Consider the following 72,089-nt stretch of genomic DNA (forward strand, 5'->3'; position numbering starts at 1 on the left):
ACTTTAAATGCTATTATTAAATACGAGTAAACACGATTTTATATAAACTTTTGTATAGTTCTTCAAGCAATATACCATTCTTTGGATTAATTTAATTATTCAAAATTACAGTTTATTTTACCATGTTGTTGGCAGATGTACTTATAAACTGTGTTACAACGACCAGATACATTGAAATTCAAAGTATAAACAAAGATAAACTCAATCACATATAAAACTAATATTTATTTATATTACTATGTTTTGGTATGCGTGTGAAGTTTGTTTGCGTGTGTTTTAAGTGTACAAGTTGTACAGAATTTGTGGTTGTGTGACATTATAATATTTGTTTTGGATTACCTTTTTATTCCTTTTGGCATTATATTAAGAGTAATTTATCATGGACTGTACATAAAATTTACCGTCTAATGAAATTGGTTACCATTCGATACCTTCGAAGTGTTGTTCATATATATGAATAAGTAAAAAGATGTAAAGTATTTGTAATTTATTAAGAAGCGGTATTTTTATTCAATTTTAATACATATAGTCCATCTATGTTTTGTTAATGATTTTTATATATGGTTTGTAAATAGTTTTTGATCAAAATAGATCAATCAAGTTGAAGTTAAAATTTTGGTAGAACTGTTTTTAGTTTATGAATTTACAAGATAATAAAAAGATATAACAAAGAAATTACTTTAAATACAACAATTAACAATATAATAAGAATTCAATAAATTTGTATTAATTGGTATTGAAATAAAATCACGTCAATGAAATTTTTCAATAAATTCTTTATTTTTTTATTATTTTGTTCCTTATTCTTTATAAATAGTGGATGTTATATTTAAATTAATGATGTATTATCTGGAAAACAACGGAGAGATTACAGAACTATGACATACGATAACAAATGATGGTAGCACTAAATGAAGAAAATACTAACATCAAATTATAAAATCTTAAAAAATGTACAATTATGAATTTTATTATTAATTACAGAAATATCAAGTAATAGCATGGTTTCACTTAGTATAAATGGTATCACAATCTTAATAACTAATTGAATAAAATTATTCATAAGGAACTTACAGTAGAACATGATATAAGAATCTCTGATAGGAAATAATTAGAAATGATGTACCAAAAACTAACACCAGTTAAAACCTTGACAGTTGGATGACTATCGCGTATTGTGAATGTTCGGTATAAAGTAAGTACACAACCATTAATAATCCATGAATCATATTTATATTAAAAAATTGCCTATACAATATAAAGAAAAATAAAGAGTGGAATTTTAGAACTATAACTGAACTGACAAAAATTATTACTATAATGAACATGGCAACATTTTACATGTATAAAAATATGTTTCTCTTACCGTGAAATACAATTTTATAAATACATTTATACCACTATCAAATTAAAAAAGGCACTGTCGACTACAAACACACTTTGGCAGCAACGTTTCTTGAAAAATTAGAATGACAGTCGTTTATCCAACACCCTCATACATATGAGTTCTCTTTTATACACATATAAAATCACAGAACTTTGCCAATAGTGAAATGTTTGTTGATTGTCACAATACTCATAGGATTATTGTCCTTTTCACAGATACTAAATTTCAAGTGGTCGATTTACGCGTATTTTCATCAACCGATGGTGTAATAATGATATCTCCGGCATTTGATCTACTTCTGGTGACTAGTACCGGTGTTTTCGGTTTCGGTGTTTCAGTCATTTTAATCCGAACACGTCCCATATCTGGGGAATAAACAGGGGCGTACTCTCGCGATGGTGCCAAGAAATCAGCATCAATTATAGGATCTCCATTTATAAGGGGTTGAGACACATCTGAATCAGCATTACCATTTAGTCTTGTGTTATCATCATCGTTTAAAGGTACGAATATATCTTCACTAGATAACGAGTGTGTATCTTTTCTAGAGCTTGGTGAAGCAGGATCAGAATCGAACGATGTTTCTTGTTGTGAATTATGGCTATCCTCAGTTAGATTGTTATCAATAGAGCTACGTTTATTTTGATTCGTATCCCTTGGACTATCTAGTCCATTTCTTTCATCGTGTTTTATGCCATTACCTACATCACCATTATCAGCCTTTTTTTGATAATTTTCATGAGTAGGTACTAACTCATATTTTCCATTCACTTTCTTATCGACAGGATTATTTACAGGAGCAGGCTTACCTAACAAAGATTTATTCATATCTACCATCTCTTTAGATGCCTTTTCTACGTCTCTTTTCTGTTGTCTCAACAGCCGTCTATCTCTGCGTTTCCTCATTTGACCTTTTACAATTGCAAATCCTATTAAACAAACAAGAAGTACGACAATGAGGGCTATGCATACATAAGTTCCTGTTTTATGAGGGGCTACATTTTCGTTACTAGCTGGCACTTGACTAAGAATTTCTGATGCTTGAGTTACGCGGATCTGCTCAGAAACAGTAGTATCGCGTGTTATTTGTGGTGTTATAGCTGCTATAGTTTCAGTTATAATTTCGGCTTGAGTTCTACTATGCCAATCTGCACCACCTTCGTAAATTGATGGAGGCGAAGGTACAGGGAATTCTGATGTTCCTGTGCTAGAATCTTCAAATATTTTGTGAACAGGGCCAGGATTTAAATCTTCATATAAAACTGTTGTGGTCTCTAAAATTTTCTCGGTTGTATCTTCGTATTCCGATGCGTAAAATCCAGAGCCCTCTCCAGATCCTTCCATAGGATCATTAGTAGTTTTTAATTTATCAGCAGGAATTATTTCATCGGTAGCGAACAGATTAGCATAAAGTTTGTTATTTTGCATTGGTTCAATAACATCGCTCATTGTAGTGCTTTCAGCTTCACCAGATCCTTCGATTTCATGTGACGGTGATGATGTCGTTACATGACCCACTTTCATAAACTGTTCGCTGTCATCATCCTCGTTAATATTCGTTCCTTGAATAACTTTACCATCTTCCAAGTCGTTCATTGCTACAAGAGGCATTGATTTTAAAGCAGTTGTTTCTTCACCAACTTTAATTGCATCGATTGGCTGATCACCCATCATCATATCTAGGTAATTATTTTCTACTTTGGCTGATTTACAGATATCTTTCGTTTTTAACTCAAGCCAAGATTGATTACGTAACCTTATAGGACTTGCACATTTAACGTTATCTATAAAAACATTAGCAGCAAGCAAGCGATCACGAGAGATAATATTTCCACATGAACATTCTAGAGGATTACCCTCTAACTCTAAATGTTCTAAACTGACTAGATGCCCTAAGTCAGAGGGCACGTCTTGCAACAGATTGTTAGTTAAATCTAATGAACTAACACTTGTAGGCAAGTGTGTCAAAGACAGCTTTCTTATGCGATTATTGGCTAGATTTAAATGCACTAATTTCTTCGCATTGTGCAAAAATTTATTGAGGTCTGTGATACCATTTGTAGAAAGATCCAATGTAACAATTTCAGTAAGTCGATCCAATTCATGGTTTAACTTTGTTATATTATTATGTGACAGATCAAGAATATTTATATTATGATGCTTTTGGCGAAGCGTAAATTTGTAAAGTTCAGCGAGATTGCTGCAGGTGAGACGATGAAGGCCATCACGGGTTGTATTGCAAACACAACTCTCTGGACAAACTGCCGCTAATATTGGAGCCACTATTAAGGACACCACGAGGACACAGGCAGATCTTCGAAGCCAAAACATTTTTGATGATGTTTCACCACCTGAAATTGAAAAAATTTAAGATTAATGTATTTTGAAAATATAGTACGCTTTATAGATGGTTATAACTTTTCGAAATTACTTTTGTGGAAGAAAAAATAAGCTTGAGTATTATTTAACAAAATGGAGTTATGATAAATTAGAATAGTCAAAGATCGTAATTAGTGGCGAGTACGTAAAGAGTAATAAATAAATAAATAAACTTATAACACCCTTAATAAAATTTGCATGTACTGTATCAAAATATTCATCAAAGTGTGCCGTGTGACTTAGTGGGGTGTACAGTCTATCAATTCTACCTCCTCACTCATTGCTACTGCAGTTAGACGACAATTTGAATCTACGCACTTCCTTTCTCCGGTTACAATACTTGAACATTGATTTAATCGTGTTGTTATTAACATATTACCTATGTTATATTATTTTACGCGAATTACAATTTAAAATTGATTTTATAAATATATACAGTGCGAAAATTATTTAATCATCGTTTACATACATAATATGGTAACATGATTAGATACAGTGTAAAAACTTTTAAGGGTAAATAAATGGGTTGCTTATTTCCTGTTATTTAATTTATGATACTCTGTATAATAAAATCTTTTATTTCAGGAGTACTAAACAATGCAATTATAATATAAAAAGAAAAATCGATTCCAAACTTCGGATTACTATTGAATTTTTCTGCAGACTTTGTACTGCCAAAAGTTATCGGACTGTCGCATTCCCATTGGGTTCCAAAGTGATCACTTCGTACAGGTTAATTGAAAATAGGCTTTAAAGCTTCATATTTTTTTGTGACTTATGGGCTAAATAATTTATAAAAAAATTATATATTCGATATATACGAGTAACGTTAAATTATTCAGCTTGAAGCCTCGAAAAATATTTATTTAAATCGATATGCTTTCTGCTTGTGAGTGGATAAAGCAGTCATATAAATCCAACTTCTATTCCTGTCTTCGTAATGACAACCTCGGTGCACTTGGCCGGCAGTAGCCACCAGAAGTGGTTCAATGTTAGCTCAGCAGGAAGTCGGCTGTTAACCGTTTGTGCAAATGTCGTCACTCCGTCTTCACGGGGGACGTATTGTTTGGGTCCAATTGGAAAATGTTGCGCAATTTTTAACGGACGCGAGCACCTTGATTGATGCTGTAATGTGTTATCACGGACAAAGTCATATATTGCTAAGATCAGAAATGTAATAAAATAATCTTAATTCTCTGATCGACATTTTAACCTGTAGTAAGTATACAATTAACAATCTATGTTTGAAGGATTTTAGTATAAAAAAAAAAACTGAAAAATGATCAATCATTGGCAAAATGTTCGAAGATATAACCTGAGAGATTGTAGTAAGTATGAAACTGGAAAATCGGAAGACGCTGTGCGAGTAGGCCTTCTACTAGGTGGGACGACGACATAGTCAAGGTCACGGGAAGTCATTGGATGTGGGCAGTGCAAAACCGGTCATCGTGGCGATCTTTGAGGGAGGCTATGCCTTGCAGTGGGCGACTATCGGCTAACACAATGATTAAGGTGAAACAGAAATATTACAATCGTCTTGCGAATATACCAGGATAGAGTATGACAATATTTAGCTTCCTATAAAGCATCAGGACAGGAAAACAACGTGTATAAAAGACACAGCATTTAATATTATAAAACGTAACTTTCTCGTCGAATATGATACTTCAACTTGTAACTTATTTAAAGTATATTGTGCTCAAACATACAAATGACTTTTTAAACAGTTCGTTACTTATATATAATCCACCTGATCAAGTAGAAACGGTTCGTAGAAATATGGATTCAGTATATTAAGTAATAAAAATTACCAAAGAAAAATATTGTCAATATTTAATTAAGATGGTAACAAATAATATTTTATTATCATGGCCTTGTTATGATCGAGTCACGAGAGTTCGCCGAGGTAAATTTTAAAAAATTATTTCAACGAAAACAATATAGTTTTCGAACAAGCAACAATAAGATCGATCACATGTGTTGAAAGGGACCTAGCAGTATTAAAACAAGTACAACTTTTTGCACTACTTATCTGTTTGGTCAATTTTAGAAAAGTTCACGAAATATTACGTGATTTTTTTTAGTTCAGTGAGTTTGGTAGTAGTTAGATAATTATATTGGCGATGAGTTAAAATCTGCATTCTTTTTTTTAATATGAAATAACTATTTATCTGCCTTCATTATGTTACATGGGTTATAAAGGTTCATGATATCTTTAACATTTTTGTTTCTCATAACTATCAAATAATGAAAAGTCAGTCTAAAAAAGAAAAAACTAGATTTAATATATCTGATGAAGCAGTAGTCTCGTGAAAAAGTTATAGAGGTATATCCGTGAGCTCATCGGTATAACTTGTAACTTATTTTTTTTATTTTATTAACTTAATTTAGTTTAATAATTATTATTGATTTTAAGTAACAGGACGTCCACTTTTGGATATAGGCCTGTCTCATAAACTTCCAATAGGATCGGTTGAAGCGATTTGAATCCATCGTCTTTCAACGACCTTGATAACCTCACCTATCTGTCTAGTCTGTGTGGACGCTCTGCACTGCTCTTGCCACTCCAAAACATTAAGTTCCCAGCAGCCATCTGTTCTGCGCTCTATGAAGCCAAATGAAGTGCAAAGTCGCAAAATTACACAAATAAAATACTCAAAACTCGTTATAAACGAGGCCAACCGGTGACGAAATAAACCGAATGATTCATTTTGATTACTACAGCAGATTTAGTCTCATTGGCCATGAAAGTGACTAGCAATCGCCTTTGGTTTAGTACTCCTATCACCTTAACAACTTCTACACGATATTTGAAATAAAACTAATAGTTAAATATTCAATGATAACATAAATTTATAGCCAGTAATATTTAACTCAAAGAGCTGTTTGAAACATAGGAAAAAAGTTATTTGTTTTTATAAAGCTACAAAACAAATAAAAGGATAGGGAATATGATAGTTCTTTTTTGTTTGTTTTCGGTAATTGTTGCTTCTTATTATAATTCATCGCTTACGATTCATTTAGGAAATTCAAATAAGGGTACTATTATTCGACATTTTAAGACACCTAACATTTTTTTGTAGCCTACATGCAAATATATATCATAATTAGTAAACCAATCAAAGTACTAAGATTGACATCATCAAAACATGCATTATTCAAAGCAGGTAAAATAACTACTAACTCTGTTAACACGTGTTCACTCATTTTAACTGTTTGTCATCGGCCTTTTAAACGTTTCTTTTTAATCTTTTAGAACTTATTGTTAATTCTATGAACTAATTATATTTTTGACAAGCTTTAGATGTTAAAACAAGTATGCGAACAAGAAAAATATACATGTACAGTACCCGGCGATAAATATTGCACATTGAATTTTGGAAAGAGACATCCGGCTAATTCGGCTTCGGAAATTAGCCGATTGTTTCTTTCGAAAGGTCGATGTGCAATATTCATCGCCGGGTACTGTAGTACTATATATAAAATCTCAAAAACTTTTTACATTATATTTTCACACTACTTTGACATAAGCCTTTTCTGAATCAGATATAATTTTGATCAATTAAAAATGATGTAAGCTTTATTTTAAAATTATTCATTTTAAATTATTTATAATTATTTAACAAAAAAAGAGCTCTGAAGCGCTCCAGGGAGTATAAAACCTCTTTCTAACAAATACCTAAATTTTATAGAAAATAATTCTCTAATTTCTGTCTAGTATAACACGTGTACATACAAGTTATTAGTTCAAATACATGTTAACGTATTAGTAGTTACTCTATTAGAATTTACACCGTTAATGTCAGATTGGATTATTATTCATTTTTAAATGAAAGTAAGATTTATTTCTCAAACGACAAGTCTTATGTGATCGTAAAATTAATGACGGTTACTGACATAATATTGAAGCTATTAGACAATAGGACAATGGAGGAGAGTTCGTGTTCACAGAAATAAATTAGGTTCAGGTAACAATGTAGACATCTGACTTTGTTCTAGTTCATTCAACTTTTGTGTTTTGTGAATAATTAATAAGGGCTTCAAGAATAAGTGCATTTCAAACGAGGTTTTATTTTATGAATAAACTTTATACCTAGTTAACCACCGACCTATTACAAGTCAGTTCCGTGATCGAAAGTAAGATGCTGGAAAGTCGGAAGGTAGTGACCATGTTGAAGGCGCAGTATAGTAAAACTACAGAACTTATTATATGTCTAAAGTCAAGTCTCAAAGTGAAAAATATAAACTAATACGATCATTGTCATAGTTCGATTGCGTTAAGAATTCTGAGCCGCGTTAAAAACTAGCCACTGTGTTGGAGTCATACTTCAACTGGTCACTTTAATTAGGAACAAATTTGATCAGTAACTTGGCATGGCTAGACTGGCTGACAATGATGGTCACCGTTTACCATAAAAATAGAAAGGACTCCATATTATACATTTCTTGAAATTAATAACATATTACTATAATGTGAAAATAACTCTCTCTTTTACAGCTTTCATATTTCCAACATAACTTCTATTCATACATATGCATGTAGGACGACCTATAATATTACGAAACGCTTCTGGTATGCAAATCCAAATATGTTTTCATTCGGGAAATTAATTAAGCCCCCATTATTTTCAATGTATTGTACATAGGAGCGGACTTTTACTTATTCGTTTTCAAAGTATAATTTACTCAATAAATCATGAAAAATAGAAACTTAAAACAATTAGTAATGTAGTATTTCATCGAAGTAAAGGTACTATATTCGTAGACATACCTAATTTATATTTGTAACTTAAAACATATAGTATTGAAAATACATTTCATGGAAAAGACTTAACAACTTATTACCGATTATTATTTATGATTCGATTCGATCAAGTTCAATTTGTACGACGTCAGCAACTGTAACATTAATTGTTCATTGTTTAAAATTATCAAAATACCGTTATATTTCTCTTCAAATTTTTTTTTTAAATTCGTCGTCGAATGGATGACGAGTGTGGATGTCAATTGATTTATTTTTATTAATTCAATATACTACCGCACGGTTCAGATAATTAATGCTTCAGATTATCTTTTCAGAACAGGAATATATATATATATATTATTTTTATATATTTATATATATATATATATTATCACATATATTTTCTAAATGATTTAACATAGTGAGTTCGATATTATATAGGTTTAATTAAATTATGCAGATAACAAGGCTATAACGATGTAACTATAAATAACCTGTCAACACTCACAAATACATGTACACCTAGTCATATAATAAAATTACAAGGTTAGAGTAAAGCGTAATGTGAAATTAGTAATGGAATAACCCAAAGGTTCCTGAGGGACCCCTTGAGGTTAATTACTATAAACAGGTTAAGGTTTAGCGCCTTCGAGACTCCGACACCTCAAACTCTATGAAGTTGTTAATGCACACGGGTATAGAGTATTTTCCCATTACAGAAAAAGTAAAAGCAAATATAAGTCATAGTAAAGCCAATCGCTATCTTCGACAATAACCTCCTTCCTAACAAATTAAAAAAAAATGGCATGTGTTTTTAAAAAAGTATTTAGTGCAAGTTTTCTTTGATACCAATATTACTGTTATAGTTGCGTACTGTATATATTTATAAATATATACTTTATTCGATTAAACACTTGTACGCAATTTTTATTTAAATGTTATTATATATATATAAGCAGCCGTACAATAACACGCATCAAAATTATCATTGACATAAATTCAACTATTAAATTTATTAAAATTGGAATGATGAGAAAAAAATTGTTTTACTGGAAATGCTGATTTCCCTAACCTTTTTTGTTATGTAAATAATTTAAATATAAAAATTTTAATCGTATCATATTATTTTTTTTTATATAATAATATTAATTTAAATTTCAGTAGTAGCATTGAAAAACGTAATTATTTCCGTCTACAATTAAGTAATATTTGAATTTATTAGATTGAATAAGATTCTTTAATCTTTTACAGACAAAACACTTTCTTTCTTTTAAAACACTTGTTTTATTGCATAATTATAATAATTAAATGTAACGTAATTGATTTCGTACCATTAACAAATCTAAATTTTAGCACGAGTGTAATTGCGAAAAAAAATAATACGCGCATTTTTTATTATCACTACACATCGTACGCAAGTTTAATCTATTCTAATTCACGCACTTGAACTTGACGGACGTAAATTTGTTACACGCACTCCATTAGCCAACGCGTGGGTTAAACGCTCAGTAAATTTTCATGAGATTCTAGAACATATCTGGCCTTAGCCGAGCCGTACCGCGTCCACTCGTGTGAAAATAGATTATAACAACTGTTGAATATTATCATAGTTACGTAACAAATTCTATTTACGTTTATATTTCAGTTGATATAATATGTAGCTCCATTTCAATACAAGAAAACCGAGATGGAAAATTTGAAATACAGAAAATCCTTACATATTGGAAATAATTACTTTAATTTTGTAGAATCTTAATCATTTCCTCAAACGTATTCATTTTTATTCATAAATCGATTACTTGAATAATTTATAATCGCGTGTTTCACGAGCGATGCAAAATCGATACGACGAAGACGTAGTGCACTAATTGAAAGTGAAGCTAATTAACAGATATGGTAATGTTTAAAATACATTCGTTGGAAGTAGGTCGTTGCTTGTTTTCGCAGCTTGCCAGCACAATAGGCCTGAAACGGGGTCTTTCTTTCAGTATATTGTGCGATCTGACAGTTTGTAAACAGCGCACCGTGGAAACAATGCTGTTTGATGTCTTCGCTTGAACATAAAGACTGAAGAATTCAAGGACTATTAAGTTTAAGAAACAATTACGTTGCCTTCTACATTATAATTCAGTGATTAATTGTGATTACGGATTAATTATTTATTAGTGAACTGTCTGTACTCTAGTACCCTCATTTCCAGAATGATGAACTTAATTGTGTGGTACACTTTCATTGCATCAAAATTTAACAAAAGGCGGAAAGTTTTTAATTTTTTTTACTTTACGCTATTTTCACGTTTGTTGACATGGATAATAGTTAATAATGAGAGATTTTTATTATAATTTTCCGAAATTAAATAAAAATTCAAATTAACTGCGTTCATTTTACGTACGGCAATCTTAATCTGGAGTCTCTAGGTGATGTGTATACCAATTATATAACACATGATGAGCTATCGAATCCGACTGGTTATTGATGTCAATGCTCACACGCATATAAGTCTTTAAATTTCTCTGAAGCGATAAAACTTTGAATCAAACTCCCCGTACTTTCGCGGTTTAATGTCGGCCGTTTTATGCGACGGCGCGTTTTGTCGTAAAATAGTCATTTCTAACTTAAGATTTCCCGGTCATATTACGACTATAGTTTACAACAGTTACTACGAATAGAATACAGAGTATAGTATTTACCACTGTTATAACAATTATAAACCTCATGTTCAATAATCTGTTATAGAAAACAGCATTTACGTTATATTATATATGTAGAGCAATGCTTGAAAATCTTCGATGACTATTTGCCGAAAGGAAAGATTTGTTAATTTCACTTAAAACAATATAATAAAAGAAAATATTCCATAATAAAAGACTCTGAAAACTTTTAAATCGTCTTTTATATACCAAAGACAATAGCCAAGCAATGATGTAAATGATAAAATAAATTACAACTTTTTAAAATGTTTCGATATGTCACAAAGTGGTATTACACTAACAGTTCATGGCCGTGGCATTAATGGTTGGGTGCGTCTCATTATGTTAATTAGATACCATGTAATAATTAATACAATTACTAACAAAAACAAAATTAAAGTTAAAGTTAAACGAAAACAAAAAGTAACATCACATCAAAATTTGTACAGTAGATACAAATGTTTATTTGTAATCATATACTTACTGGCGTTCTTAAATTTTTAAAATTTTAATTATTGTTTTAGTATCAAATGTTATCAACCAAACATTTTATGTCTTTAAAATATCAGTATGTTATTGGTATATGCAGTCTCAATTTTAGATGATGTGTTTGGACATTTTTAAACAGTGTTTGTTTAAATAACTTCTTTGAACAGATTGTTTTTTAATAACGTAAGAAAAGGTATGTTATTAAACAAAGTAAGATAAATATATATTTATTTTGATAGGTTTTAACACATTTTATGTGTCGTTTAAAGGCATAATTTAAGAGCCTAATAGATTAATCTTTTTTGCTCTATAACCCGATTTCACTTACTTAAAAAGTCATTAGTTTTCATTTCTTGACAAACATAAAAAATCTTTTAAAATTTTAAAAATCTAAAAAAAATATGTAACATAAGAGTAAAAGTGTGATGTATGTTTACGTTAAATATTATTAATAAAATTTTCAATAAAAATAACATTAAAGCGATTTTTAGTAAATTTACTGCAATATGTATTTAAATTTAGGATTTCGAAACAATTAACAGAGATAATACACAAAATTTAAAATAAATCTACTTACGTGAAACACAAATTGGTCATGCAACGACATAAAAAACAAGATGTCTTCAAGTGCTGCATCGAAAGTAAAACGTTACATTTATTTGCGGTCCAAATTCAAGGTGAAGACGACATTGTTCGACACTGGCTGACGGCCAAATAAAATAATTTCGGTAACTAGAACTACTCGGTATTATGCAAAGCTAATTACTGTCGGCCTATAAGTGACTTAATAGTCGTGCCTCTATGGAAATCGTTTGTAATTCAATTATATCGTAAAGATTTACTTATTAAGTAAGATTTTTGCCAGTGGACTATTATTAGCAATCGTTTATATGCCAGAGAAAATGTGTATAGAAAACGGAATAAACTTTACAATACAAAAGTTTAACAAAAACTAATATTTGTATGAGATAGTTTTTTATTAAAAAAATAATACAAATAGATATACGGAATGATTATATAAGTATAAAGGCTGTGTTTAAAAGTGTATATATAGGTTATTTGCTTTCAAATATTCAACCTTATTCGAAAATCGGTGGTTTCAGAAATAATGAATAATGTAACGAAAATATAATAAGTAACGGCGATTTCAAGATGAGGCTTGTAATATATTAAAATTAGTTGTTATTTACTATCTGTACCAATAACCTCTGTACTGACATAAGTTATCAGCTTGTCACATTAAAATAGGAAAATATTAATGTAACATATTTTAGAGTGATCGCTTTACAGGTGATTGAATGAAGGTGAAAAAGCTTTGAAATTTTTTGCTGACAAATAAGCTATTTATTCACCTCTATAAAACTTTAACGCTTATAATCAATCACCCTGTATACTGTTTTATTATAAGATATACGTAAAAGTGTATAAAATTCCGTTATATGACCGTATATTTTTGCCTAATGCACTTGGCCTATTTTATTTAAAATAAATACGGAATATTTATACGAATACGTAATCCTCATATCCGTCGACAAAAATTTGTTTGTGTCATTTATTATTCATTCACAAAACGGGACACGAGCGTCATTCGCACGTCATAGTGATTTTTTGTAAGTCAAAACTGCTAATTCACAGAGACCACTATTAAAAAACATTATTATATGAAGGTAAAAAATATACAGCGGTTTTTTTGTTTCTTTTAGAAACGATAAGAAAAAATATGCAAATCGATTTAACTACCAATTATACATGGTTCAAAGTTTGGAAGATAACTATTTATTGTTTAAATCCCAAGTTTATAACCATTTGGGTTGAATTTTTGTAAAAAATGATACTTTACTGGATTTAAGAAGTGTAAAAAGTACCTGTAAGATCTATAGCTACACGCGTTCGCACACATAGATTGTTTTTGTTCATTTTTTACATTTAAAATTGTATTTTATTTTTCCTTAATAATGTCTTTTTAGGTGCCTTTTACTTTTTTAAAACGATGTGAACACAGTTATGTTAATTCCTTCAATTATCAATATGAAAATGATTAGAGATTCATACTTGCATATTTTGGGACATTTAATATTTAATGTGATCAAATAATGTTGACATTTGAAACTAACGTAAAGTAAGTTTAATTATTTCAATCTGTGGCTCGGCAAATTCTGTGCAAGGAGTCGTAATTTTATTTTGATTACACCCTTTGTTACCCGAGTCGTCGGCTTGTACCAACTATTATAAAATCTTCAGAACAAAAAACAGTACGGAAAATTATTTTAATTTCAACAATTATATTCTACGCCTGTTAAAGTTGAAACCAGATATTAAATTCCAATTTGTTATTATACATAACTGTTCATTTTCTTTTAAGCTACACAGTGATAATACAATTTGATGGTAAGTGATACGTCCTGTGTATAAAAGTGCAGAATACACAGGACTAATATAATATCCTGAGTAACGTCATCACCTTGACACTTGACATCGCTCGACACATGAGGTGGTAAGGAGATACCCTTAATTCATAAATTACACTAGTAATAACCTAAAACCGAAAAATGATAATACAAATGAATCCTAATACTTGCAATGCTTTGTATAAAAGGTAAATGGTCGTAAATGTAAAAAGAAGGAATGCATGGATAGCTCATTTGTCTGAAAAAAGCTTTAAAAACTTTACATTGATTAGCGATCGCCGTGTAGAAAGTAATCACTCGGAATATATAGGTATCAAGCCAAGAGACAGTACAAAGTCTGCATCGATAGTAAGCAATAATTAATTTTGACATGTCGTAACTCGAATTTTGAAAACTATTTTTCGTACTTTATTATCATTACACTATTTATTATTTTTAAAACCAATAGCTTTTGGATAGTGATTAATTTAATAGATTGAACTTATAACCAAAAATCCTCTATAAGTATATTCTAAGTTATGTACAGACGATAACATCAATTATTTATAAAAATAGAAATTTAAAATATTTATCCTACTAAATAACAGTTTCTTTTTAATATAATATTAATTCTGCTGGTTTTCTACCTATTGCCTGCTCAGATTACTGGAATATTACGACCACATAGCGACTAAAAGGCCCGCCAAAACCTCAAGCAACTTACATTGACCGAACGATAGAAAAGTGAGGGTAATTGTCCGAGAGGTTGTACCATCCATCTGTAGTCTCTTAATGCCAATATTCTGTTGAATATTAGTGTCTGTTGATTTATACAGCGTTCCACGATGCCAAAGAAGGAACTAGTCAGCACAACATAATGATGACGGATTTCTTGTCCACGGGATCTCGACCTTCAGCAATGAGCACAACTACACGAAGAAGAGGAGAACTAAAATATCAACAGAATGTGTATCATATAATTTGCTTTTATATAAATGTTTAACCGATGTATATTGAATAAGACCTAGAAACAGTTATCTTAACCCGTTACTGCTGGCTACTTTGTCACTTGACAGCACTATGTACTATAATGTTTATGAATATTTTTTTAAAACTTTACTTTCATTAAATAAAATTTCATTAAGAATAACTATAGACAAACGTAAAAGAGTTAGATATTTTCTTTACATTTTTTATCTATACTATACAAATTTTACAAAAACTATATTTATTATCAAAGGAAATTTTAATAATTCTTGTTTATATTTTTCTTAAAATGGTATTTATTTTACGGAACAAAATTGAATATTGTATTCAATTAATTATTTTCCAAATTTGAATATTTATTGTTTTTGATCGTTTTATTGCATTAAAATTGTAATAAACTATAAAGAAGAGTACAACAAATTCAGTAAATTTTAGTAAATATATAAATGCGTGCTACCCAACAATTTTATAGCGACGTGAAACGTCCGTTGACACACGCCGTGAGCCATTTATTGTCTATAAAATTACAATTTTAATTGTTACTGTGAGAATTATTATAAACTACTAGATAATTTTATCTGTTTAAAGCAGAAACTTGTCTATAATCAATGTATTGAAGTGTATAACCTCGGCGTTACTGATAAGCTGCTAATAATTCTGTTCTTATCTTTCCGACGCAATATTAATATTTATGGATTTATTTTCTCGTGACATATAAAATCAAAAATGTGAATACATTGTATTTGTTATCATCTATCGGAGGATAAACGGGACACGAATGACTTTTAATAAGCCTATCGTTTTATTGAAGAAACGTTGAAAATTTATGTAATTGAATTTGACCTCCTACAAAACATTAGAATTGAGTGTTGTTTTGTATAGCTAAGGTCAGGTATAATTCTCAATAACGGTGGCAGAAATGGTAAGTTACACGTTCGCAATAGAAATGCAATCACAAAAAAGGATATTCAACTCCTCGTTACTAATTTAAAGGAACCTTTTTTTACTAAATGGGACTAAAATAACAAGAAACCGAGAACTTCGCAGAAATGAGTCCGGAGCTATGTTACCAATGCTCGTTATCTTTCACAGATAAGATAGATTAATCCCCATGACGTCAACACATAACGAATACCCTGTACGAATAAAGCTTATATTCGTTAGAAAAAATTGTACACTCTGTTGGAAAATATATATGTTCTTAATTTGCCGAAAAAAGGCACGTTATTGTAAACAAAAAATAATCAAATAAAAATAATTTCTACAGTACATCATTGAAATACTAATTGATATAACCATTAATAATAATATTTTTTTTAGTTAAAAATGATACTAACTTTTATATTAACAGTTCAAAACCAACCAAAGGAAAAGACGAATTTACGTTTGAACGGTAAAAATAAAAAGACAACTCAAAACCATCTCTTACATATTAACAATCATTTTAATTTCTATGTATCAGATCTGGCCCCATGAAACAGTTTACAAAACCAATTAAAAGTAATTATCAAGCTTCGCCTAGGTCACGGTTCGTAGCACTAATAAAAACAAATTAGCAACTGGCCATAAATTATCGACTGCTAGGGTCTAAGCAGGTTATTGACTTTTGTAAGCGCTATTTACAGTAATTTCGATGTCCGGTTATAAATGATCTAGAAAAAGGCCTGCGCATAACATTTGCTGTTAATTGTGGCTTTATTTACAATATTATATTTATGAATATTTAAATGATGTCAATTTGTCAAAATATCAACCAAAAACTTTTCTCTGTTAACTAAGATTACTCTTAACAAGAGTTCACAAAGTATAAAATTTACTAAATTTTGAATACTTTTTTTTATGTTTAAATCAATATTTTGCTATGTGACTTCTCTGATCTTAAAAATATTTTTTTAAAGAATTCATGAAAATCTATGTTAGTCTCTCAGAGACATCGAAGTATTAACTTTAAACAATTAGTGTGATTATTGTAAGAAAAAATATAAATAAATCAATGTATTTAATATTACCTCTGCAGTCTTTTAATTAAGGACATTAACCTGGTCTAAATTAAACATACACATACAGAAGTAAGTCAGATATTATCGCCAAGAGAACTACTACCTTGGTGTTGTTCAGGCTTTTAAGTTATTTATAAAAAAACTTGTTCCGTTCTGATGTCGTGGATTGTCCGTGTTATACGGGATTTCCAAATGACGAAAATTTAAAGTTAATTCTAAATGTATTCAGTACCGCTGCATTACATTATCTATGAGATCACATTTAGGTTTTGGTGTTGGAATTGTTAAATCGTCAAAAATCGTATATATTCAAAAGGTAAAAATTATAAAATTGTAAAGTGTATTTTAATATAAATAATGTCATAAAATAATATCATTCTGCACTCAATTAAGAAAGTAGTCTGGCGTACAATACTGTTGACTGCCGTCAATTTAAAATAATGGGCATTAATTGACGATCGATTGCCTGAATGCACTTTTATTAAAGTCAATTATTTCATCCCTTTTCTCAAATGATTCTTTAGCGTTAAAAAGAAATTGTCAATTTCATCTTAAGAGTATTGGATATTAAACTTTTATTAGTTGCCTTTATTTCAAACGGGCTTATTTCACAACAATGCCGTTAAGAATATAAATGGCCGGTTTGATTAAAAATATATCTAGAATGAATGTACATTAACGTACTTAGCCCACGTTTACGTATCTTTATCAACTTAACCTCGGACTGTGAACTATGACAGAAGTCATAACATATGCTACTATTGTTCTTTTTTAAAAACTGGAAAAACAATAATTACCAGTTAATTTTTCATTATTAGGATATAGTAAAATTCTGTAATAGTTCCCGAATAAGCTCTTGCTAAATGTTTACATAAAACTTAGCTTATAGTTACTTTAGCGTGATATAAATACCTAACCTTAGTAGAGGAAATAGGTTGTAAAGGAAATCAAAACGAGCAGTTCTTTTCAATATTATGATTATTGATTTGTTAATTACAACATTATTATAAATAAGTAGTAATTTATTTTTAATTACTAACCTGATGAAGGACTTTCAATGAATATTACGGCATCCCACTTCTTGCACTTCTGTAACAAATATCATTAATATTAAATTTAATTCAATAAGAATCAACAAGCGTTAAGATATGTGTATAAAAAAATGAGCACCGTCTTTATTATTTTGTTTGCAGCTGCAACTCCATTTTGAAGCTGTAAAAATGTTTAGTTCAAAGACTTTTTATAACAACATCGACGATTACAATGCGGCATTATAGCCGGTTTTAAATCACAATGATTAACCTTCGAACAGCTGTTGGAAGACAGGCGATGGTCCATTATTGACTGTACAGGTAAATGTAATAATACATCGCTTAGTTTTAAATCTTATGGAATTTGATTAAATAAAATTGACACTGCATTATTGGCAAGGTTCAGATATAGCTGTTTTTTATTTCTCATATGTTATTATTAATAATATTACTTGAATAAGTCACAGTAATAATAATGAAACGTAATCTTAGTTTGCTATTTAGGCACTAATATCAGAACATAGGTTATCAGTACAATCGTGCGGTTATTGCTCAGTATCGTTGCGGTCATCCAAGAGGAATGCATATGTTGGAAAATTTTATCACTAAATTCAATTAAACTGGAACAGAGCAGCTCACTATGTCGCACAAAAGTCCTTGTTTTAATTTACTATAAACATCGCAATCTAGAATTGATTTTAAGTACTCCAGTGGTTATGATTGAAGCAACGTTATCTTAATTTAATATGTATTTGTTAGTACAACTGTATGCAGTTCAAGGATTATTATATTCTTGTCTCCATTTACAGGATTTGCTTATAGTTCTACTTGATTATAATCATTCCAGCCGTTTGACCTATACTGTTAGATGGAAGCCTCCCTCAATAGATAACATTAATTTATTTTAATTTTATTTTATCCTCGAAAGTCCTCGAAAAAATTATTCAAGAAATAATAACAAATTAACATTGATAATACGATATAAAACAATGTTTATCTGAAATCTAAGGAAACTGCACGCATTACGTAAAAAAATTAAGTAGTCAGCAAATAAATTATTAAATTATATATAATATAATATAAAATTATAAAATTATTCAAAAGAAAAATTAAAAATTTTCAAAAATCATCTTCGCATTCAGAAAATAACATTTGACAAACACTGCAACATTTACCCTGATACTTTTCTTATGGAGGTTTTAAAATTTTGAAAATTGAATATGCAAGATTTATTTCTCAACTATCCCTTACACATTTTTGTTGTGCAAATAATTTAACGCCTTAAAATTGAAAATAAAATTGAATACCTACAAAAAGACATTATAACCACTCGTGATACTTTTATTTATTTAATTAACCGATACTTGACAGTTAAATGATATTTATTATGTGATAAAAACAGAGTTCAACGTGTCTTCACGTAATCACATTGACGTCAACTGATTCAACGTTGTATTAATGATAAACAAAAAGGTGAATGATGGCGCTCAATAACAACTTCAAACAAATTAAATTTATATTAAAAATATGTAATACTTTAATACCTAATGGTTACAATGTGTACGTACTTCCCTATAAAACCTAGCGAGCGCATGCGCAGTCATTTTTCCTTCTATATTGTTTGCAAAGAACTTTAACCGAAATGGTATCAGGGATAAAATTTTCAACTAACATATCTCTTGCCTTCGTAGATAAAATAAATTCTTACGTCCCCGCCTTAGTCATTTACCTAATAGAGGCGCTGACTTCACTGTTGATATAGCTAAACGTAACGATACCTCGTAACCGACTCCGAAGTTGAATAATTTCAACAAACAAACCAACCAACAATTTTTAAACGTTCAAGGCATATTACACGAGTGTAAAATCGAGTTATGCAACGAGACCGCGATATAATTTAAATCTGTCCGATAAAACATGCGAATGCCCCAAAAAAATAACACTGACTACACAGGCAGTTAAAGTAACGGTTACCCCAAACCGCTGCAAATACCGTATGAGATATAAACTTAAAACGACTTGCTACACGAATTTTGCCAAATTCAGATGTTGTCTGTAAAGAAATATTCATGTGCACTTTGAAACACGTTGTGAAAAAGCAACAAAGTTCTATAGTTGTTATAATAAATAGTCAGTTACTTCAAATACAAATACATATGTTCTAGTTATACGAACATGGTTAACATTACCATAATCTTTAAACTATAAACGTTTTAGACAACTTTTTGAGCTAATTATACGTATGCAATTGTGACATATTTATTAAAGTACAAAATAAAAACGAGTAATCATAATCGAAACGTTTGCGTGAATTTTGACTCGGGAAACCTTATTAAATAAATGTTGCTTTAACGTAATAAGGTAACGCAAAGATAACCATAAAAAACCAAGGACAACGCAAATTTAGGCTTGAACATTGTGATTATTCCTAGGACTATAATTGAATATTGCGTCGCAATGCGCAAATTAAATACGAGTATTACTTCCTGAATGTTTAAATATCACTTTGAACGTAAAACCTACGTGTTTGACATTTTGTTGCACGTTAACAATTGGTGAATTCCTGTTTTGTTTATAAAATATTATCGGCCAAAAGACATCAATGAATAATGTAATAATAATATATTTCTAGTTACTTACATATAAAATATGTAATTGAATAATAAAAGAACGAGAAAGGTTTTGTTGTATTTTTAAAGGAACAAAAAATAAAAGCATATTTCTAAAAGGAAATATCATCTCAAAACTATATTTAAAAATATTTATGCCTTCAAATAACAAATATTACTTAAGTTTTTAAATGCATGCGCCTCACCTTCTCTGGAAATGAAGTGAATATTTTAAGCAATAAGCTAAATTTATAAATTATTTAAATGTTTACACAAGTTATTTCAAAAGAGTCATCATTATAGGTCCATAGGATAGAATACGATCTGAATTATAGTTAGAATCATTATGGTGTCTTCCCGAAAATAAATAGCGAAAATTGTGCAAAGATTGCTTTACAATTCGTAATGAGTAGATTTATTTATCACTTAAAAGAAAGAAGACTAAAACACGTAACAGACGTTTATAAATAATATCAATGACAATCAAAACTTTGCTAATGAAAATCACAGGGATCGTGAATGACATATTTTAAATGTACAAATTTTCACTTATGAACTGAAAATATTGTAAATTGCAAATCCTATTTGATAAAGCCGCTTATTTTTGTATATTGGAATTCAATAAGCGATTACATATTGTAAATGTTTTGCAATTATTTGGTAATATTGAATATTAATTACGCGAACCTGAGAAATATTTATAATTATTATTATTGAGGCAAGATTATATTGGTTCGTATTTATTGAAGTAAATGTTATAAGTAGGAAAGGAATTAATAACATCAGCGGCTATCTACTTTTACGCATAAGTGCGTAAATTACATGCAAGCGAATGTAACCTCATCTGGCTAGCAATCATTTGATTGCACACCAGAATCGTGGGAACCGAGTTCTGTCGACAGAGCCATTACAGTTCCAGTAAAGCAAAAAATTTACAGTCCTACATTTACACATGTTTCTTAGTTTTTTTTTATAATAATAGCATTATTTTAAAGAGTATAATGTGATCTTAGCGCCGATTACTCTGTAAATAAACTATTATTAATAATTACTGATGAATTTATTAATAACATTATTGCTGTATTACTATTAATTGGAAAGTATTAACTGATAAAAGTGTTTGTCGAAGAGCAAGGTCGGGCCGGTCAACGATTTATTGCTTTACCGTACAAAGTACACAGAATGTCAGTTACAACTTCACTTATCCCAAGTCTGCGAATGCAACTTTAACTTCATATGTAAATTTACTTCAGAAACAATAAATGTGTTTAATACTTGGAAATTGAGAGGCGTATGGGCGTGTAGGCGATATGAATCATATTTGTTTTAAATGACACTCCGCACTTATTTTAAGTAGAAATCGCAAATGTGAAATCACTGATATTTTTTGAACGAATTCGACAAATAAAACGAATGAACAACTCAAGGCAAAATATTACGAAACATATGCAAATCGAACTGCCACGCATCGTGTTATATAATTCCACGTCATTAAGTAACTAAAAGGAGTCCAACGAAATTAGTCTAATGGATATAAATATAAATCAATTGATCCGAGCATAAAGCGGAATCGAAATGAACCGAGAAGTCTCAACGGTTCAAAAATTGAAATACGGAGAAAAACATGCGGACAAAAAAAGGTCGCCCCTAATGCCGTTGGACGGAAAGGCGAAGTACAAAGGGCCTCCGTGTCGGAGGTCTTGTAAACAGTCTGTGAAGGAAACGGTTTTTTGTACGATATAGAAATGTATTGGGCGTCGGTTCGTCGGACGCAGGTAAGAATCTCTTTAATGCCCGGATTACTCTATTCATACTCGGTTTTATCGTAGCTATTACGAACACAAACGTTGCTATCTCCTCGATGTTTGCACAAATATGGCCTTAGAGCTCGCATACGTGTTACAGTATGTCACGAATTCGTTCGCATGTTTTCTTTCCGATTCGTTTATCTTTAAATTACTGTGCACATGACAGTTTTTTAAGCTTAGGGATTACTTTAAATATTTTTTTTACATACGAGACATGAATAAACATAAAAAATCACAGAGCACAGAGTAATACATTTTTTAGGAAATTATGTAATTTTACCCTTATTAGCAAATAAGAAAGAAAAACAAGTTTAATTATTATAACGAATTTAAAGATTCTTACATTAAAATAATCTGTGTCAAGTTTCCGTTTTTCTTACTTTTTAGTAGTTTAAATTATTTTTATAGATTGAGCGCTAGTTGACATTGAATATTTGGCTCGTGACCTTGGCGTGATGTCATTCCCAACACGTGACGATTTCTCAAAAGGTGAACCCTAACGATTACAGAGTGTTATTATGCATCGCCCCCCATGCTCAGTGAATACGCTTAGGATCAGACAGGTCAACAGTGTTTAGAAGCAACGAGCTCTTTAATATTTAACACGTCAAAAGCGCTGGCTTAACGTTTTTTTTTCTGATTGCGTCTGACGCTTTAAATGCACACTTAGAAACGTGTTTAGGAAGAATAACTTGAAGTTATTTAATTTTTATTTATTGTGTCGATGAATACTTAAAGCGTTTTGATCAAAGGTTGAATGTAAATAAATGATGTCCTTGTAAGAAAAATACAAAAGATTGAGTCCTAGTTTGTTCAACAAAATGACTAAGACTTGATGTCATTGCAGTATTATACTATGACACATGCAATTTATAACTTTACTAACTATATTATTTTTTTAAAAAAGAACGAACTTTGGTTACAATCGGCACAGTATCAATGTTTACATACTCGTACATTGTAGTGTCTATTAAAGTAAATAATGAAAAACCTAATTGTTATTTTGAAATTCGTGGCCTGAAAATATTGTATGAAATTAACCATGGACCCTAAGTTCCTTGGATGATTGTTCCTACGAACTTTTTCCAAAAAAGGGTACAAGAGTCGTTTAAGTTACCCAATGAAAGTTTTTTTTTTCTAAATTCTAATTCTTTGAGAAAAGGAATACAATCTCCAAATGAATGTTTCTACTAAATGGCACATGTAATGTGCTAAATAATTTATCATATGTAAAATAATCAGCCAATTAATCATCGCAATGCGTGCCAAACCCAACACAACGTTGCAAAGTTTTACATTATTTGTTCGACCAGCCGTTACAATTATGTCAATCACGTATCGATTTACTGAAGCAATGCAAACAAAGTGATCGGGTAACTTCAATTAACCACAACACCCAAGAATGAACAAATTACCTTAATCGATAAAAGGCTTAAACTTTAAAAAGGTATTTTTAGATTAAAAGATTAAAATCGCTTTGTTTTATTACCACCCACAAATGTATCCTATAACAACTAAATCATTAAGTGTATTATTAATAAGTTAATAAATAATAATTTAAGAAGATAGTTCGTTGATTCCAATTAGATTAAATAGTAACTGATGTCAACGTGCCAAAAATAAAATTTCGATACGTCTCAACTTGTTTTACATCTTTTTGACAAAAATATCAGAACAGGTATTTTTAAATCTTTTAGTAGATTAGTATTTGCATAGGTTACGTTTACACTGACGCCTCGTTGCAGAAACGAGAATGACTCGATACACCCGCGTATGCATATTCGCCAGATGGTCACGGTGAATGACACGGCGGGGAAAATTGCGCGGACGCAAACCGGACTTGGCGACAGTCGGCGTGTCTAGCAGACGATCTGGTGTCGGGAGACGGTAGAATGGCACTTCACTAGTCATTAGCCAAGTCGGCGTGCGTCGGTATTTCTAGATTTACCTGTAAAACATATACCGGACTACTTGCGGTGAGAAGTAATCTAGACAAAGATAATGGTCATTTTATGGCTAGCTAACCGCACTGCGAGGTGAGGGAACGGGATAATGAGCTGTGTGGGCCTGGAACCGATTAGACTTTACGGCGAATGATTTAGCCGTTGCTATATATGTACAACTGAACAACCTGCAATCATTTTAAAGTTATATTCGAACGCAATGCTTTGTTGTGGACACTGGTAGTGTTGCCTCGACACCATTTGCATTTCGAATATTGTCATTATCACAGACTCAAAAAAACACATTACACAATTCAATTTAAAATATGTTTATTCGAGTAATCATTTATATGCACTTTTGAATCGTCGATTATTTTAACATTATAACCAGTAAACTACCACCGGCCCGAAATGCTATTCTGCTGAGAAGAGCCAGCCAGAAACGCAACAATTGCTCGTTTTGAAATAAATTTTAGAAAATTTGTGTGTATTAAATGTATAATATCCAGCCATTATATGAGTCAAATAAAGGAAAAACTCTTAAGTGATGCAATAAGATTTATTCGATAATATACTATTTAGTAGCTTAAGATTAAAAACAGAAAGAATAAAGTCCAAAGTTTCTTGTTGAATCAATTTACGACAATTTTTTCTTTTTAATACTAGTTAAGCCGGCAGACTGTACTGCCAAAAGTTATTGACCTATTGCATTTAAATATAAAAAAGAGAAGACCTTATGATAAATTTTGTGATTGACATAATGCCAGATGCCTCTTTTAAACGACAATTTAATATTGCAACGCGACGAGAAAAATGTGCGCGAAATTCATGTCTGACTGTCTAATGCGCAGTTTTAGTAAAACTGCCACAAAATTTTAGGAAAGTTATAAAGTTGAATAAAATCAGCAAAACCGTTCGCACTTATAGCTTGTCCAAGGGGAAATAGTGATTTATTTTTATAAATACAGATAATGCTGTACATATAATATGTAGGCAGTAGTATCATAGTGATTAATAAAAAACATTTACTTCGTAAAACACATATCAAATATGGTGAAAATAAAACAATATAAATAGTCCAAATGAGTTCTACGTTCGTGTCATGTATGTGTAAAAAATAGAAAAAAAAAGAATGTCAGATAGTTGTTTAAATTTTAATTTACATTCACAATAGTCAAAAAAAGTAAAATTCCATAATAGAAATAATTAAATATTTTACTAATAATAGTATACAATTTAAATTAATAATTTATCATTTCAAATATTGTCAAGAAACAGTTTCATAGATGTACAATGATGAATACGAACGTGAATAACCTTAAACTTCTGAAAACATAGCCCCATATATATTCGAGTTGTGCAATTCTTATAGTTACAAATAAAACTTTATATCAATCATTATCATCTCATCCGTCGTACGTCCCCAGTTCGACCAGTCCCAGCCTTCCCATTGATTTTCAATAGCTAATTACGATATTTCAATATTATGGCAGCGATCTGCATCCGGTATCTTTCGAAGCTTATGCCCAAAGAAGATGAAATAGTATATAAACTTATCTCTTATCTCTATATATAAAGTAACTTGTTTTAAATCAAGGAATAGTTAGCAGAGTGATCGCGTTTGTAAGTAGCAGACATCCGTTCGTTTTGTGGTAAACAGTGAAAATAAACCGTTCACGGAAATCGCAGCTTTACTACATGCAACACGTTAGACTGACAGTCTTAAAGTGCTATTGAGGCTAAAGAAACAATGAACTATCTATTTATATATTTTAAGTTGCTTACTGGAATATTTACAACGTTGTTTTGGCTGACCTTTTCCTATCAACATTAGGAGAGGAAAAAGATGTGTCGTTAATGGAAAAGATCTGAAAGCTAAGCCGGAGTTGAAACAACGAAACAACGATATTAACAAAAATAGAAGCCCAGTAGAGTTCTAGCCACAGCAAACACTGGATTGAATACATATTTAGGACGCCAAATTTTTACATATTTAATATTCTTAGTCTTCTTAAGCTTCATTCGGATTATTATTGGTTGTCACCAAGTGTTTTTACCTGTGAGTAGTTTTGACTCTAAACATACAGTAATAAAAATTAAGTTATATACATACATATATATATATATATATATATATATATATATAAATATATATATATATATTGTACAGAGCATACATTTATACAATAAAATTATTAGGAAGTTTTAACCTTATTATCTAAAAGCTAGGAAACCAATACCTTTTTAGGAGTCTCATAATCCCATAATCTTGTTAGGAAGAAGTGGTATGTTATTGAACAGGTCAATGTCAATCGGTCCAACCACGGCGTTTAGCTTCCTTAAGGTTTACAAATTGATAAAAAAAATTATTAGACTACCGTTCTTTTTCGCACCTGCCTGTACACCGTCTCTCGAAAATCGGCGCGAACATTCCGAATCAGGCAATATTTCAAGCAGTAAATCACACGCGTTTCTCTGTAAGATTTATACTCATACTTTCAAAAGATAGTCATTATTGTTACTGCCCGTAACGTGTACCCGGCTATAAACGTCCATGTTGCGGAGTAAATGCCGCGGTATCGAATCGAATGGCTATTTTATAATACAGGCACTATGTTTACTGCGGACGTTTGAGAATCCATTACGGCTAGAAAGCCTTAAGATTGAATTGCGGGACGTTCGCGTAGGCGCACAAACCGATTCACGAAAGACCACTGCAAGCATTGATAAATTAAATTGTTTTTATCCATTTCACTCACCAAGCTTGTTTACATTTACTTCGCTTTCTTACTACAATTTAGTGTAAATAAGTTTGCTAGTTTATGAGCGCAATCGTCAACGTTAAAAAATGATAATTGAGTTAACGTAATTTCTACAATCATTATAAATGTAAAGTGTAGTGACCGCTTTGTACCTTCCAACATAATAAATTCAAATTATCATCCTAGTCTACACAGATTTTTTTTTATAAAAATAGTTTAAGTGCCAAATATATAGAGTAAATATATATATATATATATATATATATAGAGGGAGAGAGAAAGAGACAGAAATCGCTACTTTCCTTGTCCCAAGGTCAGTATGAAATTAAATCTATTGGAGCATTCCTGATTACTGCTGGCGATGGTAAGTAAAAGAAGCCATGTAAATTATAAACAATGTCACGCGAATTATTGATTCGCCATTGTCTTTAGCTGGACACTAGTGTAGTGTCTAGACACATGATGGTTAGTTTCTGGTTTTACTTTAAATAATTTTTATAACGTTAGGTTAGCATCAAATTTTAAAAATTAAATTTAAGTAAAAAAAAGCCAGCACAAAGACAACAACTGTGATAATTTTTTTAACAAAAAAAAACATTTAATGTCACATTACGTATATCGCATGATATTCGAAAGGAATCATTACTGAAAGGAAATGTTATCAATGTCAATCTGCATGACTTTTCGTGCCGGCGAAACGGTAAATGCATTTTGAAAGTATCTTTAATTGCTGTAAATACGACTTCATTAAATTTGTTGTAAGCAGGTTGACGTATTAATGTATAAGATAATCTGAAGAAACGAAAATATTATTAATTTGGCATTCGGATTCAATGGACAATACAAATATGTTTGCGTATAGGTGTATGAATGTAGTACATTTTTATAGCAATATATCTATTACAAATTATACTCAAGCCAATTTTATTATTAATTAATTAAGTTGGTAAGACAGTTCAGTCACAATTCGTACAATTTTAAAGAAAAATTACGTATTCAGCTTGTACATCATTTTAATTAATTTGTGTACTTCTACACTGATTGACAAAGAGTTTTTACGAAATTCATGAGAAAATAGTGCAGTACCATTTTTTTGATTGCATTTTTCTCTATCGTAGTTTTGGAACTTTAATGTCATGACTTTTTGAAAAAAAAAAGGCAAAAAGTGATGTTTTGCGCCTTGTTCGTATGGCTTTTCTGTAATGTTTTATTGTGTAGTTTTTCTGCATTTCAACATTCCTTATAACTAATACACATTTAATGCATTTATAAATAAGTGTCAACCTATGAATTGTTTCGTAATCGATGAAGTTCAAGTATCAAATGAAAGTTGATATCGCCGCCGACTTCGTTCTGGAAACCGTTTTGTTTCCTTTTAATTGTTTATATTTACGTAAGCGTTCGGGTAATGTTGACGGTTTATAAACTGACCTTGAATATTGCTCATTTGGCAATTATAATCGGCAAATAATGATACGAGTATTGCAATTGTTAAGCTGCCAACGTTAAAGAATATTTCAATATTATTTTCAATTGGAATAAAGGTGGAGCTAGTTAAATTATAATATTAATTACATATATTTTATGATTGATAGTATATATCAATCCTTTTGGGTATTAAATAACAATGAAAACAAAATATAAGTACTGTAGTTTATCAGAGAAAACATGCAACCAAGAATTCCAACCGGTACCTCGCCATCCGCCCTCCGCCATCAGCTATGTCGAACCGGTATAATGCCTTAGCCATATTGGGCTACACGACAGTCTATCTATGCTACTTTATTAAACATGCCTAAATCTAAATACATTAAAATTTTTACGGGTAAATATTTTCAATAAACAGGTACATAATTACAATGACAGTTACCAAAATCCCTATATATATATATATATATATATATATATATATATATATATATATATATATATAATGTAGCATTCTGATAATAATAAATTATAGATTAGTAAATTAAAAATATTAAATAGAGTATTAAAGAATAATAATTGCCCATTACCTTTTTAAATCAAATTTTTATGGGTAGGATACGTATTGTTCAAATAATTTTAGTTTCCAAGAATTGTTTTTTTTAAACCTAACGCATGTTGTGATTACGTGTTGTTCAATTGCAATTACTACTGTTGAAATTGTAAAATAATAAAAAATTAAAGAGCGAATAGTTTATTTGTACATAGTCGTGATAAATGTTACAACGAAATCAATAAAACAATCGACAATATTGTTCGCTGGTATCATGTATTATCTAAAATGAAAGTGGCGTCACCGTGTCACCAGTGTTTCACAGTTTTAATATTATATTGTAATATTGTTCCACTGGTAATCGAACGCATAGATAAATTTATCTTTAACAGAATAATGTGTTACACGATAAAAAACGTTCATATAAAACTCGCACATATGTATCACAAAAACACACGTCTGTCTCAAATTTATTTAAAATATATATAACGAATACATCTACGAACCGTTGATACCAAAATTCTGTATAAGCACTTCACACTTCATTTAAAACCAAGCAATAATATTTATATATATGGTTCTCTAATACAATGGAGGAGCGATCCAACTGTCTTCGTATAATGGCCTATGACCTATTTACAAGAAATCGTGGACACACCTTTAATGTCCTGTTTACATATATAACAAACGCACATTAAATTCGATTATGTTTTACATATGTCAAGTCTTCGTATTATCAATATACTACGTTCATTTTTTAAATACTAAATACCACGTTAGACTTTGTACTATTGCAGTTCAATAAAAAAGGTAATTATTTAGAACGCTTACTGATTTAATGTAGCATTATTAACAACAATTATTCACAAAAATAAGTTTTAATAAAACGTGATTATATTTTCACCGTTATGCTTAAAGATACACAATATTTATTGTTTTTTTTACATCCTAACCTACCTTTTTAGCTTTGATTCATATCAAATATTTGCAAGGAAAAGAAAACCTTTTACTATTTTCCTGACAATATTGCTATTTTTTCTCTGCATAAGTACCTGAGGCTGTGTCGTTCCGAGTTTAGCGTTTAACAAAACATTTAAGGATTAAATTAAATTTATATGGATTATTAATTTAATATTTTTAAGTGAAAGAATTTAATTACTTATTTTAACCATTTTAAATTTACTATTATTTGAAATAATTTTTTTTCACGTCAACTTTAAATTAAAATTTTTTTCATTAGGTTAATTAAGTTAATATGACACACAATTCAAAATGTCTAAAAATAAAAGAAGTTATGAAATGAGAGGGGAATTTCATTTATTTTGAGTGTTGAAATAAATGAACTGACATGAGAACACATAGTCCGGTTGACACAACCGCTGCCTCTTCAATTAAAAAGAGAAACAACTGTTCATAAAGTTTATGCTATTTTTAATAATACAACAACGTTGCATTTTCACTCTTAAATCATTAGTAGGCACGGTATAAACACAAACACAACATACGTAACATGTACGTCAAGAACCTACACATACCGTTCTCTGGTCCTAGCTCATCTCGCAAGAAGTATATTCTATGTATTAGGGGGACCGGAAAGTAATGTCGCTTTCTAAAGTAAAATTCACATGACTACAATTTTAACAAGTCTTTATTACTACTTACTAACCAACAATATATTCACTTTCGTTATCAACAACCTTTTATCATCTAGTATACAAAATCTTCGAAGTACGAGCTACCAAATGACAATAAAATATCGACATGCGTAGAAGCGACATTACTTTCCGGTCCCCCAAATATATACATCCCTTTACTTTCTTTTAGTATATGGTAGTTGTTGGCACAACCATGTTCTTATTGTTGCGGATAGTCCTCTGAGAGAGAGAGAGAGAGAAAACCATCCACGTTGTGCCCCACTACGAACGTCTAATGTGAACATCAAAATACATCTCAAACATCTTCCAAACATTCAGTCTGAAAATATGCGATTTTCCTGTATCATTTGGGAACAATGGTTCGGTTAAACAATGGTAATACGAATGAGCTTCTATGAGGGAGAAAGCTTACTGCTAATTATCATAAACCACAATACTTAACCACTTGCCTATTACTGCTTGACTCGTTTTACCGCTGCTTTCTTATGGACTTGCATTTTATTTTACACGCTTATTTCTTAATATAACACAATAATAACCGTGACTAAACTTATTTGTTAGTAATTTATCCCCCCACACACAATATTTAAAAATTGTCAGACACTACGAAATAATTACTTACACTTATTTACGAAATAATTACTTAAACTTAATACGAAAACGAAATATTAATTGAAAATAATATTAGTAAATCTGTAGTAAAATAAACATATGTTAAACACACTTTACCAATACTGCAGATTTATAAAAGTCGACTGACTGAAAGACAGGTTCGTATAAAATAAGTCCCTGTACAATACTATGCTATTTCTTACGCTCTTAACAAGATAATGATAAACAAACGTTTCTAATCCTAGTCCATTACCGTTCAATAGTCAATAAATAGGCAGCCTAGTAGTTACTTAAGATTGTTAAATCTGAGCATTGTTATATTGATACACAAACACGCGTAATACGTATTTTGTAGGAACAGTGGCTTGCGTACTCAATGCAATTTTAATAGCGACTAACTAAAAACTTTTTTATATTATTTTATTCATTAAGGATTGCCAACAAAATTAACAATATTACATACAAACCCAAATCAATTAAAAAATACAGGACTAAAATCAATATCAGTGATAGACACCCACAACATACGCTCGGTTGGCAAAAACATTTTTTTTAAATAAAAATCACGTCAACATTACATATATTTACCCACATATCTTAATCTTATAGGAGCAGTAACCTAATTGTAGAGAACTTAGGCTTTCGATTATAGGTCGCGGGTTCGATTCTCGGGATAATCCCATATAATTCACATTTTATGCACTAAATATATAGAATTGCCGCTACTCACAAACAGTTTTCAGTGACAGTCACAAATAGTTCAACAGCGTCCTCTGCATACCATAATACCACACTACTATCGCCAGCCCGCGGCGATTATATAGCTACCTTTAGATATCTTGATATGACTATGTGACAACGACGACCTTAATGAAAAAAGTTAGTAAATTTAGTAAGCAATATTAATAACTATTTTAATGTCGATGAACGATATTAGAATTTTTTACAAATTATTACACCAGTGTACATAGTACCACGCTCGTCTAAAATATATTCATTACAGAGTTCGATGTTAATTTATTTTTGCATTAACTCTTTACTGCCGTGTTGTTATCGATGCTCTAAACCGTATCTACATATTAAAGTCAGCAAAAAAAACACTAACATGAGGAAATTTGAGACATACGCTTGTGACAAGGTCACGGAGTTTAAAATTTGTGTCGATAATTGAATAAACAGACATGAATATTAAGTGTTATACGTCATTCATTTGTACTTTATAAAGAATTATCTATATTCGTAATATTAAAGATTTTTTCTTTTACTTCAACACTTAATCACCACGAACTAAAATAAAAGGTTGTCTTTTTTTCTTTTAATATAAAAAAATGATTTTATTTGACACGGCATAAGTAAAATTCTGACATGGAATAGATTTCACCTGAAAGTAATTAATATGCTTCTTAACAAAATATGTTGCTACTACCAGAGTTGGGAAACACGCATTTCGCTCGTTTTGTTAAAGCGAAATGATACTTCCTATCAAACCAATAACTTCTTTAATAATGTCGCTCTTAAAATGGATCACAGAAATACAAGAGCACTACTGTTTTGTTCCAAACATTAACGCTGCGAATCAACCAAGATTACCCCTTGACCTTGGAACGCAGCACCACGGAATAGAGATATAAACAGACAATAAGTGTTGTAAATTGAAACAACGTTCGAACTAAAAACCTACGTAACATGAATTCTTAACAGACAACACATAAAAAGGTATCATTTAATACGATTTTGATAAAAGCTGTTTAAATCTGTATCAGATCCGAGCTACGCAAATCCTATTAGGGGGCAAGTATCGGCACAACACCCGCGTCACCGTTCGTGGCCAGGCTGGGTAATAACCTGGCAACGCGAGCCAATGTTATCGTAACACGTAACCGGTTACGTCGTTTTAACTACTTTAATATGCATTTAAATATGTAAATTATGGCGAATTTGTAGTATAGTAGATACCGCAATCGCAAATTAAGTCGGGACGTTATGAAAAAGAACGTTTTAAAAGTTTTTTCCTCGAAATTCAGATTAATTTTTTACCTAAAACAATTTAAATGAATTTTTTTAATTAATCGCTGTATTTAAATTCGTTACATATTTGTTAAATTGTATTCGTATGATTTCATTTAAAGTAATACTCTTTATAATATAAATTACGAATAAATATATTAAAACTGTGAAGGCATATTACTTTTATGATTAGCGGTAAAACTTACAGCGTGGAGAAAGCTGAAACGTTACAGCGACTTGCAAACGCTCACTGTTATACAGTACCACAAGGTGTAAACGAATCTGATTAAAAACACCCGGGTTAAAAGGGTGAGAGTCGCGTGCATAGTTCGCGAATCGGTTACACACGCAACTCATAACTAATAAAACGAATCAGATTAGACAGACAAATGGATAAATGATATTTAATATTTCGTTACTGCAATGGACCCAGTTGAAAATTGCATTACGAGTCCACGTTATTCATCGAGGAAAGACCCAATGGCATACTTTTTACACGCGCGAGTGTGATACAGTTCGACGAACTAATTATTTTGCTCTTTGTACTTTCACTGTAATTAAAAAGGCAGTTTTTTTAATCTTACGATATTTTAAATAGTTAATTAAAAAATATACGCACAAAAATATTTACGCGACGTTACTTCAAGTCTTCAAGTTACTTTTATGTTCGAAATATAATTTTAAAAAACCATAATTCATTAAGTTGAACATTTGAACGGTTGCATATTTTAATGGACTATTAGATAAGATAAGATAAGATATAATGTATACGACAGAAGATTCAAGGAGGAGGTGGTTCTTGTGCGAATATTAGTAATAATTACATACAATATGGATTACGTTCGGATAATATATTTGACAAGTGTATGTTGGAATACGTATATCAAAAATATTTATAAGAATTGTAACACAAATAAAAGTAACGTTAAGGGAAAAAATTTAGCAAATAATACGCAAAATAATTTTACTACGAGTAGATGACATTAAGATGACATTATTTTTACAAATAAGCTAAGGTATGTCTGCTAAATATTATTAAATATTTTATATTGTAGAAAGTTTTCTAAATCCATATAAACTAAATACTATCACAGAATTCTATTCTATATTTTAACAAACGTTTTAACACAAATGTCAAAGTCATTAAAAGGTAAATTTGGAATATTTTAAACATAACAGCGGTTAATCGCATATTCCAAGAAACGTTGCAAAATTTATAATTAATATTCTATCTATAATTAACTATTTGCTGAATAACTCCACTATGTTAATTACGTTTAATTATATATTTATTAAAGTTATTAAATATAAATATAAGATATGATTAGTAAGTTTCTTCTTTGTTACTTTAAAATTAAATATCTAAAGCATCTTATCGAACTTTGCAAACATCTCCATGTTGTTCTAAGAACATAAATAATGTATGTGTATGTTGAACATGTTTGTTTGTTAATATTTAATGTCACCTTGTAACCACAGATAGTTTAAAGGACGAAAGTGATTATGTATGTTTGGTTGATTAATTTAACAAAATGGCTTGCCGGCATAGAATATTAACTATAATAGTGTGCGGACCTCGTGGTGCCTGATGTGGTGGGAGGTGGTGGGAGACCTTGAAGGATGCAGACAGCTTTAGATAATGTCATAAAGATTAAAACTACTTCATCTCTCGTAATTAACAGAGGACTTAATGCTATATTTTATAATCTTGAATAACATAATAAATTAAAAATGAAGCTGCGTTAATATTACCAGCATTCCTTTAGATTTCATAACATACTTTAATTTTTATTAAATTTTAAAGACTATTTTATAACGGTTAACAACTTATATATAACATAATAGGTGCGTTATTGTTTATATACGTTTTCTAAAAAAAATATGTATAGAGTCATATAAAAAATAACTTTTTGGAAAAAAAATGTTCATATACCATAAAAGCAAGAAGTAATTTGATCTTAAGTACTATAAAAGTAAGTTTTCTATAACGTTACGAATTGTATATAAAAAGATATTTCAATACTAAATATAGGATCACTATGATTTATCGACTATCACAAAACTATAGCGGCGTGGTATTGAACTGTCGTATTTACATTTATTGAATAAATTCCAGATATATATCGAATGGAAGTGGTCGACCACAACATAACAATACACCGTCTTAATTTTATTCCTTTTGAGTACTCGTATTGCGCTATTTTGTTCGCTTTACTTCGTTCAATATGACTAGCTATCTTGTTATTTAACCCCAGTATCACATGGTTCTGTTATCGCTACTTATTTCAATTAAATTTTAGTCTTTAAATGTTATGCATTATTTATTTTTCGTGAAGGTGTTTTATAACGACTGTAACGTGCAGAGTACACATGTAAAGTCAAAGCAAACTTGTAATAATCCTTATTGTGAACGCAAACCACAATCGGTACATTTTATCATTAATAAAATATGCATCACAATTTTGTTATGAAAGCGTTGTTATTTAAACAGCTCATTGAAATAAAAGTAATATTATATAGCGTTAATAGCGCACAATGAGAATCCCCGACATTTTTGTCAAAATAATGTCAACACTGAAAAGGTATGTTTCATGAAATGTTCTATGTTTTAATATCTTTAATATAAACAATTAAACAGCCATAAACCATGAAAATAGAAAAAAAACGAGGACAGCAGCAATAACTAAATGAAAAAAAAAAAAACAAAAATTCTTAACGGATGAAGTCTAATTTTCAATAATTGCAATTCTAAAATTCTTTATTCAACATATATGATGATGGACTACATCTCTTATTGACATCTACCACCAGTGTGGATGACAATTGCCGCAAACCAGAATAAAACAGACTGATGTAACTATAAGGGGCCAATATTTTTTAAAGGAATATAAAATTACACATTTAATTAACATTGAATTAACCTCGATGCGATTACATCATATCCAAGGTGTGTTATCTTCTATGAAGTTATTTACAGTGTAGTTACCCTCAACACAGAAACGTTCTTTGACATGTTTTTCTGAATATAGCAACAAGAGCATTCTTATCTGGGATTTTATTGTAAATTATAATACGGACATCCCCAGTTGCGAAGGTCCCGTTTCTTTGAATTCCCGCCAGAAAAACAGCTGCTACTTTACGGCGGTATTTTAAAAAAGATTCGCTCTCTCAAATATGAGGTAGGCAACAGCGTCTTAGATGGTTACTACATTTCTGCCACGTTTGTATGAATATAATTGATAATTTGTCAACATTTCCTAAATTAAAAGATTATTACAACAGTTTCTTTCAGAACATTTACACATCACCTATGTCTTGTTTCTCTTGAGTTATTAGGAAGACCAATTTCAAACTACTTGACCAAACTGGATTTACCTCGAAACACTTGGACTCCACTTTACCTATCTCTATGACCATTTAAAAAAAAGTATTGTTCTTTAAAATCATGTACAGCGGGCAAGTCGTAACTTTACTAATTTTCGTATTTGCCCATTACCAAAATATGAATGTTTTAATTATTTATTAAAACAAATTAATTTTATTAGATATTTTATTATGCAAATGTCAAAACAACCAGTTTGTATTTAAAGTTTAGCAGATTTGTGGTGCAAAACGCTAATAGCGCTTAACCTAGACCTTATAGTAACGTAGATCGAAGGCTACTCGGGGAACCTCGGCTCGATCTGTAACATTGAATATTTTACGGCCGCTGCTCCATGGTGTGCCAAGGCATTATAGTTCCAGAGAAGGAATCTTGGTTTAAACTATCATTTCGAGCATCGAGCATTTGAAATCGAGGGTGCCCATTGAAGGGCGAACCTCGGAAAGATAGCTTACTAACATCGAGTTATTTTCTACGGCTACAATCTTTCTAAAACGAGTTACCATTTTCCGGCTGACATCGGCACCAAAATTGCACGTATCTAGACAGCCACCAGCAAAAGATCCTTACCACCCAGGTGACATTGTTTTGAAGTAAAAAAAAAATGATTAGAAACGTAGTTTTCCGCAGCCGGTGGTCACAGATTTAATGGCAAACCTCGGTTCACTAATCGCGTCTCTATTACCGTAATAGCGCTTCAGATCGTGACGCGCTGTCCATCTAGAAAGGAACAAACCTGGGCTTGCTAAATAAGTTTTTTTTATTTAAGAAAATTTTCACCATTTTTTGTACCAGATAGGATGAGGAATATGGATCAATGGTCGGGAACAGAAGCACGACGTTCACATTATATCATGTGACATTTAGCCAGCTCTTCATTACATTGCTATCTAAGATTTTAAAATACAAAATCCAATACATCACCGCGTTTATAAGTCACTTTAAAGCCTAAAATTTTTGCCTTTTTGTAATGCCTAGTAAATTGTAAGTATAAATAAGAGCATTCTGAATCTTAAATTCTATGTAGTAAGTGATAATTTACATTAAAAGGTACTTTTAAAAATTAGTAAAGTAAATGTTAAGCAAAAGTCATAGTATAACATCTACTAATGTTCCTAATGTGATAAAAATTCTCGACTAAATTTACAATGATAACACTATGAACAAGTAAAAATAAATTTAAATACTAAACTGATATGTGAACGAACATTACGAAAAAATTACCATAGCTAATTAAAACTGACTACCGATGTCAGTAATAACTAATTAAGCAACTTAAAATGACGATTAAAAACCTTGGTAAACACTAGAAGAAAATCTATGAAGAGGAAAACAATTTATACTAATTTGTCCTTCAGTCAATGTCACAAAAGTGCGGGTCTTTACTTTTGACAAAGTAGAATAAGATAATTAAAAAAGAAGGTAGCTTAAAGGTCATAAAACCCACTACCAGATCAGTGCATTCCACGCTAGTCTTAAAGTATTTTGTTTATAGTAATACCTGTATAATGTTTCAATCGCTTTTTACAGCTAATTTATGATTAAAATTGATAATTCTCAAAAATTTGCATTATATTGCCTCTTGCCTTTATATGAAATATTTTTAATTATTTTAGAGATAACGTATGATATTTTATTGAACAAATCGTCTATAAAACATTAAATACGGCTTGAAATTAAGATCTTATCAATTATCTCGTGACCTTTGAAATCAAACTGCCTTCAATTTAGTATAACAAATTTAAAAATCACACCGTAATGTTATCAACGTTCTAAATTATAAACTAATCGTCAAATACATGCTTTGGTCAATGGCATGTTAAAATAATATTAACGATATCTTTAGAAAGAGTAAACGCTACAATTTAAACGGTATTTTTTTTTTAAAAACTTTATTTATTAGACATTTTTCTATTTCTGTAAAATAATAATCTTTGCAATTACATTAGAGGCAAAATAATTATTGAATTCCATATAACTATAGTAGTAAAGCTTACCTTGGATTATTGTGCAATAAAAAAACTATTTCGTTGCTGCTTCGTTTCGATGTTCGAATAAAATAATTAAAGAGTCCCGTATTTCGGAGCCGAACACTTATGTTCTTCACTGACGCACTGTCACTCAATCCATGCACGGTCGGCTTTTGATTTATTTGTGTTGAAGTTACCGCGCCACGTTTGTGACTGTGAGGACACAGCGGCGTAGTCTCGAGTCGACGGTTCGATGTGGACTGACGGTCTCGTGGTGGACAGAGAACCGAAGCCGATCGCGCCTCCCCTGGCCGGCTCCGTCGCCGCTGCAACCGAAGCTGAATGCTCGTTCTAATAGAGCCGACCGTGTCTGTGTACAGACTCGGATGCAATCGTCTTTCCCGATAACCATTTATTCGTTTCAAATTGAAAGACTTAACTAACATTGTTTTAATTTTTATCCACTAATGTCTCTAAGATATTAATCACTAGCAAATTTAAACATGCACCATCAAAGAACTAAATATTAAGTAGTTTTACAATATTTCTCCTATAGATGTTTAAATTTTACCGTTTATATAAATAACATCAAATTTATTATTACGGTATTCATACAGTATGATTTAATTAAACGTAATGTTTCATTTGGGTTCGTTATTCGCGAAACAGATGAAAGTAGCTTTATCTCTATTTAAAGTAGGGTAACCGCGTTCTTCGTCTTAAACCAGTTCCCGCCCCTGAACACTGTGGTATATCGTGACCCCAAAACGTAATGTAGAAACATTTAGCGTTCTGTGCCTCTAACGAAAATACCGGTCGCGACGCACCGCGAGTCGTACGACAATCACACCACCGCGCACAGATTTTATTATTACTCTCCTTTTCCCTGAGCGAAGTTACGTGACCATCGCTTCTTTGAAATACGATAAGATCGGAATTCCTTTACGTCGATTACTAGGGTATGAACATAATTTTATGAAGACAGTCTTACGATGTGGCTAAATTGGCCTTCAAATTATGCTGAATATATGCAACCCAAATAATTCGCTAATTTCTTGCTAAAGAAATTAATAGAAGCTTAAATTTCTTTTTTATTACTTAATAACTTAGTTCGAGTAATGGATTTTACTTATAATTTTTTTTATGTGTTCTTTATTTGTGGTACATTATATTATAAAATGAAACTAATAAAACGTAATAAGGGAAGGGGATTCCCCCTTACTAATTATCCCATCAAATATAAAACTCAGCTGCCTATCATACTTCCTGATTCAGAATATGACCCTGACAAGCGATCTGTCGTAGATAATCTAGTCGTGGATTATAGTAGTCAGTTGTAATAGCCGTGGAACCTTTCAATCATCTACCTATTTATTAATATTTATAATCTATTTCTAGAACTTTCCGAGAATATCGTTATTTTTTTTTGTTATAATGTAAGTAACATTTCTATAGCCAATAACAAGAAAATAAGAAACGGAAATAACCGGATACCATTTGATCTATATGTTTTAATATCGTGCGCTTCGAATCGGTACACAGTAATCTTAGTAGATTATTGGATAGCCACAAGAATATGTATCATTTCGTACAGACCTGCTAGAAAAATCAATTTTTAAAAATTTATGCAGTTATATTTTTATTTATAAAATCTTAGTCACCATTATCACTTCACTCGTAGGACGTCAACTACAGGATATAGGCCTCCCCTACAAATTTTAGAGTCTTCCGAAGACCATCTATCAAAGCCGTCTTCTGTCCGCCATGTTGGTAGACGTCTTACGCCGCGTTTGCTCTTCCGTTGTCTCGACGACTTTGTTAAGGTCTTTGGAAGACGCTGGGTGCTAACCACTTCCAGCCGGTCCTACTGGAAATTAATAGGAGAGTCCTAGGTCCAGCAGTGAACGTCTTACGGAATAAATTATAATGACGATAATTCTCATTTGATGATTCTCGAAAGAACCGAACACCGGTTCGATCGGTCGCTGTTTTTGGATAATCGATACTGGCGGTATAAACTCGAGCAGCGTTGTCAAAGTAGAGAAACCGCCCTAGCCGTCAAGGACTAATATCAAGAAGAGATTTGTTGACCAGGATGCAGTGAATCAAGCGAAACATCTTATGTAATTGATGGAACAACTGTAACAAGGATAATAATAACTGAATTTTTTGTAGACTCTTTTCAGATCTGTGCTCGTTTGGAAATCTCAAGTTGAACCATAACATTATATGTGATATCAATTCGATTATAGTTTATATCCAATTTAGCTCTTCTAGCATTATTATACGGGCCTAAATTTTAAACTTAATGCCGAAGGCATTTTCTACCAGTTAACCGTTAGGCGGTTGCAGAGATAAATCAATAAAGGAAGATGAAACAAGTTAATATCACAAAGGACAAAAATAAAATAGACAAATAAAATCTAATTAAGGGAGAAATATTCACTTAAAAACTCTTTATATAAATATACTAATGGCTACTACTTACCATAATTATATAGATATATCATATTAATGTCGCTTTTTTAAGTTAAATTCACACGACTACATTTCTGACAATTTTTTATTTCTATTCAACAATATAATAGCCTTTGTTATCAACAACCTTTTGCCATACAGTATACAAATTTTCAAAGCCGGTACGGTCAAAATCAATCTGTTTTCCTGTAAAATATGTCGACAGACACGACATTACTTTCCGGTCCCCCTAATATATACGTTTAAATATCTACATATACCATTTATATAGTTACAATAAATATTAAAATCTAATTATCGTGGCATCATCACGTCAGCTTGTCAAGTAATAACTTTCGAACTTTCGCTTTAAGTGCGCAACGATTCCTGATCAGCCTAATATCGAGGTGAGGAGCGCGTTCCAGAGCAGAAGAGGCTGTACTGCGAAGGAGGAGTAAGTAAAGTTGGTACTATGGCTCTATAGCATGGTACATTATTATCACTTTGAAAAAAATAGAGGAAGACTGTAAAAAAGCTGTGCAACGTTCCTCATGACCAATTCCGTTTGACTTCTACGACTAACATGAATTATAATTTAAACACTATTAAACTTTATATTGTAATCACGACTGAGTGGTTCCTTTGAAAGTCGTTTTATTGTTTTAAATTTTAAAATGAATAATTGAATAAACACACAAGGGAAGTCAGAGCGAATATTATCTTAATGTAAACACACTTCCTCCTTAAGGTCAGATAAAACAAAACGCCGTGAATGTTAATAGAGTGATAATTTTTAAAGCCAAAATAGACGAAAAGTATTTAAGAATTAATTGTACATTGTTGTGAAAGTTCGCTGTTAATTTTGTATAGTTAATTAAGTTATTTAATTTAAAAAGTAACTGAAACAAAAAGGAGTATAAATTGAAAAGGGCCACGAAAGGAACAAACAAAATGCTATTCCGTAATTAGCAATTGAAAGAATAATTACTATGTCCAGTCAAATATTTATATTAATTGTTAATTACACCTTCATTTAACATTGTCGACGGATAACAATGATTCTTCACTGTGTTTTGTTACTAATGTGTATATGTTTAAATGACGTAGATGAAACTTTCTAATGAATGTAAATATCGCTAAACACAATGCATAATAATCTCTAGTAACAAGTATGATCACAAAAAATTCTTGAACATTGTGTTACAGACATCCTCAGAACTTAGAAAACTATAATTATGGTGCATTAGTTCGAACGTAACAATGTAAAAGAAGAAAATTATTAAAGTAACGTAAAAAAAAATATATTATTATTAATATAACACATAGATATTACATCATTTTTATGTTCATACGTACATAATTACATACATTATATACAAGCGTTGATATAAATATGAAAATATATGAATAATTCCTATTTCTGCAATTATATGTAACTCTCTGCCTTATAATATGTGTAAAAGATGTTCACTGAAACAAAAATTGTTTATATATAGAAATACCAAATAGAACCTAAGTCATATTTTATTTTAACTAATTTGAATTTTACTTTAAGAATATTTAAGTTGATGATGAGTATATTTGCGAGGATTGCCGTGAAATTATATGAAAGTTTAAGATATTTAAGTATGAATAATGTATTGACATTAAACAGGACAGATATTATTCTTTCGTTATTAGAAATGTTTATATTAGCGTTTTATTAACATTATTAATAAATTTCAACTGGAAGTGTTGACATTTCAGTATTTATATGTTTACTTCAGAGTATCCTAATTTTGTATTTGTACGGTTGTACGTTGTACTCTATAACAGTACATTATATTTTTAAATCGTTTAGCTTTAATTTAAATATATAAGATTATTGAGGTTAAAGATTTGAGTTTCGAAATAATCAGCACAAAATTTTTAATACTAAGTGATAGAAAAGTTATGTCGAGTAAATGATATAAAAGTACCACTTATACTTAAGACAATGATATTCAAAAAAAACTTTTAGAGACTCGATAAAAAAACAGTCAATAAAACTCGAAGTCCTCTCTTTATTTTAAGTGGTTAAGGCCACTCACTTTAAATGATCGCTTTCGCCTTCAAATCTGTCTCGACAGATGAATTTATTGTTTTTGGAGCTTGTTCTCTTGAAGTCAGGTTATCAGCCCCTCTATTTAATCGAATTACTGTTAGCATTTCCTGTTTTTATAGGTTTATTTATTTTAAGGTTTACTTTAGCTGTTTATTCGTGGATTTGTAATAGGCTTTAATTAAAGATAGATTATTCGGACGCTTATTTTTTATCCGTAATACAGATCCATAGACGCCCACTGTAAACCATAGGCCTCTCACGAAGCCATTTCGATCAATCGAGTCATTCGATCGCTTGATCATTTGCTATTAGTTAATGTTTTACCTTATCTAAAAATCAATGGTTTCAGAAGTTAATGTTTCTTTATCACTCCAGACTTTGTACATTCAGAAGTTACTGGCCATGGTATTCCAATAGAGTTTCAGAGTGTTCGTTTTATACAAAGCGATTGGAAATAGGTGTAAATTCTTAAAAAATTTACGCTTTGAGCTTTTACGTTTACTGGGAAATAGAACGAAAGAGTAAACATCGCTTAGTTGTTAAAAAGTTTTAGTACGATGTGAAGAAAAGTGACACTTGTAAATTGATTTACTCTTCATAAATAGATTTAATGAAGAGAATTTTTGAACTATGAAACCGAAGACTTAAAAATAGTTATTCATTGTATAATAGATGAGTACACTATGTCTATATACAACAACGAGTTGTTTCCGTCTAGATTATGTAACACCAAAAGTCTAGTAAACAGAACTATCAGAATAGTTTTATGTGCGCATTATAATTAGCATTTCTTTGATGCACGGATGTGTATTTTCATCAAGGCTTAAATACAAAGAACATTTTTTTATTTACGTTTGCAGTTTTCTTCAATAATATCACGAAACATTGATTAATATTTCATTGAATATAAAATAATTTGCGATCGAAACATTTCTTCTTTTAAATAAAATATACTTTTAAAACTAGCTTTTGTTTTTAAGCCCACACTGTATTTTATACACATCGCTGATCTTAATCATTATTTTTTTTACAATTGTGATTTAAAAAACATACTAAAATAAAGTTAATTGAAACAACATCAATCATTAAATAGAGTATATATATTATATATATTTAAAATTAGGTTTTATGATATAATATTAACACAAATATACAATAAACAATTGTGCAGAAATTTCATGCTGTCTCATTATCAACTCAACCGTAATTTAAAGTTTAAAACCACAAGCCTAATAAATAATGAGAAACAATGAATATGTCAGAGAAGTAGTCTCAGCAGGGATTTTTAAGAGAGATGTCTTTGACGACATAACTCATATCACCTTGAGGTGTACCACAAACTTTTAATAAAAATTATTTTCTGAGAATCTTCTTATTATCAACTAACAGAATAACAAAGTTTTGATTAATCACCAACAAGATTTCTTCTACTGTCAAAAACAGTCACATGTTTACAAAATATATGTGTACTTCCCAATATAGAAACCGTATCTGTGATAAAATGTAATAACCTATATTAAATAAGTATTAAAAATAAAAATACAAAACAGTATAGCATAAAAATAAAACTAAAAGTGAAAAAATGTCATAATTACCTGAACCTGTGATATTTGAGGAACGAGTTGTAGGAAGAGAGGCGATGTATGAAAGGAAATTAGACGAATAAAGAAATTAAAAAGTATGTGAAAAGAATTATTTAAAAAAATTTAAAAGTCCTGTGACACAATCATATAGAGAAATACGAGAGGTCTCCAGTAATGGGAACTATTTAGAAAAATTAATGAAAATACAATAACTTAGTACTTTTAAAGCAATTGTACCATGCGGTTACGCCGACAAACATGCCAGTATTCGTTACCTGAAATGTGAAATTCGTATAACAATAGGTAAAATAAATCAACTTTATAGTGTTACTAACAATATTCCAATAAAAGGCATCCTACTTGACAGCGAGATACATATTGCTTGTAAAAATAACAAAATAAGCGAACAATCTACAGTGTCATGAAATAGCGACATCATAAGACCAAATAGTAGCTTTGTTTATTATATTACGCAATAAATTATTTGTTAAAATTAAATTTTACCATATACCTTGTTTGCATAATTTTTAATTTAACTATGTAAAAATAATAAATAAACCTTTACAAAAACATTGATAGAACTTTTGCTTAGATGAGTTTTTATTTGTTACATTTCCTTTCATGTAACACATATATCACTCTAATGTTAATATTTCCATCTTTTTATTTATGAAGATACCTACAACATAAATAAGACATGGATAGTTGATGCACGTAAGTTTTCAGAACTTGCGTCCATACTTTTCATTTTAAATCTTGCGGTAAAAAGTAGGTTTTATTATTCTATTTACTCTTTTTTTACTTAGCGACCGAGGCTTTCAACTAACGTGATTCATTGATATGCTATGACGTGATAACAGCAAAAAACGTACAATTACGTCACAACTTGCAGGTAAATCTTACACAGTTTTGTTTAGAGAAAGTGCCCACTACCTGGACACCTTTTATCGTTAACATAGTTTTATATTTATAAATATCGTCCATATCTATTTAACATACTTGTTAAAACTTTATCCTTTTAAACTGAAGATATTTATTATAATTTCTGAGCCAGTAGATCAAGTTACAACAATACAGAATCAATTATTTCCAATTATTTTTTTAAGTTGCTTTAAGATGGCATTTGGCATATTTGAATATATAATAAAAATGTTAAGTCAATCCTAGTTAACTAATTTACAGTGCAGGCAAATCTCGTTTTCTCAGTAAAATATTTCTATTTTAAATCAAAAATATAATTTCGCCATTATTAAATATATTTTATTAAACACACAGTTACAATTAATCATGACAGGATATGTGGATTGTGATTGTGTGAAATTAAAAAGAATAAAATAAAAAATGATTAAACTGAAACTACCATTGGGACTCGATATCTTTATCTGTATGTAGTGCAAATGATAGTTATACTAAAAACAATCTGTTCTCAAAAATGTGAATACTGATTTGAAACAATAAGTTAATGTACGGTAGATTATTTACAAGTGAAAAAGCACAATTACATCATTAGTCACATCTTGAAAGCTTATTGTTACAGCTACTGAGAACAAACGAGTTCTTGTTAATATTATCTATTATTTGGGCATTGTAAAAATATTTAGTATAATAACGATTTTTAACAATGCAATGGTTCGAATCAGCTGAATGCAAAGCACTGGTAGTTAAGCTCGAGGATTCCCGGGGGAGCCACGGTAAGGGTCACTACTAACGACTATTTCACCGGATTGGGAGGCCGCCAAGCTTCCAGATTGGTAGAGAAGACCTAGGTTTGGGCTGTCAGTTGTTCATCGTAGATCAAAGTTATGACTAAGTTATAATAAATATGAATAAGGTTCTTTATGGTTGTAACTTTACATTAGTAACGTCAATTTTCTTGATATCGCGAAGCTGGAAAGTTTTTTAAATATTATTAATTTATTTTTAATAAATAATCTATTATCGTTCGAGAAACACTTCGAGCGTATCGTGGTTAATTACGTAACCGATGTCAACTCGAGTCAACGTAATCGTGTCTAGAATACAACGGGCGCTCCAACTGCGTGTCATTGAACGATAACAGGCGACAATTGCCGCATTTGCAAGATAATGGAAGTGGCTGGAAACGGATAATCTGTTTCACTATGCGACTCAGAAAATTACGACGGCCTAGATCGGACTAATTGACTTCCGTGCGAAGTGCGCTGCGGGCGCGCTTATTTTACGTCTGGTTTCCGTTATGGAATGGGGGTGAAATTGAAACAGTACAGCCCGAATATTTGAACATTGGATATAAATTATTATTAAATTAATTGTTGATGTTGAATCAAATTAAAAGCTTCGCAGCCTTGCCTGCAAGGACATCAACGTACACCTTATCCCGTAATAACGAAAGAATTGTTGCACAAAATTCTCCCGTCACTTATTCTAACACTCTTCGAAGTGATATATTAGCTGCTAGTTACCCCGATAATCAGATCACAGCTACCGATCGAGGTTCAACCCTCTCTGGAACCCTTACGCACACTCATTCCGCGAGGCCTTTGCTTAAACTATCTAAGACCTTTAGAAACCAAAGCTGCTTTTCTGGTGTTTGTTTTTTTAATATGCTAAAATGTTTAATACAATAATGTTTATCTTCTACCTCGGAAATGGCCTTCTTTTGGTTTTTATAATTAGCGTTTTTATTTGTTGTTGTAAATGGTCAGATAAATTTAACCATTCTTATGTATTTCTTGAAGTATGCCTCAATTATAATACATGAAATGTCAACAACATAAACTAATATAACATTTATTTATATAACTACCCTTCGAGTTTAAAACAAATACAGAATTATAATGGCAATAAATTTAAGTCAATACCGACTTTATGCACATTATTCTATATTTAAAACAAATATTATTATTTGCGAAATTTAAATAAGCACAATTTTTGTTCTATCTTAAAAGGACAAAAGTCATATTTACTCAATGGCAACTGCGTTTATTAAAAAGTAGATCTTTTCATTTTTCTTTCTCGTGTTATTCTTAACCTTTCATCAATCTATTTAAAAAAATATTTACAAACTGATACACTTCGACACCACTTGCGACATCGACCTAAATGTTCATAATACGGTTCTCTCAGTCAAAACACGAGATAAACTTGAACTTAATAGCTGGTCTTATGTAACAACTTTTGTAAAATAGATTTTTATTACAATAAATCTTTATAAATGTAATGAAATGATAATTTAATACAAGAATATCAATAATAAAATCTCTTTAAGAGCATGAAAAAAAACTTTATATCATATTTTTATATTATTGAACATCAATACGAAATTTCGTATTTTATTTTATTTTTATTTTTAAGCGATAATAAATAAATATAAATCTACAATTGTTTTGAACAATAATAAAAAAATAGGAATAAAAACTTGACTATTAATAAAATTAATTTTTAAATATAATTTTCAAACAAAAGCAACAAATCTGTTTACATGCAAAATTGTATCCATTTTTAATACCACAATTTTCGCAATCAAAATTGTCTTACCCAAATCCATATTTTATGCTCGTAATAAGATTTACCAAATTTCAGTTTATTATGTACCCAATGAGAAAACCCAAAGACGAACGAAAATAACCGACATAGCCCAGTGGCTTTTTTTTCTTTTAAACACTCTTTCCCCCAACATATTTTCGGAACAGGGGCATACACCCGCCTACTTTCACCTTCCCTATCTCATCCTTGCCAAACTTGCCTAACCCCTGGGGACTTGGCAGGTTGAGATGGCAGTGGGCGACCAACATAATGCATAGAACAGATTGCCACTATTGCCTCGAGTTTCTGCAGTGGAAACAACGGAGCGGCATGTATGATATGTCCCAAACCCACGGGGACAGAGGACCTTATGAAAGTCGTCAGAAAACGCTTTATGCAAGCAGCTTTCAACCGGTCGTGTCAGGAATTTATACAAGAGGCCTGGGACCAGCTGTGATCATCCTTCGGCTGAAATAATGATAATTATCTATTAAATATATATTAAAATAAATGTGGCAAACTTTAATCTAAATGTTATTGAAGAAAAAAAGAATCTGTTATGAAAATATTACATGATATTTTTAATGGACCAATATGGTCGTATTAAACCTTCTTGTAGTCAATCAGATATATTTCATTGGGATTATTGTAATGTGATGATAATTTGAGAGCTCGCTATAGTTTGCTCAAACGGTGTGGCGAATATTTAATTTAAATTCATCGTGAAAGAACGACTGGTCGACCTCAGTTTTCTCACAGGTAAATGACTAATGATATTACAGTGACCATTCTCGCGCAAATGATATATAACTCACTTTCATGTTGTGTAGAACAGGATAAATTTAGCAGCTGACAAGCGAGTGACACAACCTGAGGTCGATCTCAAGGAAGAACCATATACGAGTACATGCAATTTATAAAACACTGCTGTCTTGTGACCAAAGTTATTTCCATATATTTTAAACAAGTCCATAAAGAGTTTTATTTGAGTCTGATATCAAATAAATTTTAATTAATTTGTAACTTATTTTAATCCTTTTTTTGTTTTGTTTTTATTTAAGGGCCCCGTTATTGGAGATCTCTCGTATACCCTATCTCGTTGTAGGACAAGGTCTGACATTCTTTAATGAATAGTTACACTTACTTTTCATTTCTGTACTTTTCTTTCATTCGTCGTATGGTCTATCTTCCTTCTATTTTTATGCTACAATTTTCTATCTTTCCTTTTATACTTATTTTCTATTATCATCGCCTCTCTTCCTTCGCCTCGTTCCTCAAATATCACATATCCGAGCTGTGTGTTACATTTCTTCATCTTAGTTATGTTTATTTTATGCTAATTTATATTCCTATTTAAAATGCTTCTTTCATTACATGTAAAATTATCACAATTTATCACAGCTTTTAGTTTGTATTACTTACATAACATTATTTTGAGTACTTTAACCCTTAAACTCATACTGTTTCTAGAACTAAACCATTTGTTTAAACTTTAATTGGAAATTAACCAAGTGAAACTTTTACTTTGCGCTTTGTTTCATATTGATTTAGACAGGGGTTGCAAACTCGCAATCCGAGGGCCGAAGTGAACTATTTTGCGGTCCAGTCATTATAAATGAATGTGAATTATAAACGAAATCACAAAAAATAACTATCAGAACGTAAGGAGTAATTTGACTTTATACATAAAGATACGCATTTTTAACTTCGCCCAAGTCAGCCTTTGATTTTGACACCACTGCTTACCATGCAAATGATCTACTATAAAAAAGAGTAAGGAGTTTTGTATATGGATTATTTTACATGTTCCAAAAATCTGTATAAAGAAGATAAAAATATTACACAATGTATGTAATATATTTGAGATAGAACTAAAGTACACTTATATTATAAACATTTTTATAAACATATTTTTAAAAGATACAAATAAATTAAAAAATAGAATTATACTTCCTATTTCATGTGTCATGAACTTTGGGTAAAAGATTCGAGTCGTTTAAAAATAAATAAATTTGTTTTATCAAGGACAGGATGTATAAAAAATTCACACTTAGAACATCACCCAAGACGGATTTTTTCCTATTCTGTTGAAGTTCAAGGTAAACGATTTGATAGTACTATAAGATAAGTAATCAGTATGACTAAGTTATTTTTAAATGTTCATCTAATTGTTCATAAAATGATCAAATCATCATGTTGTCTCAGAAACATTTAAGCTCTTGATTTTAATGAAGAAATGTTGAGATAGCTTTTTGTACTTGCTTGCAATATTTTAAAACATCCTCCTTTGATATACTAACTGTTCATACATATCTCAAGATTAACCATTCTTAATATTTAGTCGTGGAAATATAGCTTTAACAAAATAATATTCTCAATATATTATAAAGGGTTCAATTGCCAATTCATGTAACATTAAAATCACAACAAAAACTTAACTTCGTAAGTGTAACGTTTTCCTCTATGAAGATATGTAAAAAAAATATTCCTTTTCCAATGTTTATTCTTGAAATAACAATAAACGTATGCTTTGTGCTCCGGAATGTCCTGTTGTGTTATGGAAGAAATTCCCAGTAAACGCGTAGTTTCCAAACTTGATTACTACAACGCAAACATAAATTTATCTTTTCTTTTATCAAATAAACTAAATGAATAGTTTACTAATTAATTCATTCATTTACAATCCTAAGTAAATCATTAGAGACGTTATAACTCAACTGATAACTTTAAAATAAGGTCTCTTAGTATTTCGGGGTAAATCAAGTACGGTTAAGAGGATCTAAAATAGTCGTTATTAAGTTTTTATACTTTATTTAAGTAACTAACATTTAGATGAATAGTGATAGAGAGAGAATACAAGATTTATTAAAACTGAAACCGAATGTAAACTCTCTCACAATAACTAAACTATTTTCGATATTAATATAAAATGTGCCTGAAGAAATAAATCATATTATAATTTGTCAATAATATTTAATTAAATATAATATTCGTCGTTAGTTCAGCACATAGATGCCCACTACAAGGCATAGGCCACCTCCCAAGATATCTATGATGGGTTATATTATAATCGCCACGTTTCGCAGGCTGGTTAGCGATTGCAGAGTGGTATTATGGTATCCGGAGGACCGGCACTGCCCATCCTCTGAAAACTTGTTTGTGAGCAGTGGCAATCGTATATAATTAATGCACAACGTTTTAATTACATAAGCGCAACCTAACATCGCAGGTCTCAGTCCTTTACCGCTGGACTATCATAGCTCTGAATTAATTATTATAAAAACAAAAAGAATAATTATTATGGTTACGTTATACATAAACAATTTAGTTTTAATTTTGTTGAATTGACGCATTCTTTAAACCAAATTACGTCACTTATTCATATATTCCTAAGCAATATTAAACGAGGCGGGGTACACTAACACGGGGGATAGTCGCATAGCGTATGTGAACCGGTTTGACGTGTGGTACACAACTATGGATTTTGCAGTATTAACTAACAAATGTCAAATGTTTGCTTCCAAGAGGCTAACGGCCTTACGGGCAACACTATCGGGTATACGAGAAATCAATAATCTGTTTTCTAACTTAAAAATGAATACAATATTATTTTAGAAAATTTTACTCTCTTTCGCCTCTCCTTTGAAAATATGAATTTGCATCATATTTTTTTAATGTTGTCAGTACCTAAACCTTAATTAAAAATAATCTGTATTAGTGGTCATGTACGTAAATTATTTTCCTCTTAAAAGTCAGTAAAAATCTGGTTGACAACCGAAACTTATCACGGTAACCCCAAATCGTATGATGTGACATCGATATAAATAAATAAAATTATTTATCGACGCACAACAGGTCTGTGTAGATATGCTAATTCGGTAAAGGTCAAGTAAATAATGCGGTAATTGAAAATTTGATAACACGATATGAAGCCGTATCTGCAATATAAAGATATAACTGCAACTTTCTAGCAAAGCTTATGATTATTTCAAAAGCAAATATAATTCCATTTTTACAAAATTATTTTTCGAGGGCAAAAATAATTTTAATTTTTGAAATCTACAACATTTCTTTACTTCATAAATAAATATTTCACCTCAAAAGCAACGAAATATGATTTTATGCAACCTAATAAACATAGATTTTTATTTTAACGATTATGAATATTTTATTTAAATTATTATTTATAAGAATAATCCATCTAACTCTTGACTAAGTAGTAAAATAGCGAACTGGCTATATATAATCTTGCAATATACATGATTACAACTATAAAAAATGTTTAGAAATTGACTTAAAATAAACAGCAATTTATGTAAATATATGCGTACTAGAATAAATGTACAAAACAATATATGCACGTTTAAAATTTAATGAGCCGTAAAAGTTGATACTCGATAATGTATAAATAAATAAACCATTGTTTGTCTATCAATAGTTTGGGTTGATAATAGTAACATTTGCAAGTAAGCATTCGTTAAATTAATGTTCGTACTGTGTTTGTACACACTCCTGTCTTTTGTTTCAATTAATTTCTTTTGCAAGATGCCACCTATGGCATATTCGCGAGTATACCAGCCGCCAAACAGAACTGAAGACGTAAGCATATCTCGTAAATGACTATCATCTCATATACCATGATTACAATCACAAATGGGAAATCTAAATAACAATTTATTATTTTATATCGTACTGAAAGACGTTTGAAATTTTATCTATAAAATTAGACCTAGAAACGTTTAAAAGAAAAAAAATGGCTATGTAAAAAGTAGAAATGTATTATAGTTGATATACAAACATGCATATCAACTAAAAATATGAAAACCCTATCTACGTGTACAGTTACGGCCTTTTCTCAAATCAGGATGAGTTTGGAAATCCCGCAGCTTTATTCGAAGTTGATGGATGTCGTTATATGAGTGATCAATTTGATATGTGTTTCTATGAATTTGAGATATTCGCGCTGGAAGTAGGTGAAAATAAAGTAAATGAGAAAATTAACAAAAAAAAGTACATAAGAAGCGAACGTGATTTAGCTTTCTCTATATAAAAGAAATATTTAATAATCAAGCCATAACGGATATAACTACAGTGGTTATTAATTTAACAATTTTCTTTTCCCACAAACACAACTTACCAATACTTTCCAACAGGATACACAAAGAGTGATCTAAGCAGTGACAAGTTTTATTAAATGTTAAAGACTATGTATTAACATAATAGCAGTAATATATAACTATGCTTTCTATTTTATTTTTAAACATCAACAACCCTCTTTCTATAAACGTAAATTGTTAAAAGCAATATTTACACATATATTAATAAACAATTTTCTAATCAGTTTAAAAGATTTATTAATAAAACTGTGGTTCTACGTCAAGTTAAATACAGAGTTAATGTTCTTAATCTTCCTTTAAATGTGAAGCTTGTTTCATCGAAAAAGATAGGCTTGTTCAGTAAACAAAATTAAACGATTTTGTAAGTAAATTTAGTCGCAAATTTTTGAAAAGGAATAAATGGTTAAGGTAATCAATTTAACTATTTAATTAAAGCATTTATAAGAATATTACTGTTGTATGGTATCGTTAACAATCACAAATGACCCGTAATTTGAAATGAACAATGTGTGTTGTACTTTACAAAAAAAATGGAAAATTCTAAAGAGATATTTCTAAACAAGGTAAGTGCTCCGTGATAATACGAAGTCATTATCTAATTGAAACTGACGTTCATGATGTTAGGGTCGTCTAGTGAAAGCATTTAAGCACTTAATTGATGGTGCAATAAACAAACTCGTTAGTTGTTTGTCCCGGCGCATTAAGCCGCTTGTGACATCACCTATCCTGCCGACAACGCTGGTGTAAATAAGCTTGCTTAATGCACTTCAAATTTTTTCTGCTTTCATAGCGAAAAATATTTCTAAATAAAAACAAAAAAGTGTAATTCTTAAAAAGCAACTTCTTGACATTACTTGGCTCTGTGCCAAAGCGTATGAAGTAGACATCGTCCATTGTTAAAATACAACACAAAAGCGCTAAAAAAAAGTTTTAACTTTCATACTACGAATATGTTAGTGGGGTTTTTACGGACGTCTCGTTCATTATTAAAACGCGTTTTTTATAATCTTTGTGCATGCTATAAGCTTACAGCTTTTTAAATTTAATATATATGTACAATAATTTTTGTAGATTTAAATACGTAACGTAGTCAAAAATCCAGACGATAATTTACATTGCCGAATTTAGGTAAGGCAATGTCATTGACCATAATCATTTTAAGTCAATAATATTGTCGGAAATAACCATGAAAACAGCATCTAAAGGTTTAAAGAATGATTCGAAAATAAACAAGGAATTACTACACAGAAAAATGCCAACATTTAACGAGCCTCAATGCAATATCTTACCTAACGCAGTGCACACATCGGCACAACTTTCTACTGTTGATAGGGAAACGGAACAAGAAACTGTGGATCACGCTCAGTGAACCATAGAGGGATAAATAAATTAACCAAGTTCTTTGAATAGCTTCAAAGACCCTTTCATAACGGAAAAATGTGTGTAATTTTTTATAATACGGCTTCTGTTTAAGAATATTTCTTTTACCGCTATGTTTGATTTAAAATTCTCATTCCCTTATCGGCGCAGTAAAAATAATTAATACCATATTTTTCGCATATACAGTGTAAAAGTTTTAAAGAGACTTATATATATTTTATATATATTTATTGTTCATTCTATGTCAATTAATGTACAGTACAGGGTATATCCAAAAGTCCATGGTTTCAGAAATAATAAAAAACGTAATGAAGGCGTTCTTAAAATTTTGATTGCACATATTTAAATAAATTATTGTTTCCCATTTGTTCCTGCAGACTTTCGAGTCAAAAAAGTAATTGACCTGTCGTATTTCTATGGAAAAAAATAGTGAATATAACAGTGATTCCTTTATACAGGATGATTAGAAATAGCTGTAAAAATTTTACAGTTTTTGCTAACGAATAAGCTATTAAATTATTCGTTTTAAATTTCTCGTATAATTCTACCAATCTGTAATAATATAATAACACTTTTTATCTTACATATCGTATCTTTAATTAATCTTCATTTTGTTCCTCTGTAGGGAATCGTAAGAATAGATACTGACTGCATAAACACAATAGATCTGAGGAAGTCGGCGACAACAAAACACAGTGCAAGCCGTAAACTCAATAGTGGGCGAGGCCTTGGCACGGCACGGTTCAACCTGGTACATAACCCTACGTGCACCTGCCACCAGACATTTAGCGAATTTCAAACTTATCACTAATATATTAGGTTCAAATATCTTTCTTGCATACTAGTCCTAGTACAGAACTTACAAAGTCATTTTATTCATATTCGTAAACTCAAATTAATGATATCAAAATTGCTACTATCAAGCGATATTATCCGAAAACAAAATTTGACCTTTAATTCCAAAGGTAAAAAAATATCTCACGCGTTTATACCTTCCGGAGTAGATATTTAAAACCACTACAAATGTTTCACCTTGTTAAATACAAGATATATTATTTTTCGTCAACAGTTATTACGTTGCCAGTTTAATAAAATATTTACTATAAACATAGGACAACAGACATTATTATTTAACATTAATAACCTAATAAAAATAACAACAGTAATGAAGTCCTTGCCAAAGTACCTTCTATATACAAACTATGTATTATTCTGTAGGTATCAGTCGCTAAACACTGAGATTTCAGTGATGCTAACTAAATTAAATGGCATTTACAACTTTATTAAGCTCTAGGCTCGTGGGTTAATACACATAGACCTCTAAGGGTTTTTAGTTAAATTATTATAATAAATAATCTATTATGATATAGGGTTAAAAAATTCAAACGTTCGACGTTTATATACATTTAAATAAATGTTATATTTTCAATAATCATATTTAACCAGCCAACAAAAAGTCTAAGTAATCACTTATTTACCTAAATTTTTAGTACAACAATTAAACAATTATATGAGCTCGTGGTTGGACCAGAGCCGCAGTACCGCGCGTCTGGTATGGACAATTTCGTAAAACATTGTACACCGATTCCGGTCAGATTAAATACGAAATAATTCATTAATTTTAATATGTGCATATCTTTTCACGAGCATTATCATAAAATAGACTGTGCAAATCTCTTTGGCAAACACCTGCTATTTGAATAGCAAATGTATCTAATCATTATCAAGTTTTTAACATTTCAATTAAGTCATTTAACCATAGCTATGCTTTAAAAAAACAAAAAATTACACCTTCTTGACGAAAGGGATGAATAAGTAGTTACCAGTTACTGCAACGTACTAACATTAATTTAAATCTACTAACGAAGGCTTCATAATGGAAGCTTAGAGGAGAAGTAGGAAGGAGTCTATTACGAGAAAGCAATTGCCGGTGCTTTTAACGGCTTCGCTTTTCTGTATTGCCATTCATCAACATCAGGTGATATCAAAGTAAAAATGTCTATTAATAAAATATACACGAAATAAAAATCTCGTTGTATTATAACAATATTAAAATGTAAAATATTTAAAATATTTAATTTAAAGTAATTGTTCCAAATTTAAATTAATTTCAATGAGATTTATAAAGAGTTTGATTTTCGAATGTTCGTTACAGTCTCCGTGCAAATAGAAAACCGTAAAAATTATTCTTCTTTGTACGTCTCTTTGACTTTACTTAACTATTCTATCCATGGAATAAAAAATTGAGAAATACAGTTTTAATAGCTGAATTAATATTATTTCAATTATTTTATACATTTTATAGTTATTGTGGTTATAAACATCGTTTACATTGTTATCTTTTTAAGAAATGCGAATGATTTAATGCGTTTACAGATGTATTGAACCCCACCTATTCAATTTTACCTTCATTCTACATGGACTTCCGCCAAGTGACCGTATGAATGTATAGAGCTTCTATTCTATTTCAAGCATCTGACCTTCGGTGCAATGCACATAAAGCAATCCACGACAGCTAGTAATGACTCTTTCAGGTAAGCTATTTAAAGAGAAACGGAAGTTACATATATCTTAATCTATTACTGTTCGTTCATTAAGTTTTTCAACTTTTTTTGTTATGTTTCACTTATAAATTTTCTCTATCCATTATAGGAAAAAAAATGTTCTTAGAAAAGCCTTAAGCAGCCTAATCTAAAGCATAACGTAGCTATCGATTTTACCATGATGAAAAACTTTACACAAGTTTTAATTTGTCAAAAGATTGATTAAGATTTAGATTGATGAATAAGTTTAAAAGTATGAGACCTACGTACGCTTATTACATTCAGGAGATTTTTGGTTGGCTGTCAGTTCTGCTTTTAATAATAATTTTAGGCGAAGGATGAACAATGTCACAAAGAAACGTAAACTTCAACAATCTTTTGAATTGTGTTTTCTAATAAAAAAAAATTATCTAAAAGTTGGTGTTCCTTTTGCTTGAAGATAAATTAACCATGCAAAAAATAATATTTTTGACTAATGCCAAAAAGTAGCAAGGGTTAATGACCTTACTGAACCGAAAATATATTCTTGGTCATTATATAGATGAAGCTGAATTGAAAAAAAAAAGTTATAAGCTTATTAAAAATTCAAAATTCACATTTTATAAAATCAACGGTGATATTTTATCCTCTTTTTACTTAGAGATGATTTATATGTATATGTGTAAAATTAATGTGTACCTCTATATTTAAAAAAGAAAAATAATGGACGTTTCGAATTTTAATTTCTCGCGCTTACTTATAATTTTTTTTTTTATATCAAAACTTCCTGTTATATTGCAGCATGTCCGTTAATATGTTTATCTGTTACATACTCGGTACCATAACAATATCACGATATTATCATATTATAAATATTTTGAAAGTCAAGTAAAATTTACCAATAATTGAGTAAATTTATAAAAATAAAAAGAAACTATTTAAACCTCTAAATTACACGATTTATATTATACGTTCACAAGAAAAAAGAAGAAAGTTATATATACTTTATCTGTGGTCTTTCATTGACTTAGCTCTAGTTAAGGCGCTGAGTCAACCGCCTATAACTCAATATTAACATCTTTCCAACACCGGAGCTCTCACAATTTTCCTATTGACTATATTGCTTCAATAATGAGTATAAATTTTACGAGAGTATAACGTACTTGTCCGCCGAATTACGTCCTTGACAGCTGCAGCAAAATAAGAACATCCCGGCGTCGGGCACCGCATCGTCACTTTGTTGTGTAGAGCAAATAATCCAGGGTGGTCACTATCAATCTTCATACATGTACCGAATTTAACCGCGCCTCCATCTCACGAAATACAGTCAGCAAAAACATCTAAACTATTGTCGACATTTATAAAGATATTATTTTAATATTACATACTATATATATTTAACCATCACCGTCATTTCAACTGTATGATGTTTTCTGCTAGACATGGCTCTTCCCTTTGATTTCTTATAGCGTTAGTAGAAAGTCTGCTTCTAACGTCTTCCGACAACCTTACCACTGTCGCCTGTTCACCTTGGTTGACGGTCGGTCTGTGGTCTTTAGTCCAGAACCTTTAGACTCCAGCGACCAATAGATCCAACTATGTGGCCTGTCTATCGCCGTTTCAATTTACTAACCCGCTGGATTATGTTGATTGTATTTTACTAGTAGACAAACCTTTTCCTGAGAAGTGAGACGTTTTATTGCCTTAAATCTTCACCAGTCAGACATTGAGCAAAGATTAGCATTGAAGGATCTATTTATTTAAACAATTGAGAAAAAAAACTTGTATATTGCATGTAAATTGTATATCACTCTGTTTTTTGAAAGCGTATTATATCATACTATATACAAAATTATACTATTTTTAATTATATATCACTAAGCGGATTGTATGCATGAGGATGTGGATGTTATTTAATATTATTTTACGATATTTATGTGAATATAAAGGAAAAATGCAAAAGTTTAATACTTATTGGGCTCTTCAATTATTTACGCTTGAAATATAATGACTTCCGGTGAATTATTCGACCAACAGTGAGGTAACATTTAAGTTACGATATTGTCTGGTTGTTATTCAACCGCTTACTGTGCAAATTTTAACTAATAATTGCACCTATATCAATTTAGGCTTGTAACATAAAAGTATGATGACATGAATACACTGATTTTTATAACATATTTTGTCTATTATTTATTTACCGAAAAAATTATAATTGTTCGTGATATTACATATATATATATGTATATGTATATATATATATATATATATATATATACATGTATATATATATAGAAGAGTTTTCGTTTCTATATAATCTAATTGTCCTGCATGTAGTACTACTGTGGGTATATTTTTACTTAAAATTAAAGTTACGTAGATTTTTTTTATCTATTAATTAATTATTAAAGAAATTATTCTACGCATTTCTAAACGAAATGTAGAATAGATAGATTTGCATTTATAATAAGGTAACATATATTTAAATTATTACTCGCGTAATAGCTTATGTTATCCGTACAGGCTGAAGCACCCGCATTATAATGGCAATCTTCGCATTTATGCAGTTAGCGGCCGTCTTCGGCGACCTTGCTGCCAGGACACAATTAGCAGTGTTCCGTCGCAGGAAGACCGAGTCGGTTCTAACGTCGCCACACTGTGTGCACGCATCCTTACACCCACGCTTGATATTCGACCGAATATTATTGCGATAAACAACAACTGTACACTCTTTTAAAATGTTGACGCATAAAAAGATTTATTAATAAAATCCAAGAATGACTTTTTTATATATAACTAGCTGATCCCGCAAACGTTGTTTTGCAAAAAGAAAAATTGATATTTTAATTTACAAATAAAAAATAAGGGTGGATCGTAGAGGGGTGAAAATTTATGGTTGTATGTATTCTTATATGCTGTATCATAAAAAAATAAAAACAAAAAATTTCGTTAAAAAAATAAAAAATTTTTTTAAGTGTGAACAACCTTTATCACAGGGGTATAGAAAATAGATAGTAGCCGATTCTCAGACCTACTGAATATGCATATTAAATTTGGTCAAAATCAGTCAAGCCGTTTCAGAGGAGTTCAAGTTCGAACACCGTGACACGAGAATTTTATATATTAGATTAGGAAAAAAATATACATTGATGCAAGCATTAATTTAGGCTTAACGTTAGTGTCATTTGAAACTACGTAGGGGTTTAAGAACTAACATTAAATTTAAATGTCTTATATTATTTATCAGAGTATATATAAAATATGTACTGTCAATAGTCAAGTCCGTAATATTTTTTAATTTACTTAAAAACTTTTAAATGTGTTCACATAATTTATAACAACGTTTATTGCGATGAGGCGTTAAAATAATTAATTAAGACAGAGTAGCTCAGGGACAAAACAACGTTTAACAAGTTTTATATAATTCTCACGTTTACTTTTATAAACGTCTGTTGCTTACTATTTAATAATATGATCAAGGTCATATATTATTTTACTTATGAATATTATCAAATGACTATTAATTTCATACATAATGCTCTAAAGATAAGCAAATTACTTCACGTTTAAACAAAATTTTTATTGTCATTATTAAACAACTGGTATGATTTATTATAAAAGTAGGACCTTTAATAAGTGCATTAAATTTAAAATAAACTATTGTTTGGAACTATGCATAAAAACTTATAAATTGTACAGAAGGGATAACGTAAAGGTTGTTTGTGAAATCGATATATGTTTAGGGATCGTGTGTTAATAGGAATTCGTTCATTACGTGTTTAATTTAATACAGGATTAATTTAGTTTGTTTTGTAAAGAAATTTATTTACTTCCTTCCATACCAGTAGAAAATTAACAGTACTTATAAATTAGAACATTTATAAATACAATGATATCTGACCTATTGGCCAGAATAATTACTTTCAACACGGTTCAGCGTACCCGAAACAAAGAAACGTAATTATTCTAAGTGGCTGAATAAAAAAAAACTTTAGTGTTATTTGCCCCCCAGCACTGTTTTGATTTGCGAAATTCGTTTTTTACGACCGCAACCAGCATCGTGGAACCGCATAATGGTTGATAGGCATAAAAAAATATATTTGATACAGCAATTATACAACGCTAACTGCGTGACTAAGTATAATATCTGACAGCGGCGGTGTTCGCGCAATGTTTATACGTTGATTATTAACTGTCGACAAGATGCCTCCGAATATAACAATGATTATGTTGTAAATAGATTTTATAACATAACCTAAAGTTAATATTATAGTAATCTACCAATTACTCACAGTGCTATGTGAAAGATTCGAATGTAATATAAAGGACTGTATTTATTTCTAAATATGAAAAGTCGTTATTAAGACGTACAGACTGTAAGACATCCTATACTGGGCATACCTCTCTAATAGAATTCCAATAGGACTGATTGCAAACGGCTTGCATCTAGGGACTAATGATGACATTCACAAAGTTGTCTTGTGGGTGGACGTCTTATATCACTTTTGCAGGTCCTCACTCCAGAACCATAAACGATGAGTTCTACGCGGTTTGGGAACCAGAAGGATATATTCCAATTGATCATAAAATTATTACTTACTACGACGAATGCTTATTTTTATTCGCATACAATTTCTAGTGCCGAATTCAACTATGAACAGTAGATAAATATTGATGATATATCTTAGATAAATTGCTATTCAGGGATAAACATTCACAATTATTTACCTGTGAACGTTATCCAATAAATCTTGTTGAATAGGAATGTCTAGATAGCAATCAACCTAATTCGAGTCTATTGCAGAAACTGGTCTCAATATAGGTATTTAGAACAAGAGGAAGTCGGAATTAACGGTTTATTCGGGACCACTTATCGGTGGACACAATTCTGCCCCAATTACCTTGTAAATACATTAAGTAATTTACTTCTACAATTTAATGTTGTCTCTAGAATACATATCCAGATGCTTATTTATCTAAAGTTAGAGTTAGGTTGTGGTAAAAAGCATTTATGAAGGCCGCTCCCAACTAGACATTTTAAAAATCTATGGATGATGCGTACATCTGAAAGTGAACATTATACTGTTAAAATGATGATGATAAAATTGACAAGTATCTAGTAACACTTATTGCAGACTTAGTTACAAGAGTAAGAAAAGGACCAATATTTAGCCACTTCTGCACATGCAGTGGTAGTCGTGCAACAAATGCACCGCTCGCCAGCCCTCTGATAAATGCGTATGCGGTAAACAATGCGAACCACACAACCGCCACCGCCAAATTACTCAACACGTGTTTCACCCCTCCACGGGGCATCTCCAGGAGTTATATTACACCGATTAGTGCCAAACACAGAGTCGGCATGGCTGGCGGTGCATTTGTTGCACGACTACTACTGCATGTGCGAAAGTGGCTAAATATTGGTCCTTTTCTTACTTAGGATGGACTTCCGCAAGGTAACGCCTGATTCCATTAAATTAATTACAGAGCATAGCGAAAGTATCGCGGGGCAAGTAACTAACAGTTTGTTTGTTGTTTCAGTTTATAAAGGCCATATAACTGCTTATCCTCTGGAAACGTATGTGAGTAGTGGCAATCCTTTATAATGAATGCAGAAAGTGTGAATTATGTATAAGACTGTATCCAGGGATTCGAACCCAACTTACGATCATAAGTCTTAGTCTTTTGCTGCTCGACTACTACAGCTCATTTATTTAGATACTACATATATAACTCTACTAATGAAAGTGTCGCGGGCCTTATAATACTAGTAGCTAATAGTGTATTACTCTATATAATATGTAGAATGTTTGTTTAGCGTAAAATATCGCTTTAAGTTCGTAAACATAACTACGAATTCAGATACTGATTTCGTTTGTCCGAAATAGTAGAATATCATGTTATTAATAAATTACTATAATTTATGCTAATATTTTTTCCTAATTTGGAAAATAAGGAAACCTAAATAATAAGGGTACCATTAAGTAAATAAAAAAATATCTATTTTATTTTAAATTAATCAATACTTACATAAGCATTTAGATTGTCGTTGCTGATATAACAATAGCATGTACTAAACATCGACTGATAAATTACACTTCGATAAATAGCAATATTTTTAATAACTATAACAATTGCATAACTACTCAATCGCATATCACGCTTTGCAGAAATGTAGTAATTAAAATGTAATTTTTAACCAATACCGGGGATAATTTTAAAAACCCTGTTAGGGCATCCTCAAGGGATGCTAAATAAATATCGTGATAGTCCGCGATGAAGTCTTATATTACCGGGGGCCCTTGAGTTCAGTTAGTCCACGGAGCTTTTTACCAATGCCTCTAAATCGTTGATGATGATACCTAACAAAAGCTTGGAGATCACCAATTATCCATTCACAGAATATTTTTATGTAGATGTGGGGATGTAGCAGTGAAAATATTTGTCAATCCTTACATCCTTCTATCCCAATGTTGCTCGATAACCATTTTTCTCCTATACATATATACACTTCTTATACAGAGATAAGAAAAAAACTTAAAACAACAAATAAGCGAGAAGTGTGTATCTTAAAAAAATCGTGTAGAAAAATAAATGTGACATGCGGTATACTGGGGAATATTTTGCACAAAAAGTAATTAATAAATCCGTATTAAGCAAGTATTTATATAAAGAAAAACAATTCATTTTTAATATAAAAAATATATTCGTGTAGAACCAAAATTAAAACAAAAATTATAAAATTACAAATTGGAATTAGTAATAAAAAATTATTTTGTAACTAATCGCCTCTACTTGATAACAGGCGTTCACATTTGTTCAGGACTGGAACAAAAATACTATCACCGATAGATAGGTGCAGATAGCATTAGATAGGGGCATGTAGATGTTTAGTACAAATAGTGGGTTTGAAGAACTTCGTTTGCCCTTAATTGTAATCTGTAGCTGCATAAATAAGTTTCTGTAAGCACAGGCAACGTTACAAAAAAAATTGTAAGAGCTTGTGTTAGAACAAAAAATTTGTATAAAAAGGTGTATTTATAGTTTTAAATTAACCGCATTATTTCAAAATCGTTTAAAAATAGTCGGGTGTACACACTAAAGAAGAGAACTAACTAATATACTTCCTATATATAGATATATATAAATATAACATAATCCTTTACATAAATATATACATATATAAACAGAAGGTAATTTATAAGGTTTTTGTTTCAAAATGTTATATAATAAAATCCAATTATTTTGATGATTACGTCAGCTTGTCAAGCGAGAGCGTTTGAAACTTTAAACGCTCAACGATTCTTATCCACGAGAAGTAGCGCATTCGAGAGAAGAATAGATTATAGGGTGACGAAGGAGTAAGTAATACATTTCGAAAGCATAGCTTGACTTAGTTGCGTTAGGTATCCGTTGGACTCCAAGCTTCAATGAACTTTGTGACAAAAAAATGTAGACATACTATTATAATAAAACTACAAAAATGCTCTGTGACTCAGTCGAACGTGAACACATAATCTTACACTAAAATTGGTAAATATACAGGGCGATGGGTCATAGGTGTAAAAACTTTACTGGTAAATGTATAGCTTATTTGTCAGCAAAAGCTTTAAACCTTTGCACCGACTAATTAACTTGTGTACTGTGATAAATAACGAAAGACATATCCGAAACAAATTAAGCTAAAAGCTAAGAAACAGTAAGCTTTAAGGCCATCGAACCTTTAGACACTAGTCTCATCGAAAGTTCTGTCTTTTGAAACACTCGTTTGTAATCACGTTTATTGAGCGAAGTAACGGTAGCTCGGATGATAGGTATTTAACAACTTGTTGAAGTATCGTTCAGCTGTCAAGTGCACAAACGCATAAAAGTTAATCCCATACAACATGTTCGAGCATTGTTAGTACGTTTTCATTTTGTATTATTTATATTTAGGCGAACAAGCTATTAGCCTACTTAAAAACACGTTATTACTACAATCAATAAATCGACGTCCACTTTGAAGATGCAAAACCACAAATTACATGTTAATTCTTATTTCAAAGAATGTAATGTTAGTCGTGTTTACTTTTAATTTAACATTTTTCAGTCTAATATTGACATCAAAAAAGGTTAGTTCCTTTTAGTTACGACGGCTTCATCCCTATTTAACATAAGTAATTGTCTATTAAGTTAAATAGTAATTCGATGACGGTGTTAAGGTGGATGAAGTCGCTGGATGTAGGCCACGCACGAGCGGTCATCGTGGCGATCTTTGAAGGAAGCTTGCCTTAGCCTTGCAGTGCGCATCCATCGGCTGAAAGAAAGAAGACATCGTCTTGTAATAAACAAATCGTATTCTTCTGGGAACATTTACAACCATCATCTATGAATATGTGTTTAAATAATTCTTCGATCAGAGTTTAATAGCGGTGGCCTGCAAAGAAACTATGCAATGCTGCCAAGACATCGTCTGCTCTCATTTATTCATCATTTTTTCTACGAGAATGCGACAGGTAAATAGTTTGTGACAGTATAAAGTCTGCAGGCACAGATAGAAAACAATAATCAATAATGTTAATATGTAGTAACCCAAATTTTGAAAACGCTTTTTCTTGTTTTATTTATATACTTTGATAGAGATAGATAGATAGAGATAGATTTTATAAATTGAATCTCTCTTTTTACAATATTTGCAAAGGTCGACTTCATGCCTTTAGGTATTCTCTACCAGTCAACCTAATTAATTATTACTAACCAAACTATTTATTATTTCTTAAACCATTGATTTTTGGGTTGGGTATAACATACATCAATTGACAGTAAATAAGCTATAAATTCACTCCTTTAAAGCTTTTACATCTATAATCTATCACCCTGTACAGCTTCACTGGGTTTGAGCGGCATAACGTTAAATGTGATTAGCCTAGACCTTGTTAAAGTAGTTTACTAAACACTTAGTAAGTAAATTACTTAGAGGAAAACCTCGTAAGTAACGAAATCACCAGGAAACCGTCCTTGATTAGGTAGAAGAGCACTCGAGAAGGCGAAGAGCTCAACTTACAGTGTCACTTTAAGCTCGTGTAGTGTTCTGATCCGAGGATAACTGAATGTAGTACAGCACATTTGTCAGAAAAATTCTTAATATTCTACTATACTACCATGGAAAGCGTCAGCACTAAAAAACAAAAGAAGAAACTCTGGCAACCACAGAGTTTGGATTGCTGATTGAAGTCCATTCTTGTCCTGTCTTATCCATCTATATATAAAAAAAAAACACTAAAATTGAGTAAAAAGTCAAACAACGTAAATAATATCAATCAAAGCATCAGTTCTTCATTCATTATTTTTAAATTATCAGTTTAAAGTATCCGAGATCAATCGGTATTTTAAAGGAAATTGAAATTGTAACGGGACATTTATATACAGAGACAATCAACAAAAAATAAAATGCTACGATTTTGAACTATTAAAAATATGTCTCTGACATAAATAATTATATTCAACCAAATTAGAACCATAATAATGCAAGTATATAAAGCCATAACAAACTCAAAACATTGGGGAAATACGCCTACACACAGAGCGGCAACGAGATCGATTTTACGAAGATAAATGGCCACGCTTGGTGTAATTGAAGTGTCCGTTTCTTGCGACTACAATTGCCTTCGTTCGGTTATTGTAACGGCCAAAAAAGCTACATGACTGTCCGAGAAAGTGGGTCTGCCGTTGACTTCGCGGATCGACTAGACTGCCGCTAGACAGTCGCCTCGTGATAATACTTTCCGATCAAACCATACTAACTTTAAATCGTAATACATTGCTGTATACATTCAATTTATTACGTGATGTTTCTTTCGGAAGCAGCCATGGTAATCATCTTTGCAATTATCACATCTTACATCTTAAAAATTTTTTATTGAATAATACGAGGCCTTCGAAGAAATGTCAGATAATAAGTACAACAAAGTAAACCGTAATACCAAAATTACTTATTTTAAAACGTGATTAGTCAGGCTTTTCTAATATTTTTAATATTTTATAATAACAATAATTTGAAACTTTTATTTTAGTACATTCACAATAACGAAAGAATCGTTATTCAAACAGAACTTTAAAATGGCGGCTATTCAAAGATATCTATGGGAGATATGTATGATACACGCCACTTTTAGTATACTTAGGTTGGCGATCACAGGTAGTGTGGTATGCAGAGGACACTGCTGTCCATCCTGTGGGAACTTGATTGTGAGAAGGGACAATCCCATATAAATATTGCACAAAGTGTAATTTATATAAGATTGCTTATGTATAGATTATGGATTTATTGTCTTCTTATCGTTTACATTATGGTTTAAAAAAAACTCCTTTTAAACATACAAAATACTTTGTTCCCTACAATGCTATTACAAACTCAGTGAGCTTTTCCATGCATTGTAGTGTGCTTGCTGTGTCATTTAATTAAATTATACATAAAATATAATATACCACCAGCTAGCTCCTTCTGAGCTAGCTGTTACCTCACGTCTAAGTAACAAAATTAGCTGCAGATATCAAGATTATAAGGCGGAACACAGAATATTCCTATTTATTTTTTGTAAAAAAAAATTATGTAATGCATTTATTTTTGATGGTTATAGGTACATTACCATCAAAACTAGTAGAAACATATACCACAGTATAATTTACATGAAGCTAAATCTTTTAATATTAACAAAAGTAAAATGTTAGATCCTCCAAAATGTTTACATCATTTTTTAAAAAATGATAAATTATATTCTATACAACCGTTCTGACAACGTTCATTGTGGTTCGCAGGCAACGATTCGATGAAAGAAGCTGCCGCTGACACTGCCATCTAGGCACATACATATATCAAACGTCCTTATAGGCATATAGTTAGGATAGACGTTTTCCTTTCAGTGCATTGCAGTATCCACGTTGTTTTAACTTACATACTGTAAGTAGCAAGGCATTTCTGGTATATATGGTACAATAACATTATATGGTAGCATTAGTGGTCATCTACAACCAACGTGTGTCGTCTTCTACAAACTTCTTACTTCCATTGGCAGCCACTCAAAGAGCCATGGGAAGAATTATGCTCGGGATTCCCCTCCCTAGACGAATAAAATTAACCGACGTAGACAAGCGGCAGGGAACAAGTCTCGTAGCGCGCAGAACAGATGTCCACAGGAGCCTTAAGGCTTAAGGTTTTGGAGAGGAGACTACAGACTGGCAAGCGCAGTGAAGGACTTCCACCCGTATGACAGACAAACGCTAAATGCAGACCGATCTAACCAACCGTATTGGAAATGTGATAATATTAAAACTGGGCTTTTAACATGTTCGTACAACAAAAATCCTCTCAAACTTATTTCTGAAAAGTAATTTCCTGCTATATTATACTAATAAAGAAATTTTATGTTGAAAGCCTTACCTTGCACAAGCAATACATCATAGAGAGCGTTAGCAGTATGCGAACAAGATTCTATATAATCAATATACGTCATACAGTTAAACGGAATCGGGTTGAATGAAAACTAACTTACGTCGAACTCATTACGTATAATCCATAAGGCATTGTTCTTGCCGGTACCAGACAGTGCGAGGTTACAATTAAGTAGTTTAATGTGGGTCAACCACTGTCCGACACCTCTTGCAGCCGTATTTCACTAAACAAGTTCTTGCTAGTAAACCACACAACGAACGAACGAACAACCACGAACCATTGAATCATTTGTCATTGAATCACATTCTTTTCAAAGTAATACTTGTCAGTGTTAGTATTTTGGTGGCGGAAGGTTACTACTTGTCGTTTTGACATTTACTTTTCTTCTAGATTGGAACTAGCAAAAGGCAATCAGTCTTCAGATTGAATGCCTGTATCCACTTTATTACTTACAATGCTCGACCGAATCCGGCTCAAGCCATTAATATTATTTATTTGTCCAGATTTAGAAGTCACCTAGCTCTTGACATTCTTGCACAGACACTCAATATTCATTTAGCATTCCGATGTAAGAGTACCCAAAACAGCCCGACCATGACTTGATGGATCGATATAATATGGTTAATATGAACGTATACCTTGGGACGGGCTATTCAGAATCGCACAGCTTCTGACCGATTGTTCCTCACAGTAGGAAGAATAAAATAGTTCCTGAAGGAGATACTGGACACCCTCAACACCGCACAGAGAACGGCCACCGAGAGGATTTTAGTGTATTTCATACATGAAGAGACTAGGAATCTTGATTATTTGTGTTAATCGTATAAAATATTTATATGAACAAGTACCGTCTCAAGATAAGCGTCTTTTTCCAGGGGCTATGTGATGCGCACCGCCATGAGACGTTTACAGCGATACAACGGTTTCCGTACTATTATTTCAAATACTACGGAAACCGCTGGACTTCGCTTTAGATAGACGCATCCAGATAGGGGAGTCTCTATCGCTCTGTTCCGTTAGTCCTTCGCTAATTTCCAGCATTAGCGCGCATAATCTTTTTTCATCGGCCTTTATTTCTGCGCTTTTCTTAAAACGAGATACTGCGGTCGGTAGCTGAATATTACATAATTCGAATAGTAACTGTAAACGTTCTAAAGATAACCTAAATTTCTCTCTCGAGGGCTCAAGGAGCAGCATCAGAGAATGGGGACTCCCCAATTTAGTAAAACAATGCAACAGTCCGTGCCGAGGTTCTAGGAGGTACCCACTCTACATTGACTAAGCTTCTTTTGCTCTTTGCCACACTTCAAATCTAGTAAAGCTATCAATGCCAATGGACAGTACTTGACTATGACACAAAAGACGTAGCTAAAGTAATTACGTGGATAATGAGTCGCACAACTTAACGTTTTGTACTTGAGAACGACAACACAGTCCTGAGTTGGAGATTGGATATTTTAAAACCTTGGGTAACGTTGTGTCGTAATTAGCAAGTACGGCGTAAATTACTATCAGGTTTGATGCCTTACTTATTCGTTGTCTTTATTATCATCTATTTTACTTTTTTTGAAAAAGAAAACATATTCATTATCAAATTTAAAAGTAATTTATTTATAGTGTTTGAGATCTTTAATAAAAATGATTCTGGTACTTGAAATTCTGAAAATATATTCATTCTTTATTAACATATCGATTGGTTATAGGTATAAAATCTTACTGTCACGTAAGCGTACACCCAATACAAAAATTAATATTTACGGCAATAAAAAATAAGTTTTTTATTGCCGTAAATATCGAAAACATCGAACAGAAAACACACAAACAAACAGTTTAATTAGTGTTTACTTTATGTCTCCGCATATTTCGTACCGACAGAAGTTATTCGTCTTTCGTATTGCAATATAAAACATTAATTAATCTTATATGTCAATGATAACTGTATACAGGATGATAATTATACCAAACCTTTTTGAAAATAAATGAGCTTTACATTTACCCCGTAAAAGATTTTAAACATACACGTATCCATCCCTTAGATTCTCTTAACATTTTATACCAAACCAATAAAATTAGTAAGCCCGTTACCTGTTTTGCTATGTAAGTAATGTTACAAAATTTTTTAATTTTTTGGAATAACCGATTTTATAGTTATTGCTACAACAACAAAAATTAAACACAAAGCATATATAGCATACTCCTAAAAATCTAAAAATGGCCAAAATAGTATAAAGAAAACAATGATGTTAATTATGTAAAAATCAAATCGCGCATACAAAATTTTCATTTATGTTTAATAGGTAAATTATGTAAGCTGACTGGCTTCGATGGTTGTTCGTGCACACTATATTTATCACCTTAGAGAGCACTCATGTGAAATGGAGCAACCGACACTTATTTGTTAAAGCCTGTGTTCCAGGGAGCCTAATGCTATACTTAAAGTAAAATAAAAGACATTTTTAATGTACGCATTATGCTTATTAATTTCGAGGGTGTTTCCTTAAGGGCTCACAATTTATGGAAATTAAAGTCACAAACTTTGACAAATACATCAAATGACTAAAAAAAATGTGTGACGTGTGAAAATTTTAGTGAAACCATTTTAGAGTTTTTTCGCATTGTAAATCCCATTTTTTGAAGACAAGGTTTTTTTCACTTAAACGGCATGGCCATTTAGATGAAAATAAGCAGAACAGAGTAGAAAGCATCTGCTTACCAAAACATAGAAAAGATCATTTAGAGAAATGTATTAAGACTGAGTAGGGATGACATTTATATCAAATACAAATATCAACATCAAGATCTGTTCAAAAAGAAGCGCGCATTTTGTATGTTTTTTTCATTTGTCTAGTTATTCAAGTACATCTATTTTATCCTTTTCAAAATGATTCCTTTTAGATATTATACACTTTTCTATACTAACTAGCTGCTCCAATTTACTCTCTTTTGTCAATAAATATTGGTTAGTCGCAGTCTCGTTTTTTATAAATGTAATGTCGTAATAACAAACAACGGTTACTTACAAAAATATACTAACGCTTTTTTTTATCTTTTTTTTGTACAAGAACAGCTCATTTCAGTCTAATCAGCATGCACGTATGGTATGCCAAAGATAACTCGTTTTTCGTTTTATAAATATTGTCAAATATTTGTTTGATGTGGTTCATAAGGACCTTTCTCATTTCTAACAGT

The 72,089-nt window shown here is 31.0% G+C and overlaps 1 protein-coding gene across 1 annotated transcript; it reads right to left on the reverse strand.

Annotated features, from left to right (window-relative positions):
* Positions 1–796: 796 nt before the first annotated feature.
* On the reverse strand, positions 797–39,155 carry wdp (windpipe). The gene is made up of 3 exons (XM_068770847.1): positions 38,851–39,155; positions 18,104–18,152; positions 797–3,738 (listed from the first exon to the last, which is right to left on the reverse strand). The coding sequence occupies exon 3, from the start codon at positions 3,716–3,718 to the stop codon at positions 1,613–1,615; it is 2,106 nt and encodes a 701-aa protein (XP_068626948.1). The 5' UTR covers positions 3,719–3,738; positions 18,104–18,152; positions 38,851–39,155; the 3' UTR covers positions 797–1,612.
* Between the last annotated feature and the right edge of the window lie 32,934 nt (positions 39,156–72,089).

This window comes from Battus philenor, unplaced genomic scaffold (assembly GCF_028537555.1).
Source record: "Battus philenor isolate CCGP_79_NKW_IND1 unplaced genomic scaffold, ilBatPhil1.0.hap1 SCAF_3, whole genome shotgun sequence".
Taxonomy (NCBI): Eukaryota; Metazoa; Arthropoda; class Insecta; order Lepidoptera; family Papilionidae; genus Battus; species Battus philenor.

Excerpts from the sequence above, each read along its gene's own strand:
- wdp (XM_068770847.1), bottom strand. The coding sequence starts at position 3,718 with ATGTTTTGGCTTCGAAGATCTGCCTGTGTCCTCGTGGTGTCCTTAATA.